General features: G+C 32.2%; 3 protein-coding genes across 3 annotated transcripts in view; 2 read left to right on the top strand and 1 right to left on the bottom strand.

The window, feature by feature from the left end:
• LOC139489023 (uncharacterized) overlaps window positions 1-3238 on the top strand; it is an 8297-nt gene extending 5059 nt beyond the window's left edge. The window contains exons 6-7 of the mRNA XM_071275063.1: window positions 265-279; window positions 2969-3238. Of these exons, the coding sequence (XP_071131164.1) occupies window positions 265-279; window positions 2969-3201 (248 nt within the window). The 3' untranslated portion in view covers window positions 3202-3238. The remainder of the gene's footprint in view (window positions 1-264; window positions 280-2968) is intronic.
• An 8815-nt stretch (window positions 3239-12053) lies between these two features.
• Window positions 12054-18490, top strand: LOC139489010 (uncharacterized). Its single transcript, XM_071275034.1, has 6 exons — window positions 12054-12209; window positions 14240-14432; window positions 15374-15459; window positions 16233-16322; window positions 17318-17332; window positions 18209-18490. Exons 1-6 carry the CDS (start codon window positions 12155-12157, stop codon window positions 18448-18450), a joined length of 681 nt encoding a protein of 226 aa, XP_071131135.1. The 5' UTR covers window positions 12054-12154; the 3' UTR covers window positions 18451-18490.
• Window positions 18491-19387: 897 nt separating this feature from the next.
• LOC139489009 (rho GTPase-activating protein gacN-like) lies at window positions 19388-46792 on the bottom strand. Its single transcript, XM_071275033.1, has 11 exons — window positions 46740-46792; window positions 43357-43452; window positions 38984-39057; window positions 36057-36145; window positions 35035-35828; window positions 34119-34263; window positions 33069-33177; window positions 30397-30498; window positions 28753-28854; window positions 22708-22879; window positions 19388-20449 (listed from the first exon to the last, which is right to left on the bottom strand). The coding sequence occupies exons 1-11, from the start codon at window positions 46772-46774 to the stop codon at window positions 20329-20331; spliced, it is 1839 nt and encodes a 612-aa protein (XP_071131134.1). The 5' UTR covers window positions 46775-46792; the 3' UTR covers window positions 19388-20328.
• Window positions 46793-66948: the final 20156 nt, after the last annotated feature.

Consider the following 66948-nt stretch of genomic DNA (forward strand, 5'->3'; position numbering starts at 1 on the left):
TGTTTTGTTTGGACGGAGGACGATGTTAGAATGACTTCTTTGTGTGGGTCTGGTGGTGTTTACAGAGTAGAGAATAATACACATGATGTGCAGAGTAAAGAGCCGAATTATAACAAAAATAGATAAAAACAAATGCAATACAAAACAAAGCAAAGAAAGAATACAGAATTGAAAAAAAAACTTTGTGATCCTGCTCGACAGATATATTGTTTAGTTAAAGCAATGAAGTTACCTTGCATTGTTTCTTTATAACGTTCTTTTCAGAATCTGGGACACCTCGTAAGTACCAAACATTTTTATTTTATTCACATACTTAGTTGCAAATAAGTCGTCTGTACATGTGTATTTAAATGTTAAGCATGTTCTTTTCGGGCCAGATGCACATATTTAAATATGTACAAATGTAGATTTTTTCTGTCTTTACAATTATGCTACCTTGCATACACTGTCTATAAGTAAAAAGAAAACAATCATATCATTTTAAGTCATTTAAGAAACTAATTGAAATCTATGATACCCTCTTGATGTTTCCCCTAATTTTCTATAAACGCAATACAAACACTTATATGCCAAAGGAGTAGGTTCAGTAAGACCCCTTTTTGGCCCCAAAATATAGCAGTTTTAGAAAATAGTGAAAATGTAATCGTTTAGATATTTATTGAAAAGTAGAATGCTTCTGCTGCATAAATATGGGCTGTTTTTGACAATACAATGCACATATATCGGGTACTAGCATCATTAAGTCATTCTAAATTACTGAAATCTTCACAATTGTAGCATTTTAGTTAAATTTTAGACGGTTTCCGTCTTAAATGAAAGTGGTCGCATTCGTGTTCATTCATAATATTGAAATGTAAGTTGTATTTGATGATAGTACATAATATATATAAAGGTGGAGGATGAACATGGATGCGGCCACTTTCATTTTTGACAAAAACCATCTGAAAAGTGACGATTTTTGGCATATTTGATAGATTTTTCATATTTAAGCTTAAATCGGAGCGTTTTTAATGACTTAATAAGTTAAAATCTTTCACATTAACTACTTGAATTAATTGAAATAGCCATTTAAGTGTTTAGAAAGTGTCTAAAATCTTTCGTTAGATGAACTTGAAAATTGAGGCCGAAATCGACCCTTACCGGACCTACTCCTTTGTCTTTTTGGTGGTTCAGCTTGACTATGACTTACATAGGGAAAAGACAATGGGGTTAGTGTTTAAAACATTTCTGATAGTTTAAGCATCTTATTTTGCCTTTTATACTCATTTCTAGAACCACTTTGAAGAATTATGATACAATAAAACAATGCTTATTATAAAAATCCTCATTTTTGTACAATAATTGTTCATTTACTATATAAACATTGAGTATTATGCCTGCAATTATTTGCACCTGTCCTAAGTCATGAATATGATGTTCAGTAGTTGTCGTTTGTTGATGTAGTTCATAAGTGTTTCTCGGTTTTTATATAGATTAGACTGCTGGTTTTTCCATTTAATTTGTTTCATACTAGTCATTTTTCGAACCCTTTATAGCTTGCTGTTCGGTGTGAGCCAAAGCTCCGTGTTAAAGACCATTCTTGACCTATAATGGTTTTCTTTTATAAATTGTAACATGGATGGAGAGTCTCATTGGCACTCATGAACATGAAATATGTCTTCAGTATGATTTGTTTCAATCCGTTAGCAATTATTGATAAGATTTATAATTTAAAATTCCTAATTATTTACCAACATACATTTAAATTGGTTTATATCATCATACTCACATTTGTATTTGTTTATATTGTCTTAAAAAAATGTTTATATACCCACATTTCTAAGTATGAAAATATTTACATGCCCACTTTTTGTTTTTGTTTTGATAAGTTTAAATAGAAATAACAGTAAATTATATAAACATGATAAAAGGAAATAAAGATAAAGATGAATCATGTATGTTGGTCAGGATTTTTAAAGCTTGTCAGGTTGTCAAGTAAATTTTAGATACAATTCAAAATGTTCAGCAAGCCATACTGCGAAAATAAAAAATGGCTTCAAGACAGTATTCAAATGTCGGGTATTTGTCAAGAAATTTTAAGACCATATTAAGAATGTAGAAAATTTGTCAAGTTAGATTTCAAACAAAATTAATGTAACATGCATAACTCCGAAATTGTAATGAAAAATTAAGACTCAAGTCATACTTTTGGAAAATGACGAGTAACTGTTCATTCAAATTGAGACAATTTTTGCCCTTTTCAGACTTATGGACATTTTTCTTTGTTGTGATGTTATGCTATTGTTTCAGAAAAAGGGAGAAGGTTTGGATCCATTAAAACGTTTAATCCCGCTGCAAATGTTTGCACCTGTCCTAAGTCAGGAATCTGATGTACAGTAGTTGTCGTTTGTTTATGTAATATATACGTGTTTCTCGTTTCTCGTTTTGTTTAAATAGATTAGACCGTTGGTTTTCCCGTTTGAATGGTTTTACACTAGTAATTTTGGGGCCCTTTATAGCTTGTTGTTCGGTGTGAGCCAAGGCTCCGTGTTGAAGGCCGTACTTTAACCTATAATGGTTTACTTTTTAAATTGTTATTTGTATGGAGAGTTGTCTCATTGGCACTCACACCACATCTTCCTATATCTATATGTAGTGTGTTGAACAACACGACAGTTATAACGGATGGAGCAGCGTCTGATAACCTTTAGGAACACATGTAATAACATGGTAAAATTCGTGTTGCTCAGTCGTCCGTTTTCCTTATAGTAAATTGTAAACTGTTGTCTGCTTTATGGTCGGGTTGTTGTCTCTTTGACACATTCCTCTTTTCCATTCTATTCTATTTTATTTGTTTTTTAATTTTCGTCATTTACAGATTGTTTAGGCCTTGTTCATGTTAGTAATATCTGCCTAAATATCTGACTGGTAATCTATTATATTGTACCTCTGCCATCTTTTTTTTTTATATCTTACTGTTTTCTTTTAGCACCTAATGGTGCCTCAGTAGACTGTAATTTACCACGTGACTGTGAATGCTGTCAGAACTGTACAGCATGCGCTGTGTGCGACATTAAAGCCAATATTCCAAAGGCATGCAATGGAAGACCTAGACAACTATATCAAACAGAAAATAACAATAAAAAAACATGGATGCGACGTTACGCAAGACCTCAGAGAATTAGAAAGATGTATGGGTTATATAGCAAGAAACGGGAATAAAGTTATTGAAATAACATTAAATCTATCAAAATAAAAATGTTTGTTTTATTTCATTTGCAAGTTTCTCATTAACTCAGTAGATTTCATTAAGGATGCACCTTTTTATCGTACTTAATTTACTAGCGTATATAGTAAAAAGGTGATCGTATATGCTTGCTACATACTGTAATTCTTTTAAGGTTAGTGTTCAAATTATCTCAAACGCCAGTAACTTACATTTAAAAACAAATGAACACTGATAAACTTTTCAATTATATTCAGTATGATATAGTCATAGTCATGATAGTTCTTTGGTACTTTACTATTTGTAAACATATCTTTTCTACCTCAGGCATAGATTACCTTAGCTGGATTTGGCAAAACTTTAAGGAATTTTGTCCTCAATGCTCTTCAACTTCGTACTTTATTTGACCCTTTTAACTTTTTTGGATTCGAACGTCACTGATGAGTCTTTTGTAGACGAAACGCGCGTTTTGCGTATATTCAAAATATAGTCCTGGTATCTATGATGAGTTTATTGTATTGCTTGTTGTACGCCAAGAGTTAGGAAAATATCCAATTTTGTGTTAGACAAAGAGAGAGATATAATATCATTAAATTATCAAGCCTAAATTTAATCGTATTCTACTGGAAAGTATTTTTTCATTGCTTTTGTTTGGCTGAAGGCGTAACATCTTTGTTTAATTTTCATTTAAGAGGTCAAATCCGCTGTGTACATAGTTATTTAAAAAAATATAGGCCTAATTATTGGACATGTTTTACCTTTCGGAACGCACTGAATGAATGTTCGGAATGCTGTGATCTGGAAACAGAGAAAGGTCATCGATGCAATGTTGATTAAATGTTTGTCATCGGTTGAGTTAAGATCATCTAGTGTCATTAATGCAAATATTAAAATTACTACATACTACCTATAGACATTGAATGAAGTTTGCCAGAAAAATTTTGCCCACCGAGTCTGTTCGCCCAGGATCCATTTACTATCCTTTTAAAATACTACATTTATATTGTTTTCAACATATGCAATTACTAAATCATTTTAAAAGTTGTTGTAATAATTGTGACGTTTATTGTGATGCTGACAATTCAATTGAAAAACAAAAAACAAAAAAAATAAACATTCAACAGTACACAATTAAGGCAACAGTAGAATACCGCTGTTCAAAAGTCATAAATCGATTGAGAGAAAACAAATCCAGGTTACAAACTAAAACTCAAGAAAACACATCAACAATGAGAGGGGAAAAAAGGTACAAAAGCAACACTGAAGTGTAACAACAAACAGAGAAACATTAATAGAAACGAATTTATTTGATAGCAACTGCGATATTCCTGATCAGGTGCAGGACATTGTAAGACAAAATGGTGAGTTGAATCTGCTTTTATAGCTAGGCAAACCTCCCGCTTTTATGACAATGTTAAAATACATCGCTTAATGACAACACTGAAATATAGCACAAATACACACAAGAACCCTCATCACAGAGAAACACAAAAACAAATATTATAATAGTCGACACAAAATGCAAACCGAAGAACAAGAACGACCATGATTCATTAACGACAAAGAACACAGGATAACATAAACAGTGAACTTCGTACAATTCAAACAATTATCATAACAATGACGGTATTGAAAGGCTATTTTATAATTAAATGGACAACAATCGACAGAAAGTGTTGACAGTTTGTACATTATTTTCCATGTTGTTCAACTTGATTTAATCGAAATCTGGTTCTACTGTTATCACTGCAACACATTTCTGTAATTGATTTTTGTTAATTGTTTTACATAAACATGATAAAACTTATTTACAACTTTTACTGTTCTTTGACAAGGAAGTTACAAATGTTGGTTTTTGTTTTTGTTACTAATTGATTGATTATGAAACCATTACTTTCTAGGGACATAATTTTATTCGAAGTAAATTGATTCTATGTTTGCACTTTTGTTAACATACACATCTGCGTCAACTATTTTTAAACTGCAAAAACTGATGTAAATTTCCAATTATATATTGGAAAAAATAAACACTCTTATACTACATGTTTCTCATGTATATATCTGAATACAATTTGGTTATAATGTCTTGCAAATATTTGAATGCATAAATATATCATCTCCTTCAGATTAAACATTATTATTCACAGATCTATTTAAATCGTGTGCAGTTCAGATGAAAAGTGACAAGCTATACGAGCATTTATTTCGTCCAAGTCTCATATCAGAACTGTTTAGGTTTACACATTGTCGAGCTCTGCCTCGTAGATAAGTCAATTCCACTGAAATTTGTAAAAAACAGGCTGTACAGTAGTTGTCGTTTGTTTATGTAATTTATACGTGTTTCTCGTTTCTCGTTTTTTATATAGATTAGGCCGTTTGTTTTCCGTTTGAATGGTTTTTCACAAGTAATTTTTGGGGCCCTTTATAGCTTTTTGTTCGGTGTGAGCCAATGCTCCGTGTTGAAGGCCATACATTGACCTATAATTGTTTACTTTTAAACATTGTTATCTGGATAGAGAGTTGTCTCATTGGCACTCACTGACTCACACCACATCTTCCTATATCTATATATTTCTATTTGAAAACATCTTTCAGTAAAATTTCAAACTGTAGGATGGCTTCGTATTCCTTTACGTAATGCCATGGCCAGTTGATTTAAAGCAAATACAGATATCTGGACCTTGACAATGGTGAAATTGAATGACGATAGAGCAAACAAAAACTGCTTCATTAGCGATTTAGAATATAACCATCTTTGTTGTGAATTAGCTGCTGCCATAGCAATATTTATAGACGGCGGCTTAGTTTTGTAAAAAGTTAAATCACAAAACTAATTGAACTCCGAGGAAACTTACAAACGGAAAACTGTCAAAAACAATAGATCAAACACATCCAACGAAGGGACAACAACCGACAAATAACTGACTTGGTACAGGCATTTTCTTAAGTCAAAAAATAGTCATAACTTAGAGCATAAAACAAATGTAATATATAAAACTAACAAATTTGACCTTCTCAGCTAGGTTAAGCATTAAATTGACAAGGTCGAGTTAATATTCGAATAGATCGGCAATGTGTTTAAACGCTTGTTAGAGCGTAAAATATATACGTCCAGTTGCCCGTACTCTACCATTGCTTGTTAGGACGTATAATATATACGTCCAGTTGCCCGTACTCTACCATTGGTTGTTAGGACGTATAATATATACGTCCAGTTGCCCGTACTCTACCATTGGTTGTTAGGACGTATAATATATACGTCCAGTTGCCCGTACAATACCATTGGTTGTTAGGACGTATAATATATACGTCCAGTTGCCCGTACTCTACCCTTAGTTGTTAGGACGTATAATATATACGTCCAGTTGCCCGTACTCTACCATTGGTTGTTAGGACGTATAATATATACGTCCAGTTGCCCGTACTCTACCATTGGTTGTTAGGACGTATACTATATACGTCCAGTTGCCCGTACTCTACCCTTGGTAATGTGCACGTCTAATATATACGTCCAGTTGCCCGTACTTTACCATTGGTAATATGCACGTATAATATATACGTCCAGTTGCCCGTACTCTACTATTGGTAATGTGCACGTATAATATATACATCCAGTTGCCCGTACTCTACCATTGGTAATGTGCAGTCATTGTTATGGCGTATAATATATACGTCCAGTTGCCCGTACTCTACCATTGGAAATGTGCACGTATAATTTATACGTCCAGTTGCCCGTAATCTACCATTGGTAATGTGCAGTCATTGTTATGGCGTATAATATATACGTCCAGTTAACCGTACTCTACCATTGGTAATGTGCAGTCATTGTTATGCCGTATAATATATACGTCCAGTTGCCCGTACTCTACCGTTGGTAATGTGCAGTCATTGTTCTGGCGTATAATATAAACGTCCAGTTGCCCATACTCTACCATTGGTGAGGTGCTGTCGTTGATGTATTAATATTTACCATTCAATATAAAAAGTCATGTTCTCGTATATTAAATTTATGTAATCTAGAAACGTCACAAGCTATAACTTGTATTATTGTATAGCAATATGATATTTCCCACAGAAAGTAATCAAAAGTTAGCGTTCAATACATTCTAATATTGCACTAGTACAATAAATCGTCAAAATTCATGACGTCATCAACGACAAAATCTTATTTTAAACCAATTTTTACTTTCAAATATTATATTGCTAGACAATAAAAGGGTTATTGCATGAATATTGGGGAATATTGTCCCTCGTAGAATATATATTGCACTCCCAGCTCGATCAATATAAAATTCTACTCGGGACAATATTCCCCAATATTCATGCAATAACCCTATATAATTTACAGTTTCTGTCTTTTATTGAGGTAAACATGTGATTATATTGACTTTAGAGTTGGTTGACCGTTATGGAATAACCGTTTCACAGATGGAATCGGATATGTTCCTTATATCGTAACTACAATACCTTTTACTTTTCACGAATGTGACCTACCGAATTAGACTATTTACCTGATTTGTAATAACATAAGCAACCCGACGGGTGCCACATGTGGAGCAGGATTTGCTTACCCTTCCGGAGCACCTTCGATCACTCCCAGTTTTTGGTGGGATTCGTGTTGCTTAGTCTTTAGTTTTCTATGTTGTGTCTTCTGTACTATTATTTGTCTGTGTTTTTTTTTAAATTTTTAGCCATGGCGTTGTCAGTTTATATTCGATCTATTTGATTGTCCCTCTGGTATCTTTCGTCCCCCTTGAACAACAGATATTCATTGAGCCCAACGTCAAACGTCAACTAAACCACATATTTATCGAAACAAAAGACAGTTATTGTTTTATTCCAATGAATTAAAGACAATTATTACATTGGTTGCAATGAATTACATTGATTTCCCAGTTAAATAAAAACCGATAATTTCACATGTGAAATAAACGTGGTTATTTCACTCTTTGACGTCATACAACATTAGGCGTTGTCAAGACGTCGATAACGGCGGATCAAAACAAATTGTGAATGCGTAGAAAAAAGATATAGTTCCTTACATGTTTTAAATTAATTTCTTTAAAAAAAGCCGTTTGCCAATGTAATAAAAAGAATAACTAATTAAAGAATTCAAAATTTTAAATGTTCAACTCAAAGATGGCTGTTTAATCTGTTTTGTTCTAACTGCCAATGTTTTAACAGTAAACATAATTTTACACAGCACAAATGCAGATATCTAGACTTAAAAATAAATGGAATTTAAATAAATTTTTGCGCCTGTCCAAAGTCAGGAGCCTCTGGTCTTTGTAAGTCTTGTATCCTTTTTAATTTTAGTTTTTTTTTGTATAATTCGGAGTAAAGTATGAATTCCATTATCACTGAACTAGTATACATATTTGTTTAGGGGCAAGCTGAAGGATGCCTCTGGATGCGGGAGTTTCTCGCTGCATTGAAGACCCATTGGTGGCCTTAGGCTGCTGTCTGCTCTATGGTCGGGTTGTTGTCTCTTTGACACATTCCCCATTTTCATTTTCAATTTAATAAAGATATATTTAGTTGTATTAACCTAGTAAGTGCGATTGCAGGTATTAAATTGATGCTCAGAGTATCCTCCAAATGAGAAGACTTACTTTGAGAATGAACTCCTGCATCACTCAAAATAAAAATAAAACACGTTATAAATTTTTAAGCGCGTTTCCAGATTTATCTTCATCAAGAACGCTCAAAGCCGAATATTTGAAATCCACGAATTTAATATACTGTGACTGTAGAAGAGCTCTTTGACTTAAATATTAGCCAATGTGTTGTATTTAAAACAAAATCACCGTCTTTCTTTTGTTACTAACATTATGCGCAAGATCATAAACTCGCAAATTTCAAAGAAAGCGAACCCGTTATGCATACAAATTCTGTCAAGCAAATACACACACAGACAAAGAGTCACAATCGGTAAATTAACAGATAAATATCATTTATTGGTATTTGAAGCTCTCAGATAAATTTATCTCATTGAAGCTATTTTAAAAACGTTATCTCAAGATAGGGTTTATCTTAAAATACAATTTGCACAAATGATTTCTATAATGCATTTTTAATACTAGGAATGTCAACTCGATGAACAATTACTAATCGAGTAACCATTGGTTTTATCGAGCGGTATTCGAGAACTTGTTCGAGAATATATCTTCGACACGAAAACATAAAAATACGCAATTAAATTATGTTATTAATGGTTAGACGAACGAAAATCTATTTATATAAATATCTGGGACAAGTAATTACACACCATGATTAATACCTTGTGTATATACATTTTTGGAAAATGACGCAGTCATTGTTCCATTACTGCCGACCTGAACTTCATTACATTTCTCTGCCTACCGCACTTGGTTTCGTATTTACGATTTCCCATACAAACTGGAATCTGCTTGTGTTATCATTATGCATGATCATTGTGTAGTAATCAACCAGGAACCAGTTTACACTCGGTTTCATATTACTATTTTACAAACTAACTGGTTTCTGCTTGTATTCCACTACACTCGAACAAAGTGTTGTAGTTTGACGGGAACCAGTTTAGAATTTGTAAACTACAAAACGTAATCGGTTATTGTTCATTCCGTTTTGGTGTTTCATACCGACTTATATGGTTTGAATAAGCTTAAGACCCTTCAAACATTAATGTGATAGGTATATTAAAGACTGTTTTACAAAAGGATTGAACTGTTTTACTTTCAAAGTCGTACTATAGTGATATCTGTCATGTACGGATTTCCACTCTCTGGGGTTAATTTCTTCTTTTACACGTGCTTTTGAAACTTCCTGTTTAAACATTGCAAGTTTTAAAATTGTTTTTTGAGTGAATTAAACTTATTTTAACAATCATGAAGCGTTCCAGAATCATTTTAAAGCAGTTTCTTCTTCTCTTTGATGATGGAAAATAGGTTTTCTCAAGAAAATACCGCAAACGATCGCAGAGGAATTGAAACGTACAAGTCAAGTCGGCACCTGGTTAAATTGGCATCTAGTCAAATCGGCACCTATTTGACGTCAATTCGGCATCCAATAATATTTGTTATAATATTTTCTATTCAATTAATTAATTACTGTTACCAAGTACATAGTGAATATGTATTTGTGTATTTAGGTAAACAACGAAACGAAAGTTAATATGTTGTTGTGTATAAAGGTAAACAACGAAGCCCTTACCAAAGCTGTTGTTAAAATAAAATGGAAAACTATGAGTCCCTTTCAATAAATCAATAAATCAAACTATCATGCCAAATAATTAGCAAATTTAAGGTGTTTTTTTTCAGTAAAGTTTAAACAGCATTAAACCAACAATCCTGTATAACATGTAAAATGCTCAACTGGTTAAAATAATGCAGAAAAATATCCAATATCTCATGTATTAGTTCAAATAATTATGACGTCTGGCAAGGCTATTTTATTTTTTTTCTGGGACGCCTTCCTTCGACGTCCCAGAAAAAAATTAACATAGCCTTGCGGTCATAGGAAGGTGTTCCAGAATAAAATTTAAAAAGCCTTGCCAGACGTAATAATTATTTGGACTACTCATATATATATATATCATTAAAAATACACTACTAGTCAGAATCTCACTTCATTTTGAAACAAAGTTATAGCAATACACTTACCAAAACATGATTAAGAGTTACTCAACACAAAATAAAACGTTGACAAAATACCACTTTATTTAGAAAGGATTATTATTATTTTTAACAATACGCTATCCAAAACATGATTAAGATTTATTCTACACAACAACAAAAATGCTGTCTCACTTTATTTTGAGACAATGACAACAATAATACTTATAAGAAAACACTTGCTTACAGAGTTATTAAACACAAAACCAATTAAGATTGGGTGCGAACATGTAGGGTGTGTAAGTGAAAGGGGGTGAACATGAGTGGGCGCAAACGTGAATGGAAGCGAACGGACCCAGATTCAGACTATGTACCAGTGAGAAACATACAAGCCTTTCTACGGTATTTATTTGTACAATTCAGGTAGTCTTGACCTATTCATTTGTCTTAAAAAACCAGCCAGTTGTCACCTTCACTTCACACACACACATATACGAATATCAATTATATGCTTACGATACATGTTGCATTGTTAAACTAATTACGGTATGTGAAAATCAAGACTTGCATAAAAACTATCCCAATATTAGAGACAGTGGCGTCATTTTTCTTCAGAGCTTTCAGCTCTTTGATTAAGAATTATAGCAAGGGAAATCAATATTAAACAATAAATAGTATTTGGTAATCGTTAAGGAAACACATTTAAGGTTTACTAAGGCGTAAGGATTTGAAATTAAACAATTCACTAAATGTCACCAGAAGATGCAACGAGTTCTCTTTATTTTGGAAGCATTTGTTTGTCAACTTTTGTAACTTTGTGAATTATAGTCTTGCATACAAAATGTTTGCTCTGGCGGTACTGATTTGACGGACATGTTAAAGTGTTAATCTTGGTATATCCAACGTATTTTCGGAGGCATTTTTAAAGACAATTTAGCATCTATCAGAGAATTCCATTCGAATTTTTTTTACTAGTATCATTAATCAGTGATGGCTTTTTAATTTCCGAAAAATTTCTAAAGAATATCAATCGTATAAAGGAGACAACAGTATTCTTACAGCGAACCAATTAGTCGAGTATCGTTTTTGTATTCAATACTCGGTACTAGTGAGCGGTACTCGAATATTCAAGTACTCGTTGACATTTGAAATAAATACACAGAACAAATTTACATCCGATGAATGTTTTTTTCTTCATTTTTATTACAACATAGAATTTGTATTGTTATAATGTACTACATGAACAACAGCCGGTATGACAACTCGGTCAAGATAAAACGGTGTATAAAACAACCCAAAAACATTAATTTTACTTTAGGTCTTACTCACATTTATCGGGCCAACCTACAGCATACCAATGGAAAGAAATATTTCATTACTCTTAATTGTCGCCTATTTTTACACAGTATTCGGTAAGTAAAATATCTGTTTTAATTTTTATATATTTACTGTTTTCAAAAGTATGAATTATTCGAAAAACTAAGGATTTTCTTATCCCAGGCATTGATTACCTTGGCAGTATTTGGTACACCATTTTGGAATTTTTGGGTCCTCAATGTTCTCATCTGAAGTTTCTTAATTTACGTTTGCTGCTATCGAAGTATATTGACGGCAAAGTCCAAGTACTTCATGATTTGGTAATAACGTTATCGTTTCCTTTTCCATTATCTTCTGCAACCATCACTCCTTGTTTACCTCTCATGAGGAACTCAACGCTAGTACCTAGTTGAAATTGGTCTGTTTACAGTACTGAAGCTAGTGATTTTTTTTTGGTGTGCGTGTGGAACTCTCTTTTTTATTTTTTTTAAATGACAAGATGTTGACGAAAATCGACGAATCACTGTATGTGGTTCCACTTGGTATCTTTTAGAGGCGACATCAAAAGTTCAATGTAGGATACAAAAAACTTAATTCACATAGTTTTTTCACTGACCCCTACCCCCCTCTTAACTTAGTTTAGGAAAAGTATATTGACCAATATGAATACATGTAAAATCGATGTAAATTAAACAAAACTTGCTGCAATTTATATCGGCATTTATACATATTTGATTCTTAATATCCCTTCTACATCAATGATGATTACCCAGACTTGTTTAAAGTTCCAACATGTGACCAGATATTCTATAAATGAAACGATTTTTCAAAACCATATCTGCTTAAGGACATTCAATTTCCTCCAAGTATGCATTAGGAGAGAAAGGTATGTCGTTTAGTAATCTATATTCACCGATTTTTATCATACTTAACCTCATTCAGAACCAAAATTAATTTGGAATTGTGCTCTCTCCTGTATGGTTCGGATATACCCTGAATAAGTGTTTCCTTTTTTCTAAATTGGAATGTATGCATGTATCATTGCTGAATCACACTTTTTATGTCAAAGAAGGTTTTCTGAAATGTTTAATACTATAATATTACTCTCTATGTCTCTTGGTTTAGACGGTGTGTTAACGTATATCAAAACGCTTAGTCAGCACTGAAACATGTTTTACATTGTTATTTCGGGTTCTATAGCTGACTATACGGTATGGGCTTTGATCATTGTTGAAGGCCGTACGGTGACCTTTAGTTATTAATTTCTGGGTCATTTTGGTCTCTTGTGGAGAGTTGTCTCATTCGGTATTTTAAAGTGTGTAGCTGCAACTCAGACATTCAGTGTCTGAGGAGAAAGCTGACGTGGCAAGGTTATTAATCATTGTACATTTTTAAATATACACTTTAGTTCATTTTTTTTGTAATATACTATTGGGGTTGCTCGTTATTTCCCGCAATTATGTTATTGTACTATGGTAAATATTGTAATATAGTCTTTAATTTTTGCTTGTGAACTTTGACCATATATTGAGTGTCTTTATTCTATTTTTTTGTCGTTGCTAAAATATTTTTGTTTTTATAATGATTAGGATTATGTTGCAATTGTGACTGCAGTATCCCATTTTTTTGAATTTTTACCTATTATGTCAGTTTTGCTCACACATTGTAGGAATTATAATGAATGTCTATGCGACTGTCATACAAGGGAGAGGTTAAGCTAACTATAAAACCAGGTTTAATCTACCATTTTCAACATAGGGAAATTACTAAACCAAATCAGGGATATAACCATTCGTTTTTAAAATGTGTTTCAGCTTTTAATTTTGTCCAAAAGGATTTTCCGTTTTGAATTTCCTTGGAGTTCTGTATTTCTCCTGTTTTACTTTTTACTGCTTTTCTTAAGCTTTTCCAAATGATTGCATATTAAAATGTTCTGTCTATCTAGATTTTCCCTATAATTGATCAACAAAATCACCCATTACTTTATACACCCCTTGAGAGAAAAACTTAGGAGATAAAAAATCGATTAGCAAATAATACGACATGTTCGTTGTTTGAGTAAAAGAAACTAACTAAAATTGTTACCTTATGCAAGTAAATATTATTCTCTCTTTTTTTTTTTTAGGAAATACTGAATTTCCGTGTAGGTTTCCATGTCCATGGAGAAGTAAAACGTTTGACCTTTATAACATTAGCTTGCTTGACGAGGGCACACCATTCCTTAATTGGACTGTTGATGCTTCTGGAAAATCAGGAGTTTTCCCAAATGGAGTTGAATTCGAGTGTTATCAAATAACTGATAGATTCATTATCTTCAGGTAGGTTTCAAAAATAATGATTTTTTATCAAAGTTGAAATTCAACGTAAAAAACAAAAACGGAAAAGTTAATAAAATTGTACAGTTACAATCAAAACAAATCAACTGACTACGTAACACAGGCGACAGCTTGAAATATCACGTGAATAAATTTGTATTTTTTGTCAAAAGTAAAACCAAAATATTTCAGCTGATTTACATAAACATGATAAAACAAGCTTTCGTTTCTTTTTATCAATTTTGAAATGAGCATTCAGTAAAGAATATTAATGTGTGTTATAATTTAATGTTTAGTACGTTCTGTTTCCGAAAAAAAAAGATGCAGAAGCATATATAACATGCTATGGTAATACATAATATATACATAATGTGACAAAAGACTGATAACAGAGAACAATACAATAATAACATACATGTTGTAGCTAACCAATAATATCAGATCTAGCTTTCCATGCACTCTTCAAATAGTTACAGAGCTTAATTGTTAAAGATCTAGAATTAGCTTTCAACAAACAAGATAGTTTAAAAATAGTAGGCCATGAACAATAATAGCGTGGCAAAAACAATATTCTAATTGCCCTATATGCTGGACATACATATTGATCTAGGATTGCTTGCTCCGGTTGTCCTATTCGTGCTGTCAACATATATTTGTTCCACCTGACAGAAGTTCCAATGGAAACTTTGTTATAAACATTGTCATAATATCTATTCCTGTTGGAACAAATATTCTATACCATTTATTCCGTTAGGAACATATACTGTAATATTTATTCCTGTGGAAATAATATTCCAGAATATATTTTCCTTTTGGTACTTATATTATGAAGGAACTTCTATTCCGTGACAGTGCATGTACAAATTGCGGTTTTGACTTTCAACAATATATTTTTTTAATTAATCAACGACACTATTAATATTTATTTTGCATTGCTTCTTCAGATATCGTGGTACTGATATTTTCTTTTGTTCACCAATATTCTATGACGGGAGTAATAATCCGGTGACATTTACTTTGAATGATGGAAGTAAGTTTCAAAAGTGTTTGTCTATATGAATTTTATTCACATATAGTCAGAGATATTCGAATGCATATACAAAAGATGGAGGTTTAGAATAAAGGAAAATTTTTATGAGTTATAATTTAGGTCACAAAATATACGTAACAGTAATTATTCACCTGAAACGGATACCTGATTACTTATGTGTATAGGTTTTAATCTAGCGTCGTACTACAGTACATGATATATAAGGCATGGAGATTTTATTGTTACAGATCAGCTCAATTATCTATAGTAAAGGATCCTACAAATTAATGCAAGATACAGTCACAGAAAATAATTACATTTATAAGTACGTCTGAGTCAGTGACAACTCTACAACAGATTTATCCATCGGATCACCAGCAATGATGGTGATACATGGCTGTGTACATTATGTATATACAACTCGTCTAAACATCAACCCAACAATGTTAGATCTGTAAATTTAATTTCGCAAATTTTTGTTCTTCTATTTATCTATATTTCGGACCTTGTTTCGTTGATTCCATATCAATTTATAAATTTATACAGGACTCATTGATAGTTTGTTGAACATGTATACATCTATTTAGACATTTGTTTATTATTTATCAACCTATTAGTTTTTCAAAAGAAATTATAATGATGAGACTACCATTTTTGTTTCAAATAACTAAAACAGAAAAACTAATTGATCTCTTGTGAAATTAAAGCATTTTTATGTAGATATAAGTTAAATGTGACTAAACATAATTGCATTGTAAATGTTTTTTATGAAGCGGATTTCGAGCGTAAAAACAAAAAGGGCAAATTCGCCGATATATGTGACCTTTGTAGTAATCCAAGTACTTTAAAGATAGTATTTGTTGGTAAGTATAATATTGACCTCAATTGTACTCTTTAATATATAGATTTTTAGAAACGTATTTAAGAATGGATTCTAGGGAAGTACATTATTAAGAATGATTGTCCCATAATTTTTGTCAGTATTCAAAATAGCCTCAAAATGAAATGAAAATATACCAGTTTAGATTTTTAAAATCAAATAAAAAACAAAGTAAATACGTAAAGAAATAAAGAAAGAAAGACTTTCTGTTTCGTAGATCTGTACTTTTATCTGTCGTCTAGAAAACAGCTGAAAAGTAAAGTCTGATTGGTCACGTTGTAACAACTTTGTATGTATGGTCGTCAGAGTAAAATTACGATGCATTCACGTAACTTTAGCGATGTTGTCTTTTGTTTTGTTATAATTTTTATTTATTGGCAATCACATCCTTTCTCTTTTTTATGTTATATAGCTCCCTAGTCGATCCCAATTCAATTATCATAATTGTGTTACTAAAGAAAGGCAACAGAAGTATACCGCTGTTGGAAATTCATAAATGAAACCATAGTTAAAAAAACTCCTTAATATTCATGGCTTCTGATTTGGTACGCCATGAACGATACTTTTAGTTTAGACTGCATATTTATAAGTGACTATAATTTCTTGTCTGTTACGTTTGTTTTAAGACAGTATCTTCTGTCCAATACAATATTTCCTGACGCATCACTGATTATCCATACGGGTTTCTCTTCAGTCTGGCGTTTACATTCTTTATTAATATAATTGTATATACATGTATCGGGGAAAAAAACTAATTGGTTTGTTAACCTATAATTTATTTGCGTTTGAAAACATCACTATTGTCTCCTCCTAAATTCTTTAATATCTTCACAACCATAGGAGATTGATAAACACTGCTTTTACATTTGGATCAGAAATGATGTCACTAGTACTTTTTATTCACCTGATCGAGAGATATGTTGTTCTGTTATCATAATGAATTCGCATCTTATTGTTTCTCTTTATTGTTCCTTCCAGAATCAGGAACACCTCGTAAGTACCGATTTTATATAAATTTCTAAAATTGTTAGTTGCAAGTATTGCCTTTATTAAATTGTAAGTTGCATTTTTTCACGTTTTTATCGGGTTAATATTAATGAGTAAACAACAATAAATAAATAACTCTGTGTAGTCAGCTTGATGATTTCGTGTACAACTCAATGTTTTTTTTAGATAGTTGAGAAACTAGTTAAAATCGTTCATCTATACTTGTGTTTCTTCTCATCTTCTATGGCAACCAGTTTTACCCTATTGCCGCCTATTTACATAAAACAGTTCATATATAATATGTTATACAGTTAAATAGAGGGTATCAGCAATGGGGTAATGTACGTCTTACGGTCGACTTCAACTTTTCGTGAACAACACAATGCTGTAACTATTGAAGCATGATATGGCTACCTTTGTGATTATTTTGATGACTCTGAAACAGGGTCAAGTTGGTGTTGCACAATCTTACGTTCTCCGTGTAGTTCTTTGTAGACACTGTTTTATTTTCGTCTTTTTCATAATACAATTGCCTAATTATTGTTTGCGTTATTGATTAATATTTTTGTTTTCTTGAGTTGTCTATCTTTAGAATGTCCGCCATATTGTTTTCAACAAGGAATTTGCATACAAGACATACAAATCGAATTTTTGAAATGAAATTGAACTTTTATTGAATAAAAACGAGTAATATCTTTGATAAATATTCTTTAATATTGTTAAAATTAGCATAACACTATAAAAAGTAGCATAACACCATAAAAATTCTTTTTCTCGGGATATATCAGTTTGTTTAGGGAATATCACATTTTTCTTATATTTCTCGGGAAATCGTGGTACCATTGATTGATTGATTTTTTCACTTTTGTTTGTTTGTTTTAGCACCCAAAGAAGCCTCAGTAGACTGTAATTTACCACGTGAATGCAAACGCTATTATACGTATAAAAATTGTCCAGCATGTGATGTGTGCAAAACTGAAGGCAGTGTTCCAAAGGCATGCAAGGGAAGACCTAGACATATATACCAAACAAACAATAACAATAAAAAGACATGGATGCGACGTTATGGAAAACCTCAGAGAAATGGAAAGGGGAATTGGTTATATGGCAAGAAACGGGCATAAAGTTATCTTAGAAATAACATTAAATTTATAAAAATAAAAATGTTTGTTTAATCTTATTTGCAAGTTTCTCATAAACTCACTAGATTTCTTTCAGTATGCACCTTTTATCATAGTCCTGTAAAAGCTTTTAGTTAATTGAAAAGCTGATCTTATTTGCTACATATACTGTACAAGTTTTACTCACTGTCAGAGTTCATTAATATCTCAAAAGGCGCAAGTCGGTCTGCATAACTTTTAGGGTAAATTGGGATGGTCTTGGTTTTATTTTGAATTTTTAAAAAATGATCTTGAGGATTAAAATCGTTAAGAGCTAATCTGAAATACACGCGTAATCAAATTTCTGGTCAATGACCCTATTGATCCAATTTTTTTCAAATAAACTCGAGACATAATTAATATACTTATGTATAATTATTGAGTTGCACTAGGTCCAATGCACAAGTTTTACCAGTGGTATTTAATACCCCGGTCAATACTCCTAAAGTGCATAATACAGGCTTAGACTACTATAACACATGAAGTCTCCGATACAGGCAAATCATGGCTGGTCAATTAAATTTGCATGATTTTTTTGACAGACCTAGCTATCAACTTTAGAAAAGAAATATTGGTTGATGGAGGAAATTGTTTTAACTTTATTCCTATGGAGTGATTTAGTGTGTAAAAGTAAATGATATTGGCATATTTTCAACCAGATTTCCAAAGGTTGCTGCCAAACAGTTATCAGTTATCGGCAAATGCTTTGTCTATGTGGTGGCTTGAAAAGATGTAGATGAAAACCGATTGAACAGTTTCATATTAAATGAGGTTATAATCTCATAAACACATTTCCTTCATAATTCCAATGTTAGGTGACATATAATAAGTAGGTCAAGATAGATTTTTGGATTTTTAACATCAGACAATAATAAAATTAACTACATCAGGCACACAGAAATAACTTCAATATCTTTATTTTATATATATCACAGATAAATAACATTGATATAATAACAGTAAACATATGTATATCTAAGATAAAATATCACTAGTGTATAGTGTTCTAATGTTTGCAGTTTAAACTTGGAAAAGTTTCTGAATTGCCTGTAATTAGCAGATCAGTTGATTTCCCATGTGGTGAAACAATAGGATGTTCAATTGCTATACCAGCCAAAAATGACTATTACATCATCATTAACATAATGTCCTAACTATTGAAAGAATATCTAAGGATCTTGTATGGCATATTAAATAGTTAAAAAGAGCTCTCAACTAATATAAGGACTATGGGAAAGTGTCAGAAAATTTCTACTTCAACACCTTCTTCTTACGGTTTAAAGAATGTCTTTTGATTTCAAAGGACATGGAAAGATAGAAAGTTTTTTACTAAGAAAAGAATCTGCACATATGTCTTTAAACACCTTTTTCCAACTGTTTAAAGATCATCTTTTGATTTTACATAACCTATTATTAGCTTAAAAGAATTTTATAGTAAGCTAATATCTCTTTAAACACTTTCTTCTAACTGATTAAAGATCGTCTTTTGATATTTCATGCATGGTATGTTAACAGCTTATAGAAGTTCTTTTGTAACAGAAAGTGTCAACTAATTTCTCCTTCAGCACCTTTTTCTTGTCAGTCTAAACAAGACTGATTTCACATGACATGCTAATGGGATTATAAGAGTTTTTAAGGAAAGTGTCAACTAATTTCCTCTTCTACACCTTCTAACTGTTTAAAGAATGTCTTTTGATTTCACATGACATGTTAAGGAGATTAAAAGAGTTCTTTACCAAGAAAAGAGTCAACTATTTCTCCCTCATCCCCTTCTTCTCGTTTGTCTAAAAAGGTTGACTTCACATGACATGCTAACAGCTTATGTCTCTACTAAGGGATGTATCAGCTGTCATCTCCTCCGATACTTTCTTCTAGTTCCTGTATAGTGTCCTGTACAATAACAGGAAATGTTCCATCACTAGTCAGCAGGGAAAATGAGGCTCTCAAAATGAGTATGAATTCACTACAAATAAAAAAGAACAATTAGATTCATTAAAACAAAGGTAAGAAAGGCTGAACAATAATATGTAATGGTACCTATGAACAACATAGTCTCAATTGTTATGTGATGGCATGCTAGTTTTAAGGAGGTAGACCTACGTTAAGGGAAATAACTCTTAAAATCATCAGTACGTTTAAGTCAACCATTTTCAAAAATATATTCTAAGCTTCTAGGTTACATAGATTATTTTCAATCTGTTTCAGGTAAATGCTTAAAATACATTGGTGAACTTCACTTTTACAAACGCTTAACTGATTTAAAGAGTTATCTCCCTGAACCAAGGTCTACCCCCTTAAAGTATGGAATGTTGACCATTTCCTCTCAACCCTGGTGAAACTTGAACTGGCTGATTCTTTACCTTGAAAGATTAGAGACTAATAGGTTGAGTTTTCATTGCTTACTGTCTGGCCAATTGTTTTACAAGATTTATTTCACAGATGCAATTTACCATTGAAAATATATATTTTAAAGGTAAATGTACCCTAGTTCCTCTTTAGTTAAATATTGTAAATATATATACCAATACCAAGTTGAATCCTAACAGTACTGTGTTGTGCAAAATTCCAATTGTGCCACGAGGCAAATACTCTTATATTTTTTTACTTATGATTCATCTGCTTTTTAGATAAACTCTCAAATGCATGCTCATTTATTTTCCCTCCTTCAGTAAGGGAGTAGGTCCGGTAAGGATCGATTTTGGCCTCAAATTTCAGATTCATCTGACAAAAGATTTTGACCACTTTTTAAACACTTAAGTGTCTACTTCATTTGATTCAATTAATTTATGTGAAAGATTTTAACTAATTTAGTCATTAAAAACGTTCCGATTAAAGCTTAAATATGACAAACCGACCAAATATGCCGAAAAATGTCACTTTTCAGATGGTTTTTGTCAAAAATGAAAGTGGCTGCATCCGTGTTCATCCTCAACCTTTATATATGTTATGTATTATTATCAAATACAACTTACATTTCAATATTTAGGATGAACACGAATGCGGCCACTTTCGTTTTACACGGAAACCGTCTAAAATTTAACTAAAATGCTAAAATTATGAAGATTTCAGTAATTTAGCATGACTTACTGGTGCTAATACCCGATATATATGCATTGTATTGTCAAAAACAGCCCATATTTATGTAGTAGAAGCATTTTACTGTCCATTAAATAACTAAAAGTTTACATTTTAACAATTTTATAAAACTGCTATATTTTGGGGCCAAAAAGGCGTCTTACTGAACCTACTCCTTTGTTTTCAATATTAGTTAAGCAGATCATAAAATTATTTGCAATACAGTTACAGTGTGATTATTAGGAAATTAATTACAGTGTTTGTTTTGTAAATTAATTTACAATATATAATATATCGACTGATTTGCATAATGATATAGATTATTATTTATTGATATTTCCTTCCAAATCTACATCAAGAAAAAAAATACTGTCAAACAATTAATAGAGGCAGTCTTGAACTTGTAGTGAGGTGAAAGTCAAATTGCATGTTAAATCTCACTTTACCTTTAAAATGAAGAAAACTTGAGCAAAAAAGGCATGCTTCCTTTTCTGTAAATTTATTCAAGCGCACAATATCCAATGTTTTGTATATTTTGAATCCTCATCATGAATACCACTTTGAATTAATAGGTTTATTTATGTATGTGCCTGTCCCAAGTCAGGAGCCTGTAATTCAGTGGTTGTAGTTTGTTTATGTGTTACATATTTGTTTTTTGTTCATTTTTTTACATAAATGAGGCCGTTAGTTTTCTCGTTTGAATTGTTTTACATTGTCTTATCGGGGCCTGTTATAGCTGACTATGCGGTATGGGCTTTGCTCATTGTTGAAGGCCGTACAATGACCTATAGTTGTTAATATCTGTGTCATTTTGGTCTTTTGTGGATAGTTGTCTCATTGGCAATCATACCACATCTTCTTTTTTTTATATTAAAGACTACATTTTAATAAATATAGAGACATACTGTGGATTTGTTAATATTCAATGGATACCAATTTTCATGAGTTTTGTTGAAGGGAACCACAATTTAAATCTTAAAGGAATTACAAATTCTCTTAAGGAATATATGCAGACTTTGCCAAACCATAAAACGAAATATCCATAAAAATTCCAAGTTTCCTAGATCAATGAAAATTGGTACCGACATATATAAATGAATCTACAGTATCATTTCATAAGTTCAGAGACTTAAATTGAGTATTCACCTAGATTTAGGATGAAGTGACTTTAGAAATGGTAGAATATCTTTGGCAAAAACCTCCTGAATATAAGACTGGAACTGACTGTATTGTAACTGGAACAGAAGTGACGTGTATCGTTCTAGCTGTCGGACAGACCTATATTGCATGATGGCTGGTGGACTTGGCAACCACATATCTGTAGATTCAATAAATAAATATATATATTCAAACTGTAAATTTACAATTTTTTGCGATCATGCACGTAGCTACGTTTACGTCAAAACGCCCGGGCGTACACTTGAATTTTGAAAATACTTTTTTTAATCTAAATATAATAAGAAAAACTGGTCAAAAGCACATCAACCTTGTGCTTCTCTCTTCAATGGATTGTAATTTTCAATAAAAAGGGACTAAATTTACTTTAATCAAATAGTTCATTTCATATATTTGTTCGAATTTCTGTAAATGTCTGAATCTACTGTGAATTCTGCGTACTTTTCTTATATTTAAAGCAATTCATTATTTGCTGAGATTCGATATGTGGTTTGCATTGTTGTCGAGCATGTGACTTGTGCCGCAAAAGCAAGACATAGCGTCGTCAGCGCAGTCAATATTTAGGTTCCGAATGTGGACAAAGTTTTTTTGAATGACTCTCTGTTAAAAAACTGTTTATGATCAAAAAAGTATCCAGTGCAATATAATAATGCAATTATTTCTTTAATTTCCCCCACATTTTACGGATAAAAAGTATTTCTTTCTGCAATTAATAAGTGGTCACAGTTTGGGCTTATTTTCTAATTTTTTCTTTCTTAATTACATTAACTACTTGTCGAACCTTCATCGAATTTTATGAAAATTTGGAAGTAGATTTTTCTATGATTAATGTCTAAAGCAAAATTTTGAAAGCGTATGTTTTCGTTTATTTTTCTGTTCTTTACTGATAGCTGGACTTTTCTTTGCGCAATTAATTGCTCGATTTATAAACCATCATAAAATGTGATTGTGGGCACATGCTAAATTCCAGATCAAGAAAATATAATAAAGAAAATTTTGATTTTTTTTTAAATTCCTGGAAAAGACTGGTAAATTGATTCACTTCTTATGGAAAGAAATCGTGTTTCAGATGTTATATTGCATCTCTAAGAAATATTTTTTTGTGTTCATTAAAAGATGCTTTTGTCGATTGTATGCTCGCTCACTCACGACTTTAAACAATTTGAAAGTAATATTGGTTTGAAATTTTCTTTACAACCAATGTCCGTTAGCTTCCTATTAACACAATGAATAAGTTCTCAAAATTAAACATGAAAATATACCATTTAGATTCAAAAGTATCTTACTATCAATGATTCTTTACTGACAGGAATGGTATGTCATTCTCGATAACTCGATCGCTTTCGGGGGCTCTGTCTCCTTGGACCCACTACCAAGCAGGGGAGTTGGCATTGAGTGGTTTGTCACCCCCTCAGACCCCTCACCAAAGTTCGGGCGTACACGTGAATATGACCCAGCTACCCGACTGGCTATGTTTTTATTGATGAGAAAAATGCAGTCAGGATTGGTTTACCATAAAAAAAAAAATAATAAAAAATTTAAAAAAAATTAATTTTCAGAGCATATTTAATTTTTATGGTGCATTCTTTGAAATTGCAATAATCATTTTAACTTTTTTGCATTGTCCACTAATCACAATAATAAATGCATTAAAACATTTCTGAATTATACATACACAATTTTTTTGAACTTTTATAGCTTATAGTTATTTTTAGAAGTTGAAGTATCATTACTTAAATTTTGTCATTTGTCCTTTTACGAACAATTATCTTATTAGCAATTATACCATACCATCACATTTTTATATAAAAATGTGTAATGGTTCCGGGGAACCCAGTGTCTCGCCTACTTTTGCTGTTAATCGCAGGCTCAACCAAAATGAGGAAAAAAATCAATAAAATTATTCCTCTTGATACTATCTTTTGATTGTAAGAAACTTCTGTCCAAGTTTGGTAAAAATCCAGGATAGTTTATGATAAAAATAGAAAGATGTGGTGTGAGTGCCAATGAGACAACTCTCCATCCAAATAACAATTTATAAAAGTAAACCATTATAGGTCAATGTACGGACTTCAACATGGAGCCTTGCTCACACTGAACAATAAGCTATAAAGGGCCCCAAAATTACTAGTGTTAAACCATTCAAACGGGAAAACCAAGGGTCTAATCTATATAAATCAAAGCGCTGTAAGCGCTGAAGGCAGTTAACCAAAAACCAGGCAAACGTAAATATGTGCGATGGCGGATCCAGAAATTTTCATAAGTGGGGGCCCACTGCCTGCCTAACAGGGGACCTGCTCCAGTCATGCTTCAGTGATTCCCTATATAATCAACCAAATTTTTTCTCAAAAATGGAAAGGGGGGGGGAGGCACTGAAAAACCCTCTAAATCCGCCTCTGATGTGGCATTAAACATTCATATATTGTACGTTTATGTTTATCTAATGAATTAATTATTAAGGCAAATAATTTATATGTTACCAAGGTTTCAATAGCAATGAATATATAAATGTATATTTTTTATGGTGAGTCTGCAGTGGTACAAGTTCGCAATGATTGTAGTTGTTCTAGTTGGTAGTTAACGCTGGTTTTAGTTGACTGTTAGTAGTACGTGTTGACTTAGTACGAACATGTTATAGTATGAATGGACTTGTGTCCCTGTAAAGAAAACTGAGTATGTGTTCTATAGTACAATAGTTATGCGACACAAATCAGACAAATGTTCACTACTACAAGGATCAAAGGTGAGGTCTGACTGACCTGCCCATAGTAAATGTAAATGATTTGTTATATTGTCCCATACACGAATATATATGGTTTAGGGGTGGGGATCTCGAAGGTTTTCAAGTTCTCAAACAGGAAGGGGTAGGGTGACCCCAGGGACTTCCCCTATATTTCATTTGATTTGTTATATTGTTCCATACATGAATATATATGGTTTAGGGGTGGGGATCTAGAGGGTTTTCAAGTTCTCAAACAAGAAGGGATAGGATGACCCCAGGGACTTCCCCTATATTTCATTTAATTAGTTATATTGACCCATACATGAATATATATTGTTTAGTGGTGGGGATCTCGACCGTTTCGTAAGTTCCCAAACAGGAGGGGGTGGGTCACCCCATGGACTCCCCTTATATTTCATTTGATTAGTTATATATATAGTCCCATACATGAATGTATATGGTTGAGAGGTCATCCGATTCAAAGTTATCAAACAGGAGGGGGTAGAGTGGCCCAAAGGACGCCACCTATATATCATATGATTTGCCTACATTCAGGTAGTTATTTGTGAAAATAAAGTTAGAATCTTCCAGCTACTTTAACTGATCCTTCAAAATTGAGAAAAACAAATACCCCTTCAAAATTGCAGTAATATGTTTACACTTTAAAAGCATCTTACATGCATTATCAACATTTATCACTGATAAAGAAAATTTAAACTGTGACCAGGAACATATATATTGTTAGATATACTGTTCCCAGCTGTCACATTGTATTGGATTTTGACATTAAAATTTGTCAAAAGTAATTTTGAGTTTCTGTTTAAAATATTTTGTTTTTTCTTTCTTTTACATATATCTTTTGGTTTTCAATTCTAGTGTTTATATTCATTTACCATGCATAGATTTATTTTGTCACCTGCCTGGATTCGCCAAAAACCCGGAATTACCCCTTATCCGCTTCCGGAATCGGATCCGAAATTGTACTTGTCTTTTCACGGCAGCCATTGTCATTGTATTCCAATGTTGTTTTTGTCAGTCAGATACGATTTTACTCATATTAACACATTTTTTGTCGGCGATTTTCTGTATATAGCTAGCGATTCAACAAAATTGACATCGCTGTCATGATTAATAATGATTAAAATAAGTTTTGACATTGTTGATTTGGAGACTTTGGCGAAAAGGTTTGCAAAGCTATTTTTTATTTTCTTTCAAGTGGAACTGAGACTACTATAACTGTGATATAGTTGTCTCAGAGTGGAAGGCCCGTCGGGCGTGGCTAGTAACCAATTCGAAAGTGGAAGGTCGCGGACCTCGGACCACCGCTAATTTGAACCCCTGCCTCCAAATTGAAAAGATACGAATTTCGTCTTCTAATTTTGAAATTGCCGCCAACAGCATGAACAGTTGAACTTATTATATAATAGACTACTGACGTAGTTATACTACGTATTGACGACAAACAATATTCCTACGACTTTTGCCATTTTGGAAATCTTAACTACTTGTCTTAAAAGATTTATTTTCGGCGATTAAATATTTCGTACAATTGTTTTTTGACATCTTAGCCAAAAGCACAGGCGATTATAAACTACATAAAAATTCCTAATGAGCACTACTTCCTATGTGCAACTTCAAAACTTTTGGGAAAATCGACGACCATTCAACGTTTTTATGGTAATATTTTTTATATTCTAGAATAAAAAGTATTAAAAAAGTGTTCAATAAGTTATATATAACATAGTAGCCAGCTAGATAATAACAATGGCAAGTATTTCAGCATTTTTTGGGTAGACCACAAATCTAGGGTGCTCGCATAATGCAGATTAACTGCATAAAAACGAAAAAACGAGAAACACCTATAAATAACATAGACAAATGACAACTACTGTACATCAATTTCCTGACTTAGGACAGGTGCAAACATTTGCAGCAGGATTAAACGTTTTAATGGTATCAAACCTTCTCCCTTTTTCTGAAACAATAGTATAACATCACAACATAGAAAAACACACAATAAAATATCAATTGGAAGGCTTAACTCAATCAAAAAACATAAATTAACACACTATGAATCTATTTAATGTTTCAAAAACTTTAACTGCAGACTCTATGTAATGTTAAGTGGAAGAAAAACTAAGTCGATTTATAAGTAAAATACAGAAAAAATGGAATTTTATTTTTACAAAATTTACTTTTGGATACTGTCTTATGATCATTAACAAGCTTTTGTCCAAGTTTGGTAGAAATCCAGTATAGTTTAAGAAAGTTATACACAGGTACAAAATTTTAACCAAATTTCTTCTAGATACTAGCTTTTGATCATAAACCAGCTTCTGTCCAAGTTTGGTACAATTCTAAATACATAGCTTAAGAAAGTTATCAAAATTTCATAAACTTTAACCACAGAGTGAATGTAATGTTTCTCGGCAGAAAAACTAAGTCCATTTAAAAGTAAAATAGGGAAAAAATGGAATTTTATATTTTTAATACAAAATTTACTTCTAAATACTATCTAATGATCATAAACAAGCTTCTGTTAAAGTTTGGTAGAAATCTATGATAGTTTAAGAAAGTTATTATAATTTTAAAAACTTAAACCACAGAGTGAATGTTACTGAAAACAATTAACTATAGTATTGTTTGAACAGTGTTGAAAATAGTGGCAAGACCAGGAATATGCTTGAAAGTATAATTTTCCCAGAATCCACTACAAAAATTAATATCATTGATATCAATGATTCCAAAGAATACATATTCATTTTAATTAAGGTGGTACCTAACACTACAGGGAGATAACTCTGTAAAATCAGCTAAACGTTTAAATTACGTTGTGTTGTTAAGGGAATATTTAAGCTTTTCAATGATCAAAATAAGTGTTTGTCAAACTGCTATATAACCTGTGTAATTTTTCTGATAAAATGGTTGGTTCAAATTTTTGAAATTTTTATATTTCTGTAAAAGGGTCAAAGTAAATACTTTATCAAAATTTGAAGAAAATTAAACGAGCCAAATTAATTTTAGTTAAAGTGTTAGGTACCACCTTAAATGAATAAAGAATGTGTCAATGGGACACTGCAGGTAGTGCCCTGCCTGCATGTTTTGTTATAAAATGACAGAACTAATAACTTCATAAAGTGAGGCCTTCCAAATTTGAACTTGATGTATGTTTCAAGGTTAAAAGCATTGTGTATAAGTTTCAGTTGATTTAGGCAATCAAAAGTTTGAGAATGTAAGGATGGACAAGGATGTTGAAGGGTGGTGTGAGAAATGCCCCTATAAATATTAAATACCTTTGATAAAAGAATCCGATAACCATATACTTTGTCTGTGGAGTGGTGGTGTTGTAACATCTACATGGCAGGTACCTATATAATCTGCATTATCCAAACAGCCTAAAAATTTTAATATACATTTTCATGTAAAATTATATGTTAGTAATAAAATAGACAGTTCAAAGTGTTATGAAGTTTAAGAACCCTTGTAACAACTCCTTATAGATATTGACAAAGTCCTAACTTTATCCTCAGCCACACTGTTAATAAACATAGGATTATTACAAGAAAATAGTGTCAACTCTCATTATCTTGAAGTCAGCCAGACCAGAGAATCATCTTGAGATGACTGTAGTTTGACTCAAACGAAAACCAGACATTTAAAAGACCAAGGGACAAAACTCTTGCTTACCATAACAAGGTTAAAATAAATCCTGATGAATATGAGTAGCTAAAGGGATTTTAAAATACCCATAGGGGTTTTTACATACAAGATGGCTGTCATAGTTGTAAAAAACCTTTGAAGGAAATTCAAATTGAGCCTTAAATTTATTTTAATGTTGCTTGTTTGCTTTTCCATGCTTTTAAGGAGGCTGGAGGGTACACAAATTTCAGCAAACATTTTAAACTCTTTTTTTCATTTCTAATTTAATTACACTGTATGGTATAAAAATCAAAACATTCGATTCGTTTTGGTCCGAGATGACTTTTAAAATGTTTATATCATTGAAAAAGCTCCAAATTATCTCCCTTTGGTGCAAAAAAGCCATTTATTTGCATTAAGATTGAAGTATCTTTTTTAACTCATCTGTGACCTATATTTCTTATTACTTCTTTCAAATTAGCTGTACTAAAACTAAACAACTGTAACATTTAAGTGATTGCTGTAATTTAGTTATTTTTTTATTTCATTATTACATATTTTTCTCCTATTAGTTCAACAGAAAAATTACCTTAATAAAAATGCATGCTTCTTTTGAAGGCAGATTGTGACCTTAAGGATGTTTGCTCCTCCATTTTTTTATTTTTTGCCAGATTTTCGGAATCCTCTGGTTTTATCCATGTATTGTCATTTAAAAATTCTGCCCACTAACCCCTACATTTCTTTTCATAATTATATAACATAAAGTTTAAAAAGCTATATTTCAAAATTTTATAAAACTCTTGTTTTTTTTCATTTTCTTTGAAACAAATAGGGTGTCAATGTTAAATATATCAAAAATCTAGAGAGAATTATTTCCCGCCAAATTTTCAATGGCTTATATCTCGAAAATGAGCATACGGACCATCCATTTTTTTCTTCTTTTTTAGTTTCTTTATTTATATACTATCAATTCATAATAGTCTTTCAAAAAGCTTGTTATTTTTTAAAAGAGTAGCGAACATCCTTAAATGACCAGTGACCCCTTTTTTTTAATTTTATTTTTCTATAAAGTATATGATGAGTTCATTTTTAGAAAAAAATTAGCAAAATCCTATATTTTAAAAAATTTGATTTATACCCGCGAGTCCCTAAAATGCTATACCAATGATAAAATGGATTCGTTTTTTAAATTGTGGACAAAGTTTCTATTACAAAATTTCCAAATGGGAGCCTTTATGGTGACAGAGACAAAGATAGTTAATGTCTGATTTTGACCTCACAGTTTAAATCTGTCATACCTGTATCTAATTGGCCTCTTTGTTCTTCCACTTGTTGAAATGTTGATAGGATCATCTCCAAAGCTTTTCTGGATCTCAATATCTCATACACTGATGAAGAGTCTGTAAACATAATGTTATATTTTATTGGTTAAAATACGGTACATGGAAGCTGTTAGTAAAAAAAAATATTTCCAGCTGAAGATAGGTGGTTCAGGCTGCCTTCTACCACCAATAAAAACTGACCATAATAATATCATGAATATTGCTAATACCGCAGTTTCACTAGGCCACGATCGCACTACAATCTGTGATAAAAATTTAAAAAATTTTGATGATCGTAGTACGATCGTGTAGATTGCAGTAAGGTTGTATCACGATCGAGGTGAGGTCTTTAAGATTGTGAAGAGCGTGGCAAACTTTTGACATGTTCAAAACAATCGTGGTGCGGTCGTGGCGAAATCAGGTCGTGAGAGCGCACTAAGATCGTAGTAAGATCACAAAGGTCGCTGTTCAATTATAGCGAGAATGTGATTCTATTTGGTGAGATTGCGCTACGATCTCACAGCGACGTTATCACGACCTCATTATGACCATCGTGTTCTCATCGCGACCCAACTATGTTTCCACTGCAACTATACCATACTATTCATCTCCATAGTACGATTCTATGACGCCCTTGCCGTCCTCATGACACTCTTCTTACGACCTGACTACGTTCACACTACGACCATCATTCTCATTGTCATTTTCACATAAAATATAAAAAAAGCTCCCTAGATTTTGTTTGTTTGAATGTAATTATCCATTTGCTCTAACGGCTCAACCATACTTCTCGTTTCTATATAGATTAGACCGTTGGTTTTCCCATTTAAATGGTTTTACACTATATTTTTTGGGGCCCTTTATAGTGTGCAGTTCAGTGTGAGCCAATGCTCCGTGTTAAAGGCCGTACCTTGGCCTATAATGGTTTACTTTTATAAATTGTTACTTGGATGGAAAGTTGTCTCATTGGCACTCATACCACGTCTTCCTACACTGTATATCTATTGACACATCTGTTTCATCTCTGCTATCGTTCACTAAAATATTGTCAATTGAGCTTTATGGACCAGCAATAGGTTGTAATTTAGGTTGGATTGGTCGGTCTGACATCTCTGCTTGATCAGGATTCGTTACTTTGCTCCCTCTGCCGCTACATTAACCCCTACCACCAGGCCCATATGTTCTAGTAGATTTTGGTGGCATGACTGTATTGTTTCCGAGAAATCTACGTATTAATCAGAAATAGAAGGAATGGAACTGTATTGATATGAAACGCGATGTTGACATTGGACCATTCCAGTTAATATCTGCTAAAGGGGGATGGATGATCCTTTCTGAGGAGTGTAAAATTTATACATCTTAGGGGTGAAATTTTTGGTTTTTTCATCTGACAGGTACACTTATACGCAAAAAACTTCTGAGGGTCTTGCAGCAGTAAATAATTAAAAATAATCACATCTTAGGGGTTACAAAAATGCCTATGTCAGATCTGAGGGGTGCTTTGGAATGAAGACAGTTTCATATCATGCATTATCTGGTATTGTATTTAAAATTCTGATGAGTACAATCCTTGCAGTAAAAAATTCTGATAGGTCATGTTTTCCCATGAAAGCCCATCCACCCAACATGAACAGAAACTTTACATCTGATAGGTCTTAATTTTTTAGATCTGATAGGTAGTTTTTCATGATCTTTTTTTCTGATACGTATAAAAAAAAATCTCCCCATCCATCCCCACCTGTCAGAAATTAACTGGAATGGCCCATTATTGCTGAGAACGTAGTAAGATCGCGGTATGAACATAGTATAATCGTGGTAAGAACGTTCTATAATTGCAGTAAGATCATGTTGCAATCGGATAACTCTTGGTATGGTCGTAGTGAGAACGTGAAGAGCGTAGAAAGATTTTGATAAGCGTAGTGAGGTCGCAGAATAAGCGCGGTGAGAACGTGGTATACTGGATGCAGGATCGTTGTAGAAGCGTAATGAGGTCGTAGTAGCATCGTGAAAGCAATTAAAATTTACATTTTCATGCCGCTCATACCGCTACCTCACCATGATCTAAATTCATTTTAGATCACGGTGAGTGTGTTGGATCATGGTCTAGTGGGACTTGGGCTTAATAGAGTTAGTAGTTTCAGAAGGAAATGTTTTTTTTTATGACAGTTTATAGACTACAATGCTGGACACAGGATACCAAGAGATGAGAACAGCTAACTTCACCAAGTAAACTAATATAAAGAAAATATTTTTTTAAAGTAAATAATCCTTTTGTTTCTTTTTAACAATTTATTCAAAAAGGAGTCTTAAACTTTGAAAATGAAACATATACCTGTGGTATATCTATATTATTGTTAACATTAATTAGAGTCCCTTTGAATTTGCATTGTAACTTAATTGCAAAAGTGTGATTTTTTGCTGCATATCAATCGATTTTGGAAGTAATTTTCCCAATTCCTTCAATCTAGCGGCATACAATTATGGATAGTTCCAGTGAGATATATATATACAGCCAGTACAAAAATAAATTGAAGTTCGTACATGAGGAATGAATTCCCATTGCAGCATTTCCTAAACTCCTACAGTCAAGTTTTCTCATTGTTTGTTAATTTGTTTCAGAGGGAAATCTGAAAAAAAAATGGAGTTACCTGAAATGTTCTGCAGATCCAGTGAATTGAGGTATTTTCTTAAGTTGGTGTACATATTTGTCATGTCTGTGATATTATTCATCAACACCCATTCTTCTATATCTGTAAACTGCAATCAAATTCAATTTTCAATTGTTTAACAGAATTAGCAATATAAGAGTGAGAAACCAGTACTAAAAAAGTGACACAACTGAAGGTGAACACTCTACGTAAAAAAAAAGAATTATTCACCTGATCACATTGGTTCTTTACACACTTCAAGAGCGTGCACTGCCTCTGTTTTTTCATCTTTACACACGTCAAGAGCGTGCACTGCCTGTGTTTTTTCATCTTTACACACGTCAAGAGCGTGCACTGCCTGTGCTTTTTCATCTTTATACACGTCAAGAGCGTGCACTGCCCTTGTTTTCATAGTAATGGGCTTGTCTCAAGTGTAGGCATATATAAGGCATTCTTTTTCAGTCTTTACACCTTGGATGTCATAGTATCCTGTCTTATTCATTAGACGCCCCTCTTACCCCAGCATGTAATGCCATGTGTTAGTATTTTAAAAAGGTCACATCATTATGAACACATCATAACCTCGCTACCATAATGAACACATGTACTAAATTTCAAGTTGTCTTAGTTGATGTGACAAAAAAATCATTATAAGCTACAAATGTATCTTAGACCAAAACTTTTAACATTATACATGTTATACAGGATGGACTAAGGAATAGAGGGAGACACAGACACTTGTACATTTTGCAGGGCCTAAACTTTTAAGTGCCACATTTTGGCTATTTTGTGGTGGCAAGTTTTTATTGAGGGAGGAAGCAAGAATGCCCTGAGAACACCACCGACCGGGACCCTCAATAGAGAAACTAACAACCCTAGTCAATTAAGATTGAAGTTGAGTACACCCACATGAGCGGTGTTCGAACTCACAACCTCAGTGTTCAGTTGAATTGCTATGGATTACAGTAGTTACTACTTAGACCAATTGGCCATCGAGGCCCATGAGGGCCTAAAAACAAATATTTAAATAAAGTTTCTACTGTAACTTACAGATGATTCAATACCAGCTAAGATTTTCATGGATGAATGTTGCCCATCAACTTTCTTTGTCATTTTATACATTTCATACTTTTGTCTCAACTTTCTGTTGTGAGCAGCATACTTTTTCAGTTTAGCAGGAATTGTAAGATGGCACCTACAAATAAAAAAGTTTTAATCAGTATCTAAGCAAATAAAGGCAACAGTAGTATACGGATATTCAAAAACAGACTATAGTCTCCAAAGAACTGTCCATTGGAATACCCTAAATACTGTAATTCACAATAAAACTTCAGTAGTATGACAAATATATGAAATTGCTTAAAAGGGTAAAAATGCAAAGAAGTTTTCAAATGATTGTAAAAAAACAAAAAAATTCAAAAATATCTGTTTTTCATTTAACCTTCTTAAACTTCAAGGTTGAACTAGAACACCTCATAATTGTGAGACAAAAAAGTTTTCTAACTTTTGTGTAATAATTTCTCACACATTCAAACAGAAACTATTTGTATGAGCTTGACCAACACCCCAGGTGCCTCATAAAGAGCAGGAACTACTTTCCCTGTGGATCCCCTGAACTCACCTCTCGTTTTGGTAGGATTCATGACCTGGTGTAGCATAAAACATTACAAAGGGACATAACTAGAAAACTGTAAAAGTGACGCCACCCAAAATTTGAACTTGATTTTTGTTTTATCGTAATAAGCCTTGTAAATAAGTTTCTAAACATTTGGTTGAAGCCAACTAAAGTTAAAGAAAGGAAACTTACTTTGAGATAAACAAGGGTAAATCTTAATGCCAACTCTGCTAATGTATTGTAAAATTAATAGGCTTTAACAAATTATTTGCCTGGACTTAGAAACATCATTTTTCAATTTTCCTGTTTTCAGGCTTAATCTTGTTTTCACTGTTTATTGTTCAATCTTACCCATCTCTCAGAAGATCAAATTTCTGTTTTCCAGCTGGTTTATTTTCTGGTACATTAAGCTGAGACAAACGATTGGCTAATAAGTCTGCTGAGACTTGTCCATTATCTTGTTCCGTATAGTTGATGTCTGTACGATTATCTCCCTTTTCAGTATTCTTCACAACATGCAATTCAAAATGGTCTGTGTCTTCCTTTTCAGCTGATTTTGATATTTGACCTGATCGTGCAGACTGTACTTTTTCAATCTGACCTTCAACTTGACCTCTTTTCTGTGACACATCCTTATTTCTAGTTGAAGGCTGACTGGCAGAACTCTTTGGTACAATTTGATTGGAGGAACTTTTGTTAACTTGTTTATATCTACTAGCTGAAGTTGGACGAATTTGAGGGGCAGTTTTTGTAATAGAGGTCGATTTTTTAGGAAATGGTATGGATGAATTTGTTTGAAACGGTGCCTTGATATGAGACTGGAATGTTTTTTGAGGTTTTCTGATTTCTGTTCTTGGTTTAACCTTATTATTTACTGCATTCTTAGTTTTTTCATTTTCTATAGAAGCAGACTTTGTAACCACAGTAGCACTTGATTTAGAACCAGCTGTTTTATAATTATTGATCTTTGACTTGAGCTCTGAAGAAGTTCTTGCAGTATTGATTTTTACACTTTCTTCATCATCGTATTCTTCCTTTCCAGGTTTCAATGTTTCAGTCTGAAGATCTAGATCTTCTTCATGGTTGTGTTTAAAGAGTTTTGTAGCATCATGGATATCATTTTTAGATCTTTTTGGTTCTGCAAGCTGAAATGAATAAAATATAATTGTTTTGTTATCAGCTTTTTATTACATCAGTGACAGTGTTTTTAATTTATATGATCAATAACAAAGTGAAAATGGTCATTTATTAAACATTTATATATTTCTATTTTCCATCTTAAAACTTGATAATAATTTTTAGATTACAAAATCTTGATGATCAAAGAAAACAACACAAAATTCATATTTAACTGGAAATTCCAATTCCCTTACCTTTTCTTTTACTTTGTAAGCTTTCTCAGCTTTTGACAGAAGTTTAGTTACTAGTTCCAACTCAGCTTTTTCAACAGATGACAGTCGATCTACAATTAACAGAAGACAGGATTAACCTTTGAAACTATTTAAATTACATGCAATAATTTTACTTGGGTATCCCTGAATTTCTATATGTATTGAAGAAAAAAAGAAACTTTTCATCAAATGCATCAACCATTGACATACAAATGTATCATGACCAAGAAAATTTCTGCTTAAGCATGTTAAAGAGAAGGGCCTAAAGGATAAACATACACTGAATGAATAAATTTGATCTATGACATAATGTAGATACAAAATTAATAAAACAAGGGGGTTAGATGTAAAACAATATCAGAAAGACAACCAGTATACATTTGTACATAAGCATGTATTTTTCTATTTATGAGAGTGTCAGCTCTTTTAAATCAAAGCCTTAAAGGCTGTAAAAGCAATTGCTGTCATGTTAATGTTTGGGGACTTTTATTTTTCATCCACATATATATAATAATTAAACCTGACATGAGTGTTGTCTAGTTAGAAGTAAGAAGGTTTTAACTTTATATAAATAAAAGACTTTAGCAGAAAGTCATTTTTAATATGTTTTATATTTCACAAGGAGACAACACGTTTACCAGGCTAAAGTTGGGGTCAAATATACATGTGCTGAAACATATAACTAAAAAAGAAATCATCATGGATTATCCCCTGGTAGTGTTTGTAACTGGGCAATAATTTCCTTTATTGATTTAAATTTAACAATTTTCATTATTAATTTATATTTAACCATTAACACAAATGATTAAGTTAAAACATTTCAACTTTCCAGACGCAAATGTTAAAAAACGGGAAAGAAATAAAATATCTTACAAGACATAAACATGTAAAGAATAAATATATATTTCAGCTTAATAAAAATATTTTCATAATGGTACTTTGTCATCATTTTTAAAACTAAGTTCCAAACATTATTGCTCAGTTGATATACATGTATGTCCTTCTGATGCGGTACGAGCACAGGCACTTGTTTCTATCCAAAATAGTTTTATATGGATAGCCGACCTTCCTATGGATAGAAACAAGTGCATGTGGGTACGAGATAACTATAATTCTCATGCAATCCCGAAAAGGGGGGGGGGGGGGGTCATCACAGACAAACATGACATTAAATCGTTATCACTGATGTATTGTTTAGGGCCAGTTGAAGGACGCCTCCGGGTGCGGGAATTTTTCGCTGCATTGAAGACCTGTTGGTGACCTTCTGCTGTTGTATGTTTTTCTATCGTCGGGTTGTTGTCTCTTTGACACATTCCCCATTTCCATTCTCAATTTTATTATACGAACAAGAACAAACAGCTCTACGTTGCTTTGACATTTATCAATTTTCAGGAAACATTGCGAAAAATGATCTTCAATATTTCGAAAACATGTGAAATAAAATTGCTAACACGGTGGACCGTCGAGTGTCAACACACGTAGTAGACTTGTTCACTGAAAAGACGAGGATAATGGACATTTGTTATGCATTCCCAGTTTTGATCATGATATTTAAAAAGACGTACTTTTTTTCAATCTATGTAACTAGAAAATTCCAAATTGAAATATCTCTTCATCTGGACCGACTTGGCATCTACTACGTTTGGACGGGTCCATTTCATTAGTAAGGTGATCGATAAATATTACGGAGTTTGACAGAAAAGGGAAACAAACTTATTGTTATGTGTTTTCAACAAGGGTTTCGTTCCGCTAAATTATTTGCGCAAATAAAGTTTGTCTATTTTTAGATTACAGGTAATCATTTGACACTACGCATTAACCTGTGTAGTGATTTTGATTTTACGATAAACATGATAAATGTATGAATGAACGATAATTTTATGAATGAACAAGAGCACCTGACCTCTTAAAGAAACACAAATTAAACATATAAAACCGTATTTAATAGGAGATAATTCAGTTAAATTTTCAATACTAAATCGGCAACTGAAATGAATCCATATTTTGTTGAAACATCGTACGAACGGCGGAAAACGGAATCGCAGTTATAAAAATGTACTTTTTTTCACTCGGACTTCTATGTTATTTGATAGTCAAACGGTTGACCCTTTAAATACAAAAATACATCTACAAGAACATATTCTGAAACTTCTTAAATCCACTAACGTTTTTTTTAAAGTTTCAAGCTATGTATTGCATTAGAAAACATACATAGGTGTTAAAGAATGACAGACCAGGAGCCTGTTTAACAAAATACTATGGCTTGATATGGGCGGAGTCTCTGATCTGGGTCACAAAGATGGCCATACGCGATAACATAAAAGCAATTGCTTTAAAAATGAAAAATACTATAATTTAAATATTTTATAGAATCCAGCCTGATCATAGGCTATATTAATCCCTCAGGGACCGGTCTGGATGGGATCCCTTCTTTTCTTTCTTCTTTATGGTAATTTTTCTCTATTCTTTATACTTTTTGCCTATTATTTTCTTGTCTTCATACTATCATGATTATAGCACCTCATTATTCTCTATTCTTTCTTTCTTTTTTTTTTGGGGGGGGGGTCCATTTCCTCTATTCTTTATAATTATAACACTCTTTGATGATCATAATCATTATTCTCTATTCTGTAAACAGCCATCCACACCCACAGCCCTGATATAGACATTCAATAGTTATCTCCCTTGAAAATCATGTGACCTCTAAAAACTTTAGGGCTATTCCAGAAAAAAATGTATGGAGGGGTTGGGAGGCACATTATATTAATAATACATGGGTGATGGGTATCAGAGAAACTTTTCACACTATAATGCACTATAATTCTCAATTACAATTGTCTGGGTGACGGGTGCTGACAAAAACTGCCTTCCAACCCCTCCATACATTTTTTTTCTGGAATAGCCCTTACCTTCATCAGTCAGGGGAGCTTCTGATTTCTCTTTAGATTTAGTTTCCTCATCTTTTTCTTCATTTTTAAAAGTCCTGTTTCATAAAAAAAAATTAACATGAAAAAACACATTTGAGAGAGTGATAGAGAATAGTGTTACCCCAAGAAAGATGTGACACATTGATTTGAGAGCACTTTATCCTATTAATAGCTTATATATAGAGATTTTTGTATACCAGGGCTCACACTCAACAAAGAGGAGAGACTGGTGAATAAGTCATTGTTTGTGATGTTGTCCAGATAATTGTTTACTAGTCTTGGGTATCTGACTTATGGCTTGTGTTTGTCATTTTTGTAGCAGATTTAAAGATAACAAAATTATAAATAAAAAGAAATAATAATTTTTCAATTTAAAATACAATTTATGATAATGTTTGATATTCAAATATATGCATTATGATCCTGTTCATGGCTTCTCAGTTAAGCTGGAAATATTTCAATCAACTAAAAACAATAAATTGCAACAATGCATTAGTACCAACTTATATACTTATGTTACTAACAGGACTACAGGATTTTAATCAAATGTCTTGTATCAAATTAAAGGAATGTAACAAAATGTCTTTCTATTGATTTTGAATGTGTATTTTTTACTTTAGAAATTATTTTCTACTGTTAACTGATCCATGCATGTGTGTGTAGTTATTGTACAGAGTTTTTTTTTGTCATTGTTGGTCATCCTCCCGTTTGTTATTAATGTTGGTGATAAAAGAGAAAAGTTGTACTGAATGATTAATAAAATAAACTTTTCTTAAATTTTCTGTTGAAAAATTAAAGAAATCATCAGAAATAAAGCAAACCTTACCTTAAATGAACTTCTAGCTGACCATACAGCATGGATTTTTCTCTGATTGTTAAAGGTCGTATGGTTGCTGGACATTGCTTACATCAACTTCAATTGAACTTTGGCAAATGTTTGGTGGATAGTTGTCTCATCGGCAATCATAACGTATCTCCTTACTTTTATATTAATTATTGTTTAGGTCCATTTGAGTCACATGAGCACCCTTATGGGGGTGTCCAAGTTATCATATCATCTCAGTTTATAAGCCAATATAAATACATAATCATTAATTATTTTTTTAAATAAGATAATAAATTAATCAAAAGTACACATTGGCGGATCAAAGGGGGGGGGGGGGGGGTCCATGGGTTGGAACCCCCTTTTTTTTGGCCGATCAATGCATTTGAATAGGAACATATAGTTGGAACCTCCCCTTTGTCCTGGGTTGGGAACCCCCCTTTTTTAAATGGCTGGATCCGCCACTGGTACAGTCCTAGATCATCTAATACATTGTAATCAATTGCTAATAATCATAAAGTATTTGGTAATCAAATAATCACCATAAAAACTACCAAGAAATCACATGACCAAAAACTGTATGAGCAAGCTCTCATATAGCTCTTAGTAAAAACTACCAAGAAATCACATAACCAACTAGAGGCTCTAAAGAGCCTGTGTCGCTCACCTTGGTCTATGTGCATATTAAACAAAGGACACAGATGGATTCATGACAAAATTGTGTTTTGCTGATAGTGATGTGCTTGTAGATCTTACTTTACTGAACATTCTTGGTACTTAGAATTTTCTCTATCTATAATAAACTTGGACCTTTAGATACAGTGAAAAATATTTTGTAAAAATTTACAAAAATTTACCAAATTAGTGAAAATTGTTAAAAATTTAATAAAATGGGCAACAACTCCTTAAGGGGTCAATTGACGATTTTGGTCATGTTGACTTATTTCTAGATCTTATTTAGCTGAACATTATTGCTGTTTACAAGTTATCTCTATCTATAACAATATTCAAGATAATAACCAAAAACAGCAAAATTTCCTTAAAATTACTAATTCAGGGGCAGCAACCCAACAACAGGTTATCCGATTTATCTGAAAATTTCAAGGCAGATAGATCTTGACCTGTTACACAATTTTACCCCTTGTCAGATTTGCTCTAAATGCTTTGGTTTTTGAGTTATAAGCCAAAAACTGCATTTTACCCCTATGTTCTATTTTTAGCCATGGCTGCCATCTTGGATGGTTGGCCGGGTCACCGGACACATTTTTTAAACTAGATACCCCAATGATGATTTTGGCCAAGTAGTTTCAGAGGAGAAGATGTAAAAGATTACTAAGATTTACGAAAAATGGTTAAAAATTGACTATTAAGGGCAATAACTCCTAAAGGAGTCAACTGACCATTTCGGTCATGTTGACTTATTTGTAAATCTTTTTTTGCTGAACATTATTGCTGTTTACAGTTTATCTCTATCTGTAATAATATTCAAGATAATAACCAAAAACAGCAAAATTTCCTTAAAATTACTAATTCCGGGGCAGCAACCCAACAACAGGTTATCCGATTTATCTGAAAATTTCAAGGCAGATAGATCTTGACCTGTTACACAATTTTACCCCTTGTCAGATTTGCTCTAAATGCTTTGGTTTTTGAGTTATAAGCCAAAAACTGCATTTTACCCCTATGTTCTATTTTTAGCCATGGCGGCCATCTTGGATGGTTGGCCGGGTCACCGGACACATTTTTTAAACAAGATACCCCAATGATGATTTTGGCCAAGTAGTTTCAGAGGAGAAGATGTAAAAGATTACTAAGATTTACGAAAAATGGTTAAAAATTGACTATTAAGGGCAATAACTCCTAAAGGGGTCAACTGACCATTTCGGTCATGTTGACTTATTTGTAAATCTTTTTTTGCTGAACATTATTGCTGTTTACAGTTTATCTCTATCTATAATAATATTCAAGATAATAACCAAAAACAGCAAAATTTCATTAAAATTACTTATTCTGGGGCAGCAACCCAAAACCGGGTTGTCCAATTCATCTGAAAATTTCAGGGCAGGTAGATCTTGACCTGATAAACAAATTTACCTATGTCAGATTTACTCTAAATGCTTTGGTTTTTGAGTTATAAGCCAAAAACTGCATTTTACCCAAGGTTCTATTTTTAGCCATGGCGGCCATCTTGATTGGATGGCTGGGTCACTGGACACATTTTTCAAACTACATACCCCAAAGATGGTTGTGGCCAAGTTTGGATTGATTTGGCCAAGTAGTTTCAGAGGAGAAGATTTTTGTAAAAGATTACTAAGATTTACGAAAAATGGTTAAAAATTGACTATAAAGGGCAATAACTCCTAAAGGGGTCAACTGACCATTTCGGTCATGTTGACTTATTTGTAAATATTACTTTGCTGAACATTATTGCTGTTTACAGTTTATCTCTATCTATAATAATATTCAAGATAATAACCAAAAACAGCAAAATTTCCTTAAAATTACTAATTCAGGGGCAGCAACCCAACAACAGGTTATCCGATTTATCTGAAAATTTCAAGGCAGATAGATCTTGACCTGTTACACACAAGTTTACCCCTTGTCAGATTTGCTCTAAATGCTTTGGTTTTTGAGTTATAAGCCAAAAACTGCATTTTACCCCTATGTTCTATTTTTAGCCATGGCGGCCATCTTGGATGGTTGGCCGGGTCACCGGACATATTTTTTAAACTAGATACCCCAATGATGATTTTGGCCAAGTTTGGTGTAATTTGGCCCCGTAGTTTCAGAGGAGAAGATTTTTGTAAAAGTTAACGACGCCGGACGACGACGGACGACAGACGACGGACGACGGAGGCCAAGTGATGGGAAAAGCTCACTTGGCCCTTTGGGCCAGGTGAGCTAAAAACTGTATGAGCAAGCTCTCACATAGCTCTTAGTAAAAACTACCAAGAAATCACATAACCAAAAACTGTATGAGCAAGCTCTCATATAGCTCTTAGTAAAAACTACCAAGAAATCACATGACCAAAAACTGTATGAGCAAGCTCTCATATAGCTCTTAGTAAAAACTACCAAGAAATCACATAACCAAAAACTGTATGAGCAAGCTCTCATATAGCTCTTAGTAAAAACTACCAAGAAATCACATAACTAAAAACTGTATGAGCAAGCTCTCATATAGCTCTTAGTAAAAACTACCAAGAAATCACATAACCAAAAACTGTATGAGCAAGCTCTCTGAATATAGCTCTTTGTGTGTTTAGGTTTTCTACATCCTAAATTAGAATTTTTGGACTGGATTTGAGTTTGTTCTGTTGATTTATAAAACTGAGAATGGAAATGGGGAAATGTCAAAGAGATAACAACACGACAATAGACCAGACAACAGCAGAAGGTCACCAACAGGTTTTCAATGCAGCAAGAAATTCCAGCACCTGGAGGTGTCCTTCAGCTGGCCCCTAAACAAATATATATATTAGTTCAGTGATAACACGTATATATATAAAATGAATATTTATGATGTACTCACCATGGTTTAAACAGATCATGGTAACCTTTACAAGTTGTCTTAGTCAGTATCTTTTTCTTTTCAATATCATTCAATAATCTTAGAAGTATTTGTAAACTGTAAAAATAATATATAACAAAGTTTAAGGTGAAACTTCAAAGTGATGAAAATTTTGGAAAACTGCTGACCTGTGATGCATCTAGCTGTATATGTTTCTGATAGAACATGTAGAATTGTTTCAATACATTATAAAGTCTATCTTTATGAATATTTTCCTATTATTTGGATACTGTGGAGCTAGAAGAGTATTCTTATCTATGTTTATGAATTATAATTAATATATGTCTTTATTTTTATTCCTTATAAATATATATTTTTCATTGGGGCCGATCAGACTTTAGATATTGGCCGGATCGACGTTGGGCCCTATCGACGTGGGACGGATCGACTTGGGCCAGATCGATGTTGGGCCGGATCGACATCAAAGCACAGATAAACAAACAACCACTGGCGGTACGTCTAAACACTACCAAGGATTCCTAAGTGCACTAAGGACTATACAATGCCACTAAGGACTAGAAGGAGTGCTGTTATGTTTATTACTTTTACATATTATGTTAGAGATTAATATTTAATGCATAAATTTTAAATTTTATAGAAAAATAATCATAAATAAACAAGATATTCAACATTATGTAGGCACGTGCCCGTTTTTCTTTGATATGCCGAAAATCAATGAATCGTTTGACATAACAACTGATTAAACAATCATAATCTTTTTATTTTTAAAAGTAATAAACAATTGTATTGAATAGATTTATGCTTAATATTTATAATTAAATGTGTTATTCTTATCAAAAATGATTAAAAGGACTGTGGCAAATAATCTTGTTTTTGTTTTATTACTTTCCCAACAAAGTTATTTGCCATAGGTGCACGACTTTGATGTGTGCCAACTAAATGACTTATAAGTTGAAGGGTGGTTAGTTTGCTATGTAAGAGATACGAAGACGAAAGGAATAGATATATTTATAAGTGTTTTGATTTATTTTGATTTCAACAAAGATGCATGTGTATACAAATGGTTTCAGTAAAAATATACGATTGAATTGAGAGAAAAAAATCATGTGGCTTCCTTTGGGTTTATCAAAACAACTACAATGTAGCTTTCAACCAGTTTGATATCTGTTTACAAAAGCTGCATGCGGTACTTATTTGTTTGTATATGTTCAACTTTTTTTTTCCGAAAGTAAAAGAAGTTGAAAAAATCATTTCCAGATTTTTAGTCAGATTAAGTTCATTTTCAAATATATAACAGAGACAAATTTATGTTTTTTTTTTTTAAAATGTTACACAGTTTTTAGTGCATTATTCACGAAAAATTTTCAGTATGTGTTAATTTAGAGCTAAAATTATAATTTTGACAGAGAAAGAGAATGCTTCGTACGAATGCCTTGAAAATATGCTTTTACCCCATGATGTGTAAATAATAATTTTTGTAATACTATATAATCTGATTATTTAAACCTTAATATATCACGTGAAAAAATGAAAAAGCCGACAGAAATCTTTTTTAACTATAATTTCTTTAAATCTATTTTTCTTATGTATGTCAGAAGGAAATCCTACATGTATTTGCATTTTTTCTTCCAAATTGTCTGTTTAACATATTGTATGAAATAATTTATGAAATAATAACTATGTGGTACAGTGGTATGTGGTTTACTCACTGTTGAAGGCCTGAAATATTTTGCTCACTTTCTTCATATGATAAAAATTTTGAAAATGAACCACAGCTAACTCATAAGATAATCTCTGCCCAAACAGGTCATATATGAACTTAGTGTGGATGCATGTAGTAAAAATGTATTATTTTATTGGTTTCGTTTTGTCCAGTAATACATTGCTTAACGTCTTCATATATATATGAACATAAAATTGAAAAGTGCACCACAAGAAACAAACTAAAGAGTTCCAGTTCCATAATAAATACTGTCTATTGTTCAAACGCATGTCTGTCATCGCCTGTCATCACATTAAAGCACGCTTGCAAGAAAAAATAAACAGCATAGAGATACGTGTGCAAAACACTTCATAGATTACGTGTCCAACCACCTGATAAATAAAATTAGTTCCAATGACAAAGAACGCTACGAAATATTAGATTCAATTTTCGGTTCTACCGGACTTAAAAATTAAAATCACAAAAATACGGAACTCAGAGGAAAATCAATTCGGAAAGTCTATAATCACATGGCAAAATCAGCCCAAGATCAAGATGAGTTTAATGAAAAAGCAACAAACATCTCTGCCGGTTATCCATTCTTCAACACATACTTTCACAATATATATATATATATGTCATTAAAATAAATGTGAATTAAAATATTTTAAAAACATATATTTCAGTCACTTTTTATTATGAACATCAAATAAAAATCCGACATTAGATATATTGCTCTGGTAACAAATTTATTAAAAAATACACTTGAGAAAATACTTCTTCATTCTGAAAAAAAATATAAACAAAATTTCAACAACATTTCATTTATAAGTATCCAACTTGACCAAACTTTTCGATTAAACATAACAGATAGAAGGATACCCGTGGAATCAGTTATGTAATTTGACACGTGTCAAACGGTTCATTGATTTTCGGCTTATCAAAGAAAAACAGGCATGACAGGCACGTGTCTAAATAATGTTGAATATCTGGTTTAATTTATTTAGGCAGTGTCTGCGCGTACCCGCATGCGGGTACGAATAGCAAAATTGCCGTTCGTAGGCTACGCGTACCCACATCCGGTTCTATAATAAATTGCCATCGGATCGGGAATTAAACGTAAAATATATACAGAAATTATCGCAATTTGTGAATAAAATTGATCAACTACTTAGAAGTTTTGTAAACATTTATATATATGTAAGTGAACAGTTTTTCTTGGTTAATTAATATTCTTAAAATGGGAAAAGAGTGATATACATGTGGGGCAGACATTTCAAAGTTATCATGAATTGGAACAATTTGTTCAAAAGTATCAGTCAACAAATTTAAAATTGTTATAAGTCCTAAGTGCACTAAGAAGTCCTTAGTGCCCTGAGGATTCCTTAGCAGTGTTTAGACTGTTAGACGCACCCCTGGTCCTGAATCACAGGCACTTGTTTCTATCCATTGGAAGAACCACTATCAACGTATACGTAAATATACGTTGATAGTGGTTCTTCCAATGGATAGAAACAAGTGCCTGTGCCCTGAATAATTTTACAGGATCATAACTTGGGTTAAGAGAGACAAGTTTCCTCATTATTTGAATCACAGCTTGAACAGTATGTATTTCATCAGCAAAAAGACAACATCATTTTTACAGGGAAAATATTATTTAAAAAAATATTATTACAGCTACCTGTCAAAAGTATTATTTTTCATGGAGGCTGCCATGACAGTTTGAAAACGAGGTTACAGGGAAACAACTAAATACCTTTAATAGTTTCAATTTTTCAGATACTAAAAAGTCCGTAAATTTTGATAAAAAAATAAATATCAAACGTTAAAAGAGTAACAAGAAAACATCGCACGATTAACATATTGTCTGCATGTTTCACGTGTTTTTATGTGGGTTTTTTTGTTTGTTTTTTTTGTTTGTTTTTTTTATAGATAATCGGTTGTTAAATTGCCAGTATCTGTATCTGTGTAAGGAATTCCCTCCTTTAAAGGAGCACTTCTTTTCAGAATCGGTTTAAAAGTTCACAATATATATTTACAGGACTATATTTACAGGGAAGGATTTCAGCATTATATTTTGGTCGAAGTTATAAACCACAATATAAGAATGAACGAAAGTGAATATGCATATATATACCGTTTTGTATTGATTGAATTAAACTCCTATAAAATTATCTCTAGTAAATGTTTTTGAATAAATTTAATTAATTATTGTTGAGATTTTTTTCATAAAATATTTATTGAACATTTTTACTGATATTGAACTGAAAATATTTCAGTTCTATTTACCGTTATTGTTTTGATAATCATTTCAATGCAACTAATGTGTGAGCAGAGTGTGTATATTATTTTGTAAAGGTCACTGTATATTTCTCGGCTTGAGGTCAATTCGTTTACCTTGTAGCTATTTAGCCGCAGGTGTGAGTTCAAGCGTACACAGGTATAAATGTTGTTATTTGGAAAGGATAAATAGAAAGGATTAGAGTATATGCTGTCATGATGTTAATACACTAAGATTAAATACACGATGAGAATAAAGATACAATAATTAAATTGTGTAAATTAATTGAAAATAAAATTCAGATTCGTAATTCCGAAAGTGTATAAAAATAAAAGGAAACAATTTTTGATTACTTTCTTAGCGGCAATTGGCGTAAAGATTCAAATATGAAGCAAAAAATAGTAGTTTTAATCTTTAATAAAAACTAAATGCAATATTACCCAATTTGATATACCATTGTACATCTGTTTGATATCATTGACTTTACCGGAATTTCTTAACTTGTATCTAAAATATGGCTGTGTTTAAATGCTAATAAAACTATTGCAATTTTAAAGTTTTTAATTGACAAAAAAATACAACATACAACATGCATAATTTTTTTTAGTTTCTTTTTAACATTTTATTCTTACATAATTAAATTCATTTGACAATCATTTACACGAACTTTTTGTGAAAAGAATACTAATTATCTAAGCTAAGGCATTATATCTTTTGAGGATTTTTTTTTAAAATTCTATGATAATAGTTGTGCAATGTTGAACATGATAGCCGTCATTAATCCAAATAAGTAATACAGTAGTTGTAATAAAAGTTATACTTTAGTCATGCAATTTTTTTGCATTACAGATATTGACGAATTTATAATAGTTCGTTCATACATCGTTGTTCATGAAACAATCATTATTAGTATACATGTAAGTTTCCTGACGTATAAGAGCCATTGAGGATGAGCTCCAGAGAAATCAGACTAGTTGCGTTTCGTTCGTTTGTTTGTTGGGAAAGGAGAGGAAATGCAACCGCTTGTACAGATAAACGACAGAATTACCATACAAGCATTTATAGTCAACACAATCAGAAAGAGTTCCCATCGTTAGACGGGGAATATGAAGGCTTCCAAGAATGAACAAGTGACATGTCTAACTCTGAACAGTTAGAGAACAGACTATCGACATCGAACGCTTGTTCTTGATATTTGAAACTGTATGCATATATATACGTATACGTTTATGATATAGTGATGAGTTCTGACAAAAACTAAATTCCTTCATGGTTATATCTTGCCATACGTTTATATTGGTTTGTAAGGTGATTACTCAAAATCGTTATTTGAAAATCCTGTTTGTGAGATGTAGATTCATTTCAATACAGAAATTTCGTCTATATATTTCACAAGTGTATAACACGGAGAAGCTCTGAAGGTTCATTACTCCCATTTTGTTTGGGTGTGAACCATCGATGTTTACAGCAATATCAAGGAATAAGGTGATGATGGTAGAAAGAACTATGGGCGTCATGTGGCAAATATTACATGCATATCGGACAATGAGTTGTCAATCTGTATGAAAAGTTTTCCAATACAACCATATTATTGAGAAGGAATGTTTACATGCTATACTCTCGTACTAGTATTACAGGGTTCTTGTGGCGTTCACCTTAGACACACATCGTTTTAACGATGTTTAAAAAAAGACAGAACCAATTTAATGTCATATTTCCCTATTTTTTAAATATAACTAAAATTCTTTTATCTGACAAGAATATCCCTATTTAGCGAACAAGTAATTTATTCTTTTTTCGGTTATTGAATACCAAGAAAGAAAATAAATCCCGAAATTAATTTGAAACTTTGATACTCAAAAGTTTCCCAGCAAAATATTCACATCCCCTGGGGATAATTAGTGTTCGTCCAGTGGCATATATAACAATTGTGATGACGAATTCCTTCCTTTGTTTGAGAACAATCTTATTGAAATATAAATCTGTGATTTTCCTAGGTCCACAGCTTCAATGAACCAAAGCAAAAGTTATACATCGACCTGTATTTAAATCAAATTGGTTCTCTTCTTCTTTTGGTATACAACTGTAGTCTATCGACATTCGATGATAACATACTGTTGGCATACTTTGGCTAGTCTATTTACAACACTTTTACCCCTATTTATTCAAAATATATGTTTTTTTCTTATGTTCAATGTATACACGTATATATTTTAAATTGCGCTATAGTTCCGTAACTTTATATCCAGTCGTATAAACGAATCGTCGGCAAGTGCGTACATTTTTTTAAATCAATATTTCTGGTCTGTTCCAATCTGTCCTTCACTATTGACAATGACTATATATTACATTTTCCCAAATTCACCCTTGGAAAAAATATTTAAATAGATTTTAATTTCACCAAATCTTATTTTTTGGGTATTATTTATATATTATGAATTATATTCTTTACACCAGAAATGTTATTTATAAACAAGCGTATGAGTTTAGTAATGACAAGTAAGACAGAGTTGTATATTATACATCTGATAGTTCAAAATGGAAAGTTATAAGTTATAAGTTATCAGCCGTGTACACTGATCAATACCTGCAGAAGTGAAACGATGCATGAACTTGCAAGCCCGACAGGAAATCGCTTGAATACCTGGACGTGTCACCTCACACCCCTCACAATACCTTTGGAAGTAATACCTTTAGCCATGCTGGTGATCAGATAAGGGAAGATCAAAATATATTTGAAAAAAGTTTATTACTTTAAAGAATTATGAACAAATTAGATTTTCGAAAACAATTTTCACGGAACACTTATTTATGATTTCAACTTTGACTTTTCACCTAATTCCAATATCAACAGTTGAAAAACAACAGACCATGGTAATTTAAAAAAAGTAAGAATATTTTCCGTATCAAGTTAGTTAGTCGTATTAAACAACCGTACGATTGACGCAATTACGACTACATCGGTTACTGTAGTTTTGTTTCTTTGTGGTTTATAGACATATCGTTTTTATTCATCGGGAAAGAAGACAAGATGGCGGATCTCGGAGAATTGATACTCTAAATTTAAAATCGATGGTGATCGCTTATCTAGCGGAATAAAACTTTAATATCTATGAATTTGAACATTTTTATACAGAATGAACATAATATCAATTTTTGATTTTTTTGCGAAGTTTCCCTTTAAATTATCAAATGTTTGAATTACGTTGCTACATACATTTTGTCTGATTAATAAACGCACAATTAAACTAAAATTTAACTATATTTTACTTTTTTCTCAAAAAATGGAAGAAGAAAAAAACAACATCTAAATCCTATCATTTCAGTTAAAATTATAGATCTTATTTTCATATTCCTGCATGTTAACTGGACTGTCGTATTTGTTCTGATTATTAGGTCTTTCCAATCAAAAAGTACAAGTGCAAAATTTTTGCTTTATTATATTGTATATTTTTTTATGCAAGAATTGCACGCCGCTTAATTATGGTACTATCTGGGTATCACCAGCCCAGTAGACAGCACTTTTTGTGCTGACATGAATTTTAATTGATATGGTTATATTTATAAATGAACTGTTTACAAAATTTTGAATTTTTGAAAAACTAAGGCTTTTCTACCTCAGGCATAGATTACCTTAGCTGTATTTGGCATACATTTAGGAATTTTGGTCCTTAATGCTCTTCAACTTCGTACTTTATTTGGCCTTTTTAACATTTTTGGATTCGAGCGTCACTGATGAGTATTTTGTAGACGAAACGCACGTCTGGCGTATATACAAAATTTAGTCCTGGTATCTATGATGAGTTTATTTACTTGTTCTGACAAAATGTCTTACTCACACCATCTACAATATAATTAGATTTTGGATATACTAGAACAACATGAAGAGCATTTGATGGTTAAAATATTTTTTTTATATCAAATCATATAATTCCGTATGCATATACATTTGTCTGATCAATCAAACAACTGGAACTGACCTTGAGAAAACCGGAAGAGGCAATTTTGCACTTGTTTCAAGGTACTCAGAATTCATATTTTTTGTAATATAGATACATAAACTTCTCACTAATGACCACAAGTGACTTTTTATAAACCATAAGTGGACAATTATCTCCTGTTTTACATGCAAAAATATATAGAAACGATATATTTTCGGACTCAGTGTGAAAGAAACTATCTAATGAGACCGGAAGTAATATTTACTTCACCGGAAGATGCATATTATCTCCCTAATTTAACTCAAAAGTATATAGAAACCACTTTTTCATAGCATCAGTATGATGAAACTTTTAATTAGATGCCAATTTAAACTTTGAGCACACAGGAATAAGCATCTTTTCAAGAACTTTGCAAATTGATGTGGAAAACCTTCAATTGTTCTCTGAACAATGGGGTTTTTCTTCTTTTCTTTTTTTTTTTTTTTTTTTTTTTTAGGTCTTTCCACTTTTCCACTTTTCTGTGGAAAGACCTATTGTATTTGTTCTGATTATTTTTTTAATTCGTCCGCCTAATTTTGTTCTTGCGATAAATAGATATTAGAAGATGTGGTGTGAGTGCCAATGAGACAACTCTATTTCCAAATAACAATTTAAAAAAAAGTAAACCATTATAGTTCAATGTACGGCCTTCAACACGGAGCCTTGGCTCACAACGAACAACAAGCTATAAAGGGCACCACAATTACTAGTGTAAAGCTATTCAAACGGGAAAAACAACGGTCTAATCTGTATAAAATTTAAAAAAACGAGAACGGGAAACATGTATTATAAATTACATAAACAAACGACAACTTCTGTACATCAGATTCCTGACTTAGGACAGGTGCAAACATTTGCAGCGGGATTAAAGGTTTTAACGGACCCAAACCCTCTCCCTTTTTCTGAAACAATAGCATAACATCACCACACAGAAAAACACACGGTAAAATATCAAATGGCAGGCTTAACTCAATCAAAAAACGTACATTAATACACTATAAACGAATAAATTTGATCTGCGATATCTGAATGCAAATGAACAATTAATAAAATATTAGGGACTAACATTCAAGGCCAAAAAGCAAACAAACAAATCCAAACAAAGCCATGGCAAGTCACCACTGCAAAATATTTAACCCTTCGAAAATATTCACTTTAGAAAAAAAACGGTTTTAAAAAAATACAGGTAAATCTTGAAGTTTATACAAATGTAGTAAGATGAAGTGAAACTTAGAATATATTCCAAATAATCAAGGCTGGTATATAGACAAGATCCATATAAATATAAAATAACAAAAAGCATTATAAACAGTATCAACAGGTCGAATTAACAAGAACATACGATCTGAGAGTACTCGCAGTTACTGACAGCTAGTTAAAAGCCAAAAACAATTAATAATAAAAAAGCATGCATCAGAGACTAAAATCAACTAAAACACATCCCAGGGATTTAGTATTTTAACGTCATGAACAGTCAGAGAAGACACGACGTGCAATGCCAAAAATAAATGTATCGACAGGTAGTAGGATAATGAGGAGCGATTTCTATAGAGATAAAAATTAATGTGTCTGTGTCTCTATACATCCCGCCTCAAAAGAAGAGACAATTTAGTTATGTTTTAATTTGCTAATGAAAAAATCGATATTATAGTGCCTAACAAGATTTTGTGAGGGAATTCGATGTTTGCTATACCACTGTTTATTTCAACGCACTTTATGACAATACTTCTGTACCAATCGAAATGAAATTTTTTGCAGTGTTTTGAGAAATGATTTTACTTTGTAGAAACGTATTGTTTTGGAAACATTTTATGTTTTAAAAGGATAAATTTTCTCTATAAAGTCAATAATTATGTGGAGTTTTGAAGCCCAAACTTTGTATGGCCTTAAATACATAAATGAAAGATAAAAAAAACTGTACCAATACAGAACGACATGTAAATGAAATTAAAGCAAAACTTTTGGTTGACAAATTTTATTCGTTATCGCAAACAAATAAATTTTGAATATCTTACATTTTCTCCCTACCCAGTTTTCCCCTATTACTTATTATAATGTGGACCGGTCATTGTTATTAAATATTACGCAATTTGATTGGGTTAAATTATTATTAGTTTACCTTCAAACTGTTTAAATTCTCCCTCGCAATGCTCGTCCGAATTTAAAACATTTCTTTACTAAATCCTTGGTATAATAAATAAACCAAACTCTAAATATAGGTTTAGTTGCTCGCAGTAACTTTTTCTTTTCTTGTAAGAAATGTTTAATAACATTATAAACCAACATATCATAAGTATAAACACAGTTGTCAAATACATTTAAATGGACTGAAATAAAACAAAAAGCATAATCATATACATTCTTATGACACAATAAACTGCAAACTGTCGTAGTTACTGTAGGCACTTTCGATAAATGACACCCACAAATTTTCTTTATATAATATAACGGGACCCCACCGCCAAAGTATTTCACGTGCATATTTTACCCATTTATATTTATAACCAAAACAAGAACTCGTTATACAACTACTCTCACTAACCAGTCTTGTATAATTAGTATAACTATACCACAAGGGAAAACCCAAGTCTCAACGAAAAGAAATTTAATTAAAAACCAATTGTTCAAAGAACAATTGAAAGTCTTTCCACATCAAAGAAATTTTGATAAGATAGTTTCTTCTTACTGATGCTATAAATAAAGGTGTTATTATAATTTTGAGTGAAATAAGGGAGATAATATGCTACTTCCGGTGAAATGAATGTCACTTCCGGTCTCCTATGATAGCTTCTTTCACACTGATTCCAAAAATACATAGTTTCTATATACTTTTGCATGTAGAATGGTAGATAATTGGCCACTTCCGGTTTGTTGGAAGTCATTTTCAGTCTTCAGTAATCAGTTGATGTATCTATATGACAAAATATATGGATTCTGAGTACTTTTATATGAAAAATTTGCAAAAAAAGCTATTTCCGGTTTTCTCAAGTTCACTTCCGGTAGTCATTTTTCAAGGTCATATGTCACCTAACCTTTGTACAAGGTCAAATGGCTTTATAATGAAGTTAGTTGAAGTTATATTCAAATAACCTCATATCAAGACATTTCAGGGGCACTAACTCCTATAAGATGCCATTAAATTGTATAAGACTAAATGTAGCATATCTTCATTACAATAAAGCAGACATTTTGCATTTGTTCTTTTATATGTATCTTTCAAAGTGTCTGAGAAAATGCAAAAACAAGCAAAAGTAACAATTGAGAACTTGACCATGACCTCATTTTCTAAGTTAGGACATAGGGGCCTCAAATAAATATATCCCAGGCTTATACGGTTAACGGTTGATGAGTTGAAAACACATACCGACAAATTTATTGTGTAGGGGTAGATAACTCCTATAAAATCTGATCGAATCGCTTCGATCCAAATTAGCCAAAAATTCCTGAGGATTTAACGAACAATTTGTAAAAGGAATTTTGTCGCTATCTTTTTTTGTTACGAAGGAGATGCACACACATGATAAACAGTGAATAGGGAGATAACTCTTACAAAGAAAATGGTTTGCCTTAGCAGAGTAAAATTTAAAAGTGCATAAACTATACGATACCATATGAGAAATATCTAAGCGACATATTGCAAAACAAACATTTATCGCAAGAACAAAATTTGACGGAAGAAAAAAAAATATTCAGAAGAAAAACAATAAGTCTTTCCACAGAAAAGTGGAAAGACTTAATTATACTTTTCATACATCACTATTGATTTAATCAGAACGTGACAGTAATTAAAATTACCTTAAAACTGGACATTGGATGAGTCCATGTTATGTTTTATCAATGAAAGTATCACTACAAACCATTAAAAGTCTGAAATGGCCTATATCTGTACTCGACTGTACTGATTTTTACTCGACCAATCTGAATTCGTCTGAGATTTACTTGTTAATACACGACTGTAGTCTGAATCATACTTAACAGTCTGAATGTGTACTTTACCAGTATTTAACCGTTTAATACGAGTCTGAACCGTACCCGACCTAGTCTGAACCGTACTCGACCTAGTCTGAACCATACTCGACCATGTCTTAACCAAACTAGACATATTCTTTGTATCTATCAACTGAATTTTATCAATTTAGGATTTTGTTTTAATAAAAATGAAATTTGAACAACAACTTGAAATTAAAAATATATTCAATATTGAAATTAAAATTTCACAATAATCAATAATAATATAACTTCAACTCAATATTAATCAACACTTACATAATAATATCAACTTTTAAAATATTAATAAAACAAGCTGATTGAATAATCTAAAAAAAAAAAATTGTGACTAATATTTTCTATATTATTCAAAATTTTATGAATATTTCGAAAGTATTTTATGGTAACTGGACTATTTTCACCATTAACTTAAGCCTAGTATAGATTTATGGTGTCAGTTGAGTTCAGGTAATAATGCAGTGAATGCTTTTTTATTAAGATATATATAAAATAGTATATGAAACAACTTAATAAATTTTAAAAAAATGAGAGGTTAATGGTTTTGTTTTATTAAACCAAGATTTTTATATAATCATTAGAATAGAATTTCCATAGCAATCCTTGATAACTTTTTCAAAAAACGAAATGTATTCCAAAGTAACAGTAAAAAAAAAATTCAATTAATTTAAGTATTTTTTTGTCAAATTAACATGGCGTACATAAAGCACTTTAATATGTTCTAATTACCTCAGAACATGTCTGTTTTACAGGTAAAAAGTATAAGCCCTATTTTCTTAAATTCATATATTACTTATCTAGTATATAAATGTATATTCGAAAGGCCTTGTTATTCAATTTAAACAGGATGTTGCAATTTTGAATCAATGTTATTTAGAATTTAGTACCTCTGACCAGGTGTGATCTTATTTATGAGTTTGCCCCAAGAAGAGGTTATACTTTATATTTCAACACTAATCAGAAAAACAATTTTATTTAATTATTTAATTTTATTCCTTTTTGATAAAAGTTGTAAATAATAAAATTGAGAATGGAAATGGGGAATGTGCCAAAGAGACAACAACCCGACCAAATAAAAAACAACAGCAGAGGGTCTCCAACAGGTCTTCAATGTAGCGAGAAATTCCCGCACCCGGTGGCGTCCTTCAGCTGGCCCCTAAACAAATATATAATAGTCCAGTGATAATGAACGCCATACTAATTTCCAAATTGTACACAAGAAACTAAAATTAAAATAATACAAGACTAACAAAGGCCAGAGGCTCCTGACTTGGGACAGGCGCAAAAATGCGGCGGGGTTAAACATGTTTGTGAGATCTCAACCCTCCCCCTATACCTCTAACCAATGTAGAAAAGTAAACGCATAGCAATACGCACATTAAAATTCAGTTCAAGAGAAGTCCGAGTCTGATGTCAGAAGATGTAACCAAAGAAAATAAACAAAATGACAATAATACATAAATAACAACAGACTACTAGCAGTTAACTGTCATGCTAGCTCCAGACTTCAATTAAACTGACTGAAAGATTATGATTTCATCATATGAACATCAGGCACAATCCTTCCCGTTAGGGGTTTAGTATCATACCATCATAACATATATGAGAAGAACATAACCCGTGTCATGCCAACAACTGTTTTTAGAATAAATGTGTTTAGTTCCGATGCAAAGACCTTATCAGTGACTCAATATTAACGCCAAAAATATGCAATCTTTAATGACCTGACAACAGTATCGTAATTATATCCCTTCTTAATAAGTCTATTCAAAGGTTTTGTAAGTTTCCGAGGTGAATACTGACACCTTTGTGCTTTATAAAGAATATTTCCATAAAATATTGGATGTGAAATACCTGAACGTATAAGAAGTCTGCATGTTGAGCTATATTTACAAATGATGTCTTTATACCGATGATAAAATTTAGTAAATGTTTTGACTAGTTTGTGATATCGAAAACCCTGGTGTAATAATTTTTCAGTAATACATAAATTTCTCTCGTTAAAATCTAAAACATTGTTACATACACGAGCGAATCGTACAAGTTGAGATATATAAACACCGTAAGATGGCAACAAGGGAACGTCACCATCTAAAAACGGATAATTAACGATAGGAAATGAAAAATCATCCCTTTTATCATAAATTTTAGTATTCAGCTTTCCATTAGCGATATAGATATCAAGATCGAGAAAAGGGCAGTGGTCATTGTTAGTATTAGCTTTATTTAAAGTAAGTTCAACAGGATAAATTTCATTAATATACATACTGAAGTCGTCATTATTGAGAGCCAAAATATCATCCAAATATCTAAAAGTATTATTAAATTTGTTTATCAGATGTTGTTTCGATGGGTCTTTGCTAATTTTTGTCATAAATTGTAACTCATAACAATACAAAAACAGGTCCGCAACAAGTGGTGCACAGTTAGTCCCCATTGAAATTCCGATAATCTGACGATATACGGAATCCCCAAAGCGAACAAAAATGTTATCTAGTAAAAATTCAAGGGCATATATAGTATCAAAGCATGTCCAATTAACATAGTTTTTTTGTTTATTGCTACTAAAAAATGACCTAAAAGAGTTTGAACATATATATTCTGTTATATATTTAGATATATATTATATGTATATATGTGTAATTCAGTTTATATGTTTTACGGAACTGTACAAGTGATGTCCGGAAACGCCTTTTTGTTTTACTCTCTCTTTCATTAAATGTCGTGAACGTTAGATGTGTGTTTGTTCCTTCATGAGCTAGTCGCAACCCCAACACTAATATTATTAAGACGAGGCGATATCGTTACATGCTTGAGTGACCCTAAAAAGATTATTAGGAGACTTTTAACAATTTTATGAGAATATTTGCTGTTTTTAAAAGACATTTTAATTATTTTTGAAAATGTGACTCCCGTTGATAATACATGTAGACCCCATACACGAAGACGACACACGTGGTTGATTCGTCAACATGGATACATTATGAGAGCATTAGACTAGTGAATTATTCGAACAAATATTTATTTTAAAACTATATATCCAAACAAACATAGAGACATTTATTTTAATACATTGAATCGTCATTTATACATAGTAGATGATTCTTCCCCGTGTCAGAAAACATCATGGACGTCCGTGGGTATATTCAAATATATATGGTCTTGTATAGACGGAATAAATTGGAATAATATGAGATTGCAAAAATAAAGATTTATTATAGTATGCATTGCCTGTATTTATTTTCGTTTACGTAGAATGTGAGATTTATCTCATTTCTGTTCGTCTACTTACAGCTGAGCGTACAGTATGTGAGATTTTTCTCATTACTGATTTTTCCGTGTGATATATATAAAACATCGTATTTTTATTGGGTAAATGTCGGAATCTGACAACGAGTCTGTATTTACAGACGATTTTCTATTATATAACCAAATAACAGACGACATAGAACTCGATATTGGCTATTTATTGCAACCACCGGCTTCTCCACTACAGTTAAATACTTCGTTTAGTCTGCCAGATGTAGAGACACCAATTACCCCTGCCTGGACACAATTTGATAAATTTCAAACCTCAGATTTTACCATTTCTAGTACGCCAAATACCGTAGTTTCTTCAACACTTGACGACGAAATTCAAACTCCCATATCAAATTTCAAACATAATTCTTTTCACAAAATGGAAAAGTTAGCAAATTGCCGTAAATTTGGGGGATACCCACATGAAAATGCATTTCAGTTTTTAAGTGAGTTTGAGTCTTATGCCGTGTGACATCATATATTTCCGGAAGAGGATGCTAGAAAAATTGCCGCTTTTCATTTACACCTCTGTGGCCCAGCTCTTACTTGGTTCAATACTCTTCCAGCCGACAATAAGCAATTATGGCAAACTTTTGAACAGGTTTACAAGAAGCAATATATTGATATTGATTTTCGAAGTCCAACTATACTTCTTGAAGGTGAAATATTTGAAACATTAAAACTTTCAAAAGGGCAATCAATTGACGATTTTTATGCTCAACTACTTGAAAAAGCAACAATTTTGCACAAGAGTGATCACGAAATATTGATTAAATTTATAAAGGGTTTGCCTGATCAACTCGCATTTTTTGTTCGGGCAGGTCACCATAGTGATAGCACAAATTGCCTAGCAGCTGCCAAAATGGGCGAAGCTTACGGTTATCGAAAGGACGAAGCACCACTTGTAGCTGCTGTTACTAAATCTGCCAATAACACACCCGCTGCGGTGAAAGATTTAAACAATTTCAAAACCGATGTAGTTAGTGAATTATAAGGACAAATAAACAGTTTAACCCAAGCCGTGTCAAAACTTGCCACAAACTTTCACAGCAACTAGATAATTCTCGTGATGTAAAAGAAAACGATCGGTTTTCTCGTCCACGAAATCGAGATCGTCAAGTATATCAATATGACCGTGGACTGTGCCGTAAATGTCAAGCGCCAGGACACTTTGCACGTGCCTGCAATTGGAATGAACAGGGTAATATAGATTCCTCATTTATTTGTCATATTTGTGGCCAGACGGGCCATAAGAGTCCACAGTGTGTAAACTATTCGGGAAACCGGAGGAACCCGGGGTTCACAGGGCAGGACCCCCGGGGCGGCGACTAGATAAAATTTATGTACACGAGTCTGCCCATGTTATTAATAACATTTCTGATAAAACTGTAAATTATTCAGAATCAACTGAATGTACAAGTGACGACGATTCAACATGTGTTTGTAAATTTTTGTATATGCCTGTGCGAATTGCAAATCAGGAAATTTCAGCATTAATTGATACAGGTAGCTCAATAAATATCATGTCTTCGCAACTTTTTAATTCTATACCCGATTCCATGAAGTCCGAGTTTAGTGCTACCTGTGACAAAATTACTTTAGCGAATAATCAAACAGTGCAAATTTATGGAACTGCTAAGGTTAACATTTCTGTGCCCCAAGGAAAGCACTGGATTCCTGTATATATTTTAGCGCAAACATCGCATCCTTTAATTTTAGGAACGCATTATTTGTATTCCAAGAATATCGTTCTTGACTTTAGTGATTGTTGCATAAAATCTAAACAGTTCAAAGTTCTAACTCAAAGTCCCGCTTCTATACCTCCGAATTCAGAAGTCCTTATTTGGGGACACGTAAATGGAAAAGTGCAATATGGAATGCAAGGTATATGTAATTCAGTTTATATGTTTTACGGAACTGTACAAGTGATGTCCGGAAACGCCTTTTTGTTTTACTCTCTCTTTCATTAAATGTCGTGAACGTTAGATGTGTGTTTGTTCCTTCATGAGCTAGTCGCAACCCCAACACTAATATTATTAAGACGAGGCGATATCGTTACAATTCACATTCTGATTTTTTGAATGCCCATTTAATTAGGTGTGTGAATTTTTTCTTAATGAGAATGTGAGGCAATGTGGTATACAGGGTAGAAAAATCAAAACTTTGAACAGATTCAAAATCACCAATATAAGCATGCAATTTATCAAGTACTTCCAACGAGTTCTTGACACTCCAAAAGTAATTTATTCCACTATTTTCGAAGGCCTTATTTGAACAATTTATTATCAGGTCTTTAATTGTACCAAGTGTGCTGGTAAAATATAGACAATTTAGTAGTTGAACAATGGCTTGAAGACGAAATAAATCTATATTTGTAAGGGGTTTTGTGTAGCTTCGGAAGCCAATACATAGTTGGGACTTTCATTGTATTTGGCTCTGCTTGTAAAGCGGTGACTAAAAGTTTATGTTTGTTACAGATTTCGTTTTCTGAAAATGGAGTCAGTTGGAATGTTGGTGAATTGGTGATTTCCTTTTTCAGAACCTCAATGTAAAATTTACGTCAAACAATAATAATATTATTAGCAGCTTTATCGGCCGGGACAAAAACAAATTCCTTGGCTAGTTCTTTTAGTTTATGTTTGATACGAGAAATAGGTTTATTGTGGTTATTGTTTATAGTAAAATGTTCTTTAAAATGTTGAATACGTATATCAACTATCTTCATTACTGAATTAAAAAAAGAGTCCAAAGATTTTTTGTCAGCTTTTTCCCGTTTTATCCATTTCATACGGTAAGTATGGAGTGAGTCGTGGATGATATTACGACACTCATTCCAACTAATAATTGACGGGGGACGATATTTAGGTCCTTTACTGAGGAATGATTTTAACTCTCGGTCTTGAACGATGTTAAGATCACCTGTTATAACATGGGAAATGGGTCCATAAATATATTCGGAATTACTGCAATTACATGAAGTAGGTGTATTTTCACTGATATTAACATCTTTCCACAATTGATTATAATTAAACACAAATTTCCGGGTAGATTTCTTGTAAATATAACAAATAAGAGGTAGCTCAATATTGTCAAAATATCCAGGAATTTGTTCTTTAACAGAATGGTCGTTAAAAATGTATATATTTTTTTTATCCTAAATATAATCAAAGATATATTTCTTTTATAAGGTTAAGAATTTTTATAAATTTTGTTGGCTGTTGTTATATATGTCAGTTAATTTATTTTTTTATTTTAACAGTTAAAAAAGTAGAAGTTTTTGGTCTAGTATGGTTCAGACTGGTCGAGTATTGTTCAGACCTTTGGTTAAGTATAGTTTAGACTGGAAAAATAGGTCGAGTACATGTCGAGAATGGGTTAAGACTGTTTCAGACTGGTCGAGTAATAGTTCAGACTATTTTCAACGGTAAAGATAATGGTCAAGTACGATTCAGTACAGTCAAGTATGGTTCAGACTGGGGTCGAGTAATGTCAAGTTAAAGTCAGACCAATTCAGACTGGTCGAGTAAAAATCAGTACAGTCGAGTACAGATATAGGCCATTTCAGACTTTAATGGTTTGTAGTGTATAGGTATGAAAGGTAAGAAATGCCAATTCTCCTATTTTCACAAAATTTTCAAAATACACAGTAAATAGATTATTTTTTAATAGTCATTCGGAGAAAAACAGAAAAAGTTTACAAAGAAGACGTTTTATTCCAATCAACAAGTCATTTTCGGAGCGAAATGCCGAAATACACTCTACACACGGCTACGCCAGGTAAACTTATTAATCATCTTACAAAAAAAAATTCAGTCTCATTGGACCATGCTAATTACAATTAATCCCAAACTAAGGAAGTCATTAAAGAAAGTCATAATATGTCCGATCTACCTATTTTTGGAGCAAAAAAGTCAATACGATCGTTTTAAGGTCAATTTCGTCTGCCTCACAAAATCTTGTTAGGCACTATAGTGCCAATGTAAACTATATTCTAATTACAATATTGGTACCATAACCTTTTCTTATAATTTTGTTTAAAGGTTCGATGAGTTTACACGGATCACATAGTGATTTCCTCGCTTTAAGTACAATATTACCATGAAATTTAGGATTTGAAATACCATTTAAATAAGTTTTCTACAGGTATAGCCAAATTTACTAATCAAATCTTTGTATCTATGAAAGAATTTAGTAAAAGTTTTAAGTAATTTATGGTATCGAAATCCCTGACACAGCAATTTCCCAGTGATGCATTGATTACGTTAGATAAAATATATGACATCCGAACACACACGTTGTTTTGCAATATGTCGCTTAGATATTTTTCCTATTGTATCTTACAGTTCATGCGCTTTTTCACCCCGCTAAGAATAACATTTTTTTTTGTAAGAGTTATCTCCCCGAACACTGCTTTCCTTGTGACTACATCTCCTCCATAACCATGAAAGAAAGCGACAAATTTATTTGATAAAATTGCTCGTTTTATCCTTCGCATGATTTGTCATCTTTTGACTAAAGAATAAGAACACTCCATATGAGAGTTATTATCCCTTATGCATGTGATATGAGTGATATGCATTTCTATCTCGTGAACCATAAGTGATAGAGACCTAGGATCTTTTGATTTGAGGTCCTCGGTCCAAAAGTAATAAAATGAGGTCAAGGTCAGAATTCAAGGTCATATTTCCTTAAATGTAAGTTGCGACATATCAGAACACATAAGTTTTGGTTAAAAGGGTACGCTTACATTAAATTTTAGTTTTCTCCCGTCTTATATAAAAAATTAGGCATATAGTGATATAACTCATTCACCATATATAATTAAGACCTATGGTCTTTTGATTCGAAGCTTTTGGTTTATGACCTTGAAATTGAACTTAAGGTCATATGTAAAATTGACGTTCTAGGGTTTGACCGTTGCTTTACCTCATATGTATACATGATGAAGCCTTGGGACTTTTTGCATTATGTTGCAAGCCAGTTGACCATGGAAAATCTTGCCGGAATAGACAACTTTCGAGTTCGATGAATTTCCGTCAAAAACTCTGGTTTTAGTGAACGTCATTTGTGCGTTTAGGGGCGTCGTCACTTCCATTCCAATGTTGAGCGAGTGGTTGAAAAACTATAAATATGTATTGTACGAATTATTCGGCAAATTGAATTATCAAAATTGACAATTAGCATTGCTGTCATTAGGGAATTGTCATTAAGTACCAACAGAACAACCATTATTTATAGTTTATCCTGCACAATGACGATCACTAAGACGCTTGATGAACGTAAATAGTTCAGGGATACAGGCGACTCCACTCTATCTGGTAAATGACGTCATAAAGGCGCGTATAATTGACGAGTTTTTTTCATTGGTTGTAAGACCTTCAATTGTTCTCTGAACAATTGGATTTGAATTATTTATTATATATATGTCATTTCGACTGCAATTCAGTTAACAATGTCCTGTTGTTTTTAATAACCAAAATGGTTGTAATGACACAATCAATTACAGAGGTATTTAAATAGACATGTATATTCTATGTTTTACTGGTAAGTTATTAAGTCACTTAGTTCTTCAATATATATAAATATTTAGTTTTAAAGTTTGGTTGTACCAGGCAGGAATTTCGTTACTACAAATTACTTAAATCCTTTAGATACATTCTTCCATAGATATGAAGATATAAAGATTTGGTTTTCAAGTTTGGTTTACCAGTAAAAATAAAGGCAACAGTAGTTTACCGCTGTTCGAAATTCATAAATCGATTAACAAAAAAAACCAAAACAAATCAGGGTTACAAACTAAAATTTAGGGAAACACATCAAATATAATAGGAGAACTACGACACAACAGAAACACAACACTAAAATGTAATACAACACTAGAATGTAACACACACAGAAACGAACTATAATATAACAATGGCCATTTTCCTGACTTAGTATAGGACATTTGAGAAAAAGATGGTGGGTTGAACCTGGTTTTGCGGTTAGCCAAACCCCGCGCTTTTATGGCAATGTTAAATATAACATTAGAATAACAACACTACATGACAGGACTACAGTACAAATAAATATGAGAACATTCTGGACAAAGAAATACACACATAAATATTACAATAGGACATTTCGACAGGTTCATAGTTATCAAAACTTCTTCAAACTTGATAACACATCCTCATTTTACGGAGATAATGTATACCGTGCCCGAAAACTTAGAAACGATCATGGTAAAATTATCGATCTTTTAGATAAACTTATTCTAAAATGTTACCAATTCAACACTGTAACTAGATATTTGAATATTTGAATATTGTTTTTATCGGTACAAACATTGTTTTTGTTATCAGTAATTTTAAAGCAGACTGAATATTATTGTTTTATGATATACATATGCTTATTCTATGTTATGATGTTATACTATTGTTTCAGAAAAGGTGGAAGGTTTGGTACCATTAAAACGTTTATTCCCGATACTATTGTTTGCACCTGTCCCAAGTCAGGAATCCGATGTTCAGTGGTTGTCGCTTATTTATGTAGTTCATAAGTGTTTCTCGTTTCTCGTTTTTTTTATATAGATTAGACCGTTGGTTTTCCCGTTTGAATGTTTTTACACTAGTGATTTTTGGGGCCCTTTATAGCTTGCTGTTCAGTGTGAGCCAAGGCTCTGTGTTGAAGTCCATATCTTGACCTATAATGGTTTACTTTTATAAATTATGATGGAGAGTTGTCTTATTCGCTGTCATACCACATCTTCCTATATCTACTTAATTAATTCATAACTTTTTTAATAATTTTGATTAATTCATAAATTTATCAAATTATAGGAAAGTAAAGATGCGTTTTTTAATATCTTGTAATAATTTGTCATAATTTGATTTTATGCAATTATGTTCTTGCTCTTAATTCAATTATATCATTTGTTTTAGGGACCGTTCAATATTTATCAGATGGATGGGCCGGTGCAAAATGGGGCGGGGCAAGCACTTTTTTTGTGGAAATATTTGGATGGGCGAGAACTTTTTTTAAAATATTTAGTGGATGGGCCAGAACATATTTTATAGGAAAATTTTTTATCCATTTTATCGGTGTGTAAGAAATTTCTTTTGCAGGCACTCAAAAACTAGTAGCTTGGTTCATTTCTGTCAACTTTAAGGATTTAATTAAGGATTAAAAAAGCTAAAATTTTCTGTTCATACTATCTTATAAATTATTTTGACTATATGGAATACCAAGTTGTTTAATAGTTTGGTGTATTGCTGTTAAATTTATGGATTTAATTAATAGGTAAGAAAAAAAGCTCAAATTTTTAGTTAGGGATAAATTCAGATGGTCAACTTTTAATTTTTTTGTAAATTTTTCAAATCAACTTGGATTTTCAAAAACCTATACAGCTTATTCATTAATATATTGATCTTATAGGAAACCAGGTTGTTTGGTAGTTAGGTGTATTGCTGTTAAATTTATGGATTTTATTAATAGGTAAGAAAAAAAGCTCAAATTTTCATTTTAGGCTAAATTCAGATAGTCAACTTTAATTTTTTTTTATAACTTTTTCAAATCAACTTGGATTTTCATAAAACTCAAGAGCTATCTCAATTATATATTGATCTTACAGAAAGCCAGTTTGTTTGGTACTTTGGTGTATTGCTGTCATTTTTATGGATTTTATAAATAGGTAAAAAAATCTAGAATTTTAAGTTTAGGGCGGAATCTAGATAGTCATCTTTAATGTTTTTTATAACTTTTTTAAATCAACCTGGATTTTCCTAAAACTATACAGCCTTTTCATTTATATATTGAACTTACAGAATGCCACGTTGATTGGTAGTTTGGTGTATGTCTGTCATTCTTACGGATTTAATAACAAGGTTTAAGAAAAAGCGCAAATTTTCAGTTTATTCTAAATCCAGATAGTCATCTTTAATTTTTTTTATAACTTTTTCAAACCAACATGGATTTCCATAAAACTTTACAGCTATTTCATTTATATATTGATCTAAAAGAATGCCAAGTTGTTTGGTAGTTTGGTGTGCTGCTGTCATTCTTGTGGATTTAATAAAAAGGTTTAAGAAAAAGCTAAATTTTCTGTTTTAGGTTATTTCAAGATAGTCATCTTTAAATTTGTTCATAACTTTTTCAAATCAACTTGCATTTTCATAAAACTCTACTGCTAAATCATTTTTATATTTATCTTACTGAATGCCAGGCTGTTTAGTATTTTTTTAATTTTTTTTACTGTCATTTTTATGGATTTAGTTAATAGCTTTAAAAAAAGCTGCAATTTTAAGTTTGGACCAAATTTGGATGGTGACTGGTCACTTTTAAAT

The sequence above is a fragment of the Mytilus edulis genome, chromosome 9 (assembly GCF_963676685.1).
Source record: "Mytilus edulis chromosome 9, xbMytEdul2.2, whole genome shotgun sequence".
In the NCBI taxonomy this organism is placed as follows: domain Eukaryota; kingdom Metazoa; phylum Mollusca; class Bivalvia; order Mytilida; family Mytilidae; genus Mytilus; species Mytilus edulis.

Coding starts and splice junctions, on each gene's coding strand:
- LOC139489009 (XM_071275033.1), bottom strand. CDS start 46,774: ATGGCAGCCTCCATGAAAAATAATACTTTTGACAG. Junction 35,829..36,056: donor CTTACAAAGTAAAAGAAAAG/GTAAGGGAATTG, acceptor TATTCATTTCAG/CTTGCAGAACCAAAAAGATC. Junction 28,855..30,396: donor AAGAGGCCAATTAGATACAG/GTATGACAGATT, acceptor TAAAATTTTTAG/GCTGTTTGGATAATGCAGAT.
- LOC139489010 (XM_071275034.1), top strand. CDS start 12,155: ATGGAAAGAAATATTTCATTACTCTTAATTGTCGCCTATTTTTACACA. Junction 12,210..14,239: donor CTATTTTTACACAGTATTCG/GTAAGTAAAATA, acceptor TTTTTTTTTTAG/GAAATACTGAATTTCCGTGT. Junction 14,433..15,373: donor GATAGATTCATTATCTTCAG/GTAGGTTTCAAA, acceptor TTGCTTCTTCAG/ATATCGTGGTACTGATATTT.